At 29.9% G+C, this 50,727-nt stretch overlaps 4 protein-coding genes across 9 annotated transcripts; 2 read left to right on the top strand and 2 right to left on the bottom strand.

Annotated features, from left to right (window-relative positions):
* Positions 1-6,338: 6,338 nt before the first annotated feature.
* On the top strand, positions 6,339-12,449 carry LOC107906449 (pyrophosphate-energized vacuolar membrane proton pump). Its single transcript, XM_016833436.2, has 8 exons — positions 6,339-7,026; positions 8,707-9,281; positions 9,407-9,786; positions 10,164-10,250; positions 10,337-10,667; positions 11,047-11,457; positions 11,712-11,771; positions 11,897-12,449. The coding sequence occupies exons 1-8, from the start codon at positions 6,777-6,779 to the stop codon at positions 12,101-12,103; spliced, it is 2,301 nt and encodes a 766-aa protein (XP_016688925.2). The 5' UTR covers positions 6,339-6,776; the 3' UTR covers positions 12,104-12,449.
* An 874-nt stretch (positions 12,450-13,323) lies between these two features.
* On the top strand, positions 13,324-18,279 carry LOC107906448 (uncharacterized). Of its 4 annotated transcripts, none has more exons than XR_005927071.1 (4): positions 13,324-14,679; positions 16,230-17,108; positions 17,246-17,809; positions 17,952-18,279. XR_005927071.1 is itself a non-coding variant. In XM_016833435.2 (3 exons), the coding sequence occupies exons 1-3, from the start codon at positions 17,075-17,077 to the stop codon at positions 18,014-18,016; spliced, it is 663 nt and encodes a 220-aa protein (XP_016688924.2). In that variant the 5' UTR covers positions 16,231-17,074; the 3' UTR covers positions 18,017-18,279. The 4 variants fall into 4 exon arrangements, 1 of the variants encoding a protein (XP_016688924.2); XR_005927070.1 differs by having other exon boundaries at positions 17,246-17,814; XR_005927072.1 differs by having other exon boundaries at positions 17,226-17,814.
* A 134-nt stretch (positions 18,280-18,413) lies between these two features.
* LOC121229337 (DEAD-box ATP-dependent RNA helicase 35) lies at positions 18,414-21,284 on the bottom strand. Its single transcript, XM_041113401.1, has 3 exons — positions 21,174-21,284; positions 20,083-21,025; positions 18,414-19,458 (listed from the first exon to the last, which is right to left on the bottom strand). The coding sequence occupies exons 2-3, from the start codon at positions 20,979-20,981 to the stop codon at positions 18,594-18,596; spliced, it is 1,764 nt and encodes a 587-aa protein (XP_040969335.1). The 5' UTR covers positions 20,982-21,025; positions 21,174-21,284; the 3' UTR covers positions 18,414-18,593.
* A 1,625-nt stretch (positions 21,285-22,909) lies between these two features.
* On the bottom strand, positions 22,910-30,956 carry LOC121229336 (protein TOPLESS). Of its 3 annotated transcripts, none has more exons than XM_041113398.1 (27): positions 30,777-30,956; positions 30,296-30,438; positions 29,964-30,143; positions 29,735-29,848; positions 29,499-29,657; positions 29,097-29,274; positions 28,888-29,011; positions 28,680-28,789; positions 28,387-28,552; positions 28,155-28,264; positions 28,009-28,078; positions 27,826-27,899; positions 27,634-27,729; positions 27,457-27,552; positions 27,214-27,341; positions 26,860-27,094; positions 26,621-26,779; positions 26,427-26,522; positions 26,100-26,246; positions 25,548-25,658; positions 25,275-25,454; positions 25,003-25,131; positions 24,822-24,917; positions 24,487-24,675; positions 24,241-24,407; positions 23,565-23,839; positions 22,910-23,129 (listed from the first exon to the last, which is right to left on the bottom strand). In XM_041113398.1, the coding sequence occupies exons 2-26, from the start codon at positions 30,373-30,375 to the stop codon at positions 23,629-23,631; spliced, it is 3,405 nt and encodes a 1,134-aa protein (XP_040969332.1). In that variant the 5' UTR covers positions 30,376-30,438; positions 30,777-30,956; the 3' UTR covers positions 22,910-23,129; positions 23,565-23,628. The 3 variants fall into 3 exon arrangements, with proteins under 3 accessions (XP_040969332.1, XP_040969334.1, XP_040969333.1); XM_041113400.1 differs by having other exon boundaries at positions 30,896-30,938; XM_041113399.1 differs by lacking the exon at positions 30,777-30,956 and adding an exon at positions 30,541-30,608.
* Between the last annotated feature and the right edge of the window lie 19,771 nt (positions 30,957-50,727).

Below are 50,727 nucleotides of genomic sequence, written 5' to 3'. Positions count from 1 at the left end.
AACTATAAAAAATTAATATGTTTTAAATATTACATATTCCATCAGGTATGATTGGAATTAGCTGAAATGGACTAGTGCAATCGATATAAATCAATTTTTTTACTAATGCAAAAATATCACTTGATGTTTTGTTTTAATATTAAAACAGTATGATTAAAACAACCAAAATTGGTGTGGAACTGACCATCGTAAATAAAATATATTTTAATTTAAGATTGGACACTCTTGTTAAATATTTGTTACTGAATCGAATTTCTCTCATTTATTTCCATGTATTTCCATAAACACCGTATTAAATCCACTTTTTTTCTCCTAGTAAGTTGGTTTCAAACCTCTTTAAATATTAAAGTATTAGTATATGTTTGTAGAGTTTGTGTTCTATTAATAACTCAAATGTCTTGATTTGTAGGTACCTTTGTTAAAATTTTTATTAGATATTTATTTGACATAAATTCAAACAATGTGATTTTTATTTTCACCACAATATTATATAAAAATTAAAAATATCATCACTTGTTGTGTGGTTTGACTTTTTATAATTTATCTATTATTATCTTCAATTAGATTTATTTTTAATCAAATTATTTGATTTTTAAACATCTTATATAAATTTTTTTACAAAACAAATATCAAATTTTAATATTGTACCTAGCTCCACAATGTGTTAACATTATCAGAGGTCAAAGAGACAAAAGAGAGAGAAAATAGAGTGGACAATAAAAATAGTAAATTTTGAGAATCAAAATAATTGCAATAAATTTTGAGAGAAAAGAAATATTAGAATGGATAAAAAATAAATATTGGGAATAAAAAAATAAAGTGAAAAAATCAAAGCTATTCAAATAGGTAATAAATTTTTATGTAATTAGTGAAAAAAATAATAAAGTTAAAAACATATATTTAAAATAATACATTTTAATATAGAGATGCTGAGATTTTCATTATTTTCAAGACTATTTAAAAAAAATGCTTCTTAAGTATATGTGTTTTCCATTAATTTTATTTATATTTACGATATCTTAAAAATTCAATAATTATGGATGAGATAACTTTTATAGTATAAAAAACATGTTATTGTTATTGTCAAAAATGTAAAAACGGCCTTTTATAAGAATAAATGCTATATGATTAATCAATTCCACTTGTCGAAAATATTTACAGTTTATTACACGAATAATAATTAGAAATACAAAAGAAAAACAATAAGAAAAATCATTAGTAATTTTTTAATATGGCATGAAAAATATTAAAGGGTAATATAATGTAAAATGATTAATTAATCATCTCATCAATTCACATAAATCCCGTTCATTTACGAGGAAATAAATCGACCTGCCTATAAAAAATGTTTTTAACCACCCAAGATAATGATAACTTAATTCTAACATGAGCAATAATAAAAATATGGAGAGAAGAAGTTAAAAGAGAGCAACAATAAAGGAAAAAAAAAATCATTTGTACCTAATAATGCATGTTTTTATTTTTATGTCTAAAAAGTATAGGCTTTTGTATAAAATACAACTTAGTTTTCAAAATCATATTTAAATAATTTAATAAAAAAATTTCTTCACAACATTATAATCTCAAATTAAAGTCAATTTAAGACCAGGGACGAAATTAGAAATTCTTTTAAGGGATTGAAATTAAATTATATTTTTTTACGATAGAAAAATATAATTTCACCTAGGTTATATCTCTGTAGTTTTTAAAGGATTAAATCAAAATTTTATATTTTAAGTGGCCAAAGTACAATTTTACTTTTATTAAAAATTTTAAATTGGCTATATGAATTTTTTTTTTCATTTTTAAAGGGATATGAATTTTTTTTTCATTTTTAAAGAGGGCCGAGACCCCTGCCAGCCCCCTAATTTCACCACTGTTTAAGATATTTTTAATATAAATTTTTAACTTTTATACAATTATATTTATTGAAACTATAAATTAAGATTACATTAAAAAATTAAAATCCAAAATCCAAAATAACATTTATAAAATAATATATAAAATGCATTTAATCGAATTAAATATATAATAAAATTTCAAAATACGTTATTGAATTGACTGAATAAAAATAATTTTAATAGTAAATAAAAATCTCTATACAATTTTAAAAATGTAAAATAATAATTAAACTCAAAATTTTAAAGATTTATATTTAATTTGTATTAAAATAAAAGAATTAGAAGTAGTTGATTGAGTATTAGTTTGATTGGCATTGATATTACCCTCAGTGTAGGAGGACATAGGTTCGAATACGTTGAAGCATATTATTCTCTTATTTAAAAGTTAAATAGAGATTATAAGTAATTTTAGGTATTGTATAAAAAATTAAAAGTGAAAGAAAGGAAGTAGACAATCATTTTTGTTTAGAAAAATAAATTTTTTTTATTTGAGGAAAAAAAAAAGGAGGAGAGAGGATATCTTGTAAAAACAGCTTCCCATTTCTTTTATTTAATCCAAAAATTTGAAAAAAGAAGAAGATAAAACATAAAAAAGTATATTTAAGATTAATACATTAAATCAAAAATATATTATGGATATCGAAAACATATAAACTTAAAATAACAATCAAAAAATAGATCATTATATATTGCAAGAAAAAAAAATAGAAAAGTGCACTATTATTAAAATTTAGATAGAAATCAAATACATAAGAGCAAAGAGAGAAAAAAAAAACACTTATGGCAAGGAATAAAAAGAAAAAAGCTCTGAATACTCAATTATCAAAGTTGAAGATATTTCACAAAGTGATATTCTTACAAACAAAGGCATCATTTTTTGCCAGCAAATATGATTCTTTATTTAGCAACATGGATCAATGAGCATTTTTCATTTTTAAAGCTGACTTCCAATGCCATTAATCACTTGCCTCAAACTTCTTGACATATTAAGAGGATTTATAAATTTATTGTATAAATTTAATATCATTACATATTCATCTAACATCACCAAAGATTTCTTCAGTGGGAGCTAGTAAAAAAAGTTGATAGATAGCAAAAAAAAAAAATCGAACTAAAAAAGTAATAGAATGTAGATTACATCTATTTTACAACAACTAATATGAGACCAGAAATAATATATAAACTCAAAACACGAAATAAAACTCAATTCAAAAACTATTTATAATTAATGAAACATTATAAATCAAAACGATCTTAAGTCATTAATGGGCTAATTAGAGTTATAAAAAACGTTATAAATTACATTAACCTGAAATCAATAAATCACATGATGAAAATTTCATAAATAGATTTTTGGTTTTTGGCCTTCCTCATTTTTATCTATCACATTATTTTTATTTATTTTCTTTATCATATAATGCATTTATAAAATAAATCAAGTTTTCACGAGATTACTAAAAGTACTAAAATCTTGTTTTGTCGTCTTTATCGAATTAAATTTATTTTTTTATATTTACTTAAAATAGAAGTAGAATAACTAAAAACAAAATTGTAATTTGTAATATACTTAAATTTATTATTAGCTTCAATTACCTAATATGTTTATATTCACTCCTAAATAAAAATTAATAACAAAAATTTTGACCCTATTGATATGATATATGGAAATTAAATGAATATTTTGATTTTATATATTTTTATAAGCTAAAGAGAAATTAAGATTAAATGATAAATTTAACCTATTAACTTTTATCAATAACAGCTTTGTATATTATACAGAAATACAAATTTTAACAAATTTTATTTTATAGAAACTGAAAGTATATATATATTAAAGTAAATTTATATGTGCCCTTATTTATTCATATGATTCCCTTAGTAGCTGATGTTATATAGATATATAGATTATTAAAATGATATATAAATATATATTTAAAATTTTCTAACATACCAAATAAAAAATGGTATTTTAATTGTTGTTTTCCAATTAATTACGTCGTGTCCACTTGACCCAATAAAGATAAAAATGACAGCTGCAACATTGGGTTGCGAGATGGATAGGATAGCGTTATGACAAGCAAGCACTGCATCGAGAGAAACAATATACCATATTTAATATCCGCACGGTTTTTGGTATTTGGCAAAGCCCTAGTCTTAAAAAGTTAAATCCTGCTGTCATGTATTCCTATTTCAGATAAACCCTACCATACAAATCAATTTAGACGAATTAATGGGAATGCCAAATAATTATAAAAAAGTGAAAAACAACCAAGCTACATTTGTTCATAATTCATGAGGGCAACCAACCATGTTTTTCGTCCTTGAAACAGAAACAAACAAATATGTCAGTAAGTATTATATTAAATTCTTTTTTTATATTAAATGTGTCCACTGTATTTCCAAATAATAAAAAGGATATTTATTCTTTATTAAAATAAAATGAAAGAAACATGAAATATTATTATCCGATAGCGACGGCTTGCACGCCATCCAACTCGCGTCCCCCTCTACAGCCGTTCCATTCCAATTAAATGGAAAAAAAGAAAAGAAAAGCCAAGCCAAGCCATTTTGCTGAGTTATTGTTATAGCTGCATAGGAGACGCTGCTCCTTTATCCTTTCGCATCCAATCAACGACCCCCACCACTTCAATGAAATGTTAACCAATAAAATAACCATAAGCCTGGATAATATGATATTGATTTTAAAAAATTCAATTAATGATTAAAAAAGAAAATATTGTATTTTAGATGAAACAATGAATTGTTTTATAACTTGTAATTTAACCTATTTTTTTCTTTCATCAATGACGGAAAATGGGGGTATAATTGCATAAAACTCACTTATTAATGTTACACAAAATGAGACGGGAAACTCATACTTGATAATTACATATAGCAAGATTAGATCATGAATATTTAATAATTTATAATTTTGGAATTTTGAGGCCTTATTAGCATATTCATTGAGTTTTGAGACTAGATTTATTCGTTAGGAAGATTATATCGGTTCAAATTTAAAAATTTTCGACACTTTTTTTCAAATTATTTTAAGTTGGAAACATTTTATATTTGAATAATTCGAATTTAGATTATATTTGTTTTAATGAATAAAATTTTAGAATAACAAATTTTTAAAAAATTGGTGATTTAATTTGTTAAATTTTTTTAGTGTTTGAATGCCTTTACATCAAATATTTTTCATCGTTTAATAAATTTTTTTGAGTATATTTTTCGAAACTTGTTTTCAATAAAGTAAACACAATATACATTATATTTGTTATAAATTACTATAAAAGCATATCCTTTGACAATCGGAATTTACATATAATATTTTATATTTATTTAGTAATAACTAATATTGTTAATGATGAATCGGTTTGTTAGCAAGATTGAGACTTTACAACCGATGTGGTCTAGATTTGAGTCTCATGTATACAAATGTTATGTGTGGAGTTCTCTTTCAAATTATTTTGGATTTAAATTCTGCCACATGTTGACACCATCAAGATTTACTTGAATAATGGCACATGAGAATTGAGCTAAGTAGAATTTAAGTAAATACTTGTATTTATATTATAAAATATTTATGTTTATTATTAAAATATTAATATAAAATAATTTTCAATAAAAATATTTAAAATTTAAATTATTAACATTAAAATGTATTATTAAAATAAAATTATAATATTAAATGGTTTTATTAAAATAATAAATTATATTAATTATAATGATAATTTATTATAAGAATTAAATATAAATGTGCATATTTAATAATATTTGAAGTCAATATTTCAGTATTTTCAAAATTTTAAAATTAAGTACTAAAAATAATAAAAATTGATTTATTCTAATTTAATGTTCTTATAAAAATCAAGTTAGGAGCTTTCCATTTTTAAAAAGGAAAAGTTAATTTTCCAAAAAAAAAATGTATTGCTTTCAATCAATCTTTTTATGAAACAAACGTAAAAAAAGAAAAGAATATTGTTCGTAAAATATTTGTCATGAGCAATTCTCTTAGTGGTGTCGTATTCTGTTGTGATAAATGACAAAGAGACGAGATTGATTTAGGCCAGTCGAGGTTTGCAACGACAATCTATTTTTCATTAAAGCCAATGAAGCTTTAAAAAGTTATTGATACACAAAGAACGTAAGAATCCCCATTGCTATGACATGGTTACCACCATTTTAAACTGGAACGAATGGATAAGATTTTGAGTCAGCTATGATTCCAAATAAACACTATGTTTTTCTATAAGGTCCAGGGGGCTCCTTAATTTTATCTGCAGTTCTTCTCCGGGCTTTACGACAATTTTGTAGCCTTCACCTAATATAGATCAATTAAAAATATTATTCAACATGAACAAATACACTCTCACATCACATCATCTCAATTTTGACTATTTAAATTCTCAAATGGAATAATTTTAAGTTTACCTCCTCCAGTTTGTTTCTTAAACCCAAATCTCTCAAATTATTTTGGAGAGTCCTTATATTTATCTTATTTTATTTTTTACGTAACATCGAATATTTTATCCTAAAATAAATAAAATAAAGTTGATTCGGACAAGGATGCATCGAAAGTACGCGCTAAAGCGATTGATTCCTGATTGATCCGTCCCCAGACTCCCTATCATCCTCCCTCCATCATACACAGTAAATCATCTGCTGATAAATATAATCAATTAGTTTAGAGGTTAAAAACAAAATATCATGATAGACTCGTTTGCAGGGGATTCCTCTCTCGGGAGTTAGCCAATATCCTATATGTTTCTCGTATAATTTTACCGGAACCCTATATAAAAGAGGCTCCACTCCATTTCTCTGTTTATCTCCCACTCTTATCTTTCTCAAGGCGGGAGGACTGTAGCGTTTTCAATGATGGGAGCGGTTTTGTTGTCGGAGTTTGCGACGGAGATCGTGGTGCCAGTGTGCGCCGTGATTGGAATTGCTTTCTCGTTGGTGCAGTGGCTGTTGGTGTCGCGCGTGAAGCTTAACCCGGAGCGGCATGCTTCTGGGAATAGCAACAAGAACGGTTACAGTGATTACTTGATTGAGGAAGAGGAAGGACTTAATGACCCCAGCGTCGTCACCAAGTGCGCTGATATTCAAAGCGCTATCTCCGAAGGTGAAATCTTTGGATTTTAATGTTAGATCTGGCCTTTTTTTTTCTTATTTATTTTCGTAATATTATTTTTGAGTAATGATTTCATTTCGTGGACTTAAGTTGAGCCGCAAGAATCACCAGGTAACCTTGGTGTATTTAAAGTGAAAATGAAATTAGTAATCTTAACGCTCAACTTCATTGTTTCTGTTCAAAAATTTTAATCTGTAATTTGGTTAAAAGTTATTTCACTATTGCAACCTTGCAAGGCGGCATTCGAAAGCGGTTTTGAACTTAAAAAAAATTACCTTGTAAGTTCTCGTTTTTTGTTAAATATTATTAAACTTATCTCTAATTAATCATCTCAGATTGTGAGTTCTCTTTAATGGTAGGGTTTATAACTATAAAATTTAGTTGAATAGTTCTTAACCAAAATTATGTTTTATAAAAAATCTCCCAATGTTACTTTGTACTTATTCATATTTTTCTAATCTGATCCTCAGATTAGATTTAGATTTAGATTTAATTTGGTAAATTAGTATGGTGTCATAACTGGGACAGGCTCTATCTTTGTTGGTGTTATATTATTAGTAGTCGTGATAAATTGTCTTATCTAAAATAAATTATTTGGCTTTATTAATGCGCTCGGCACGTGTTCCCCACGTTGCTCATTTTCATATATGCACATATATCTTGAAATAATAATTGAGAATAAAATATCAGTATAGAATATTGATGGTTGCTTTATAGTTATGTAACTCAAAAGATAGTGATACTAATCTGATTAAGATTAAACTTTTTTATTGGTTTGGGTTTTGTTTTATTTTTGGGAACTGTTGCTGTGTCTTATGAACGTATTATATGCACCTCTTATTTATTATCACTTTTGGGAAGGGTTAAAATTTTGTTTGCGAAATAATTGTTTTCTGAATATTTCGGGTTCAATGGTTCAATAATATAATAATAGAAACAAAAACTGTTATTATCGTATGTGTTCTGCCAGACCTACTATAAGCGTTCGTTTTTTGTAGTTAGTAACCAAATATATAGTTATATTTTCATCCAATGGCTTGAAAATAATAAATGAAGTTTTTAGGTTATTCCCTCTAGTATTAATTTATTATTATAAAGAGTATATGGCTCTCGCTAGCAAAAATAACAAATAGTTATATTTTTAACAATAATAAAAGAATACTATATTTTGTAATTAATATATGTAAAATAATAATAAAACTATATCATATTGTCTTGTCGAATTACATTAATAAATTTCAAGATAATAATAACAAAAAATACGATATGTTAAAATTTGTCTCTATAATTTATTGAGTTAATCATAACCTATTTATTTATTTATTGTTTTTTAATAATCTCATTAGGTTCTAATTATATTTGTTCTTTTTAATTCAATATTTAAAATTAAGCATAGCTTTTTCCTAACTCATAAATAGGAGGATAATGTGCTTCAGTGCACTGAAACTCATGTCTTCCTGCATTGGCAACAATGTCTATGCCAATCGAGCTAAGATTCAATGGACAATTATAATCTGCCTATTAATTGAATGGAAGAATGAAAATGTCATCTTGTCCTCTTTTCTTTTATATGTAATCGATAACACTTTAATTGATATCATGAACTATTGACGGTCCCTTGTTTATGACTGATGATTACCTATATTAATCGATTGATGCATGGTATAACAGGTGCAACATCCTTTCTTTTCACTGAATATCAGTATGTTGGCATCTTCATGGTTGCTTTTGCTATCTTGATATTCCTCTTCCTGGGTTCTGTTGAGGGCTTCAGCTCAAAGAGCCAGCCTTGCACCTATGATAAGGAGAAGACCTGCAAACCAGCTCTTGCCACTGCTATCTTCAGTACGATATCCTTCTTGCTTGGTGCTATCACCTCTGTTCTTTCTGGGTTCCTTGGGATGAAAATTGCTACATATGCCAATGCAAGAACAACCTTAGAAGCAAGAAAGGGTGTTGGAAAGGCTTTTATTGTTGCATTTAGATCTGGCGCAGTAATGGGTTTTCTGCTCGCTGCCAATGGCTTGTTGGTGCTTTTCGTTGCCATCAATCTATTCAAGCTGTACTACGGTGATGACTGGGAAGGCCTTTTTGAGGCTATTACTGGTTATGGTCTTGGGGGATCCTCTATGGCACTGTTTGGAAGAGTTGGTGGTGGTATATATACAAAGGCTGCTGATGTCGGTGCTGATCTTGTAGGAAAGGTTGAAAGGAACATTCCAGAGGATGACCCAAGAAACCCAGCTGTAAGACAAATTACTCTTGTGTGATATGGTTATTCCATCTTTATTATATGCTTGTCAACCTCTGTTTAGTGGCAATTATTTCGCATCTAGAACCTTATATGATTTTAAATTGTTTTATAACTCAGGTCATTGCCGACAATGTTGGCGATAATGTTGGGGATATTGCTGGTATGGGTTCTGATCTATTTGGCTCATATGCTGAATCCTCCTGTGCTGCTCTTGTTGTTGCTTCTATATCCTCTTTTGGAATAAACCACGAGTTCACTGCCATGTTGTATCCTCTGCTCATTAGTTCTGTTGGTATTCTTGTCTGTTTGATCACAACCCTATTTGCTACGGATTTCTTCGAAATCAAGGCTGTCAAAGAAATCGAACCAGCTTTGAAGAAGCAGCTTATTATATCTACTGTTCTTATGACTGTGGGGATTGCAATTGTTACTTGGGTTGGCGTGCCATCGTCCTTCACCATTTACAATTTTGGGGATCAGAAATTTGTTAAGAACTGGTAAGATTACATGATTGTTGCATACTAAGCATGTTATAAAATAGTAGTTTCTGGATTTTCTGCCTGGGTGCATGCTATAACTCAGTTATGCTCCTTATTTTGTGAGATTAGGAAAGGTTAGGACCTTTAACTCCTCAAAATCTGATAGGTGAGTTACCACTTAGTTTATCCTGGTTTAATTAGTGTCTTAAGATCAACATATCTTGAGAAAATTGCCTCGATTTGTTGTGTTTTAGTAAGGTGAATATTACTATGAACTTCATAAAGACCTGAAGCAGGTGGCAAGAAGCATGTCTTGCCTAGCATCTTGTTTCACACTTGAGCTTTCCTTGCTCATGATACTTGCAACCACTAAAATGTAATTTTTTTATTTGCAGGCAACTATTTTTGTGCGTTGGTGTTGGTCTCTGGGCTGGACTTATTATTGGTTTTGTTACTGAGTACTACACCAGTAATGCTTACAGGTACTGGAAACAGTCTTTTGACTTATCATCTATTGCAATGTCGCTTCAAATTTTATATCCTGATCAATCATTTCCTGTGTTTCTAGTCCCGTGCAGGATGTTGCTGATTCCTGCAGGACAGGAGCAGCTACCAATGTTATATTTGGCCTTGCTTTAGGATACAAATCTGTGATCATCCCAATTTTTGCCATTGCAATCTGCATTTTTGTTAGTTTTAGCTTCGCTGCCATGTATGGGATTGCAGTTGCTGCCCTTGGAATGTTAAGCACCATTGCAACTGGGTTGGCCATTGATGCTTATGGTCCCATCAGTGACAATGCTGGAGGCATTGCTGAGATGGCTGGCATGAGCCATCACATTCGCGAGAGAACTGATGCACTAGATGCTGCTGGAAACACTACAGCTGCCATTGGAAAGGTGCGGAATTTAATTCTTTTCCTAGAGACCGTTGTTAGGACACTGTAGTTACTTTAATCACAGTATAGCATAAATGATGCATGGAAAAGCTGTAACTCTGCTATTATTTTGTTTCTGCTTCCTGAAACTTGTGTGAATTTGATCTCTTTACGAAACCCCCAAAATTGATTTGAATCTTTGATTTCCATTCGGTAACCTATCTAAAACACTTTGAGCTACTGTCTATTATACTGCGCTGTGGTCGTTTATATATGGCATTCTTATTTTCTGAGTTAATTATCTTTTTTACAATGCCAAAGTTCTCTTTTTTATTCTTTTCAGGCTGAAATTCCTAATTATGGATTGCATATGTGATATACAATTCTCTATATGTTTCCAGGGATTTGCCATTGGGTCAGCAGCATTGGTGTCATTGGCTCTATTTGGTGCCTTTGTGAGCCGAGCAGCTATCTCTACTGTTGATGTATTGACCCCGAAGGTTTTCATTGGTTTAATAGTTGGTGCCATGCTTCCCTACTGGTTCTCTGCAATGACCATGAAAAGCGTGGGAAGTGCAGCTTTAAAGATGGTTGAGGAGGTTCGCAGGCAGTTCAACACCATCCCTGGTCTCATGGAGGGTCGTGCCAAGCCTGATTATGCTACCTGTGTCAAAATCTCAACTGATGCCTCTATCAAGGAGATGATTCCTCCTGGTGCCCTTGTTATGCTTACTCCCCTAATTGTTGGAACTTTCTTTGGTGTTGAGACTCTTGCCGGTGTCCTTGCTGGTGCCCTTGTTTCTGGTGTTCAGGTAAAGTTGGGAAACAAGATTAGTTTTTCTCACAACATTCAGTGTTTTTTTATTTTTGGTTTATTTGTGAACTATACTTATGCTAGCTGTAAGTGTCATGGGCCGTGGATGGTCTAAGCCCCGTGACATAAGAACTAATCTGTATCTTTTTACCCCAATGTAAACTACTCGTGAAAGCATGATGGAATTTGTTTGGAAAAGTGGGTGAACTTAAAAACGCATTGATTACGGTTACTTGGCTTGTTCTTTGACAGATTGCAATATCTGCTTCCAACACTGGTGGTGCATGGGATAATGCCAAGAAGTACATTGAGGTAAATAGTTAATGAGAAAATTCAAGACGAAATTTTTTCTGACTTGTTTACTGGCTTATTTGTTATGCCACTTTCATCGTGCCCTCAGAATATCTTATGAGTGATCCTCATATTTTGATTGTTAGGCTGGTGCCTCAGAGCACGCGAGGACCCTGGGTCCAAAAGGATCGGATCCTCACAAGGCAGCTGTCATTGGTGACACGGTTGGTGATCCACTCAAGGATACCTCTGGCCCTTCACTCAACATCCTGATCAAGCTTATGGCAGTCGAGTCACTCGTATTTGCTCCCTTTTTTGCCACTCACGGTGGCTTGCTTTTCAAGATCTTTTAGAGGGGATGGGCGGAAACAGCAGTAGGGAGGGTGACTTGTTAGTTACAGGCCCTATGTAAGGGTGTTGTTCCTGTTCACCCATTAAGTTTCTGTATCCGTCTAAACTCTTATAGTTAGCGAAGCTTAGCTTTAGTCATTGCTATTTTTGATAGGTTGATATCGATGATAACTGAGATATGGGATAGGTTGATCACCGAAAACGATCATTGGTTATCGTGGGCGAGTCAAGGTGGGATATCGTACTTTTCCAGTTCTAGAGCAGCTTTTGCTTAATTTTGAAATTTTGTACTCGCAAAAAATCTTTTCCAGCATTTAACCTTAATGATATTTTGATGAGTTCTCTGTTCTTTTTCTCTTTGATTTTTTTTTGTATTAAAAAGATATTTTTTTGACGAGGTTCTTTCTTCACAAATATGTTAATAACAATTTATTAAATCATTTCATTCTAATATATGCTTAAATTTTTTATTTGTTCTTCAAATTATGATTTTAATAACAATAATTAAAATTTTATCTATTTAATAATTAAATTTCTTTGACTTCAAAAATATTTGCCAAAAAAATTGGAGAGAGCCTAAAAGTAACTGCAGGGTGTTTGGTTACTCGCCCCTCCTTTAAGGTAACTGTTTACCTAACTATAGGGGAAAAAAAGTAAAACTATTAGCTTATTATACGGGAAAAAAGAGAGTAATTACATAATTTACAAATGCATTATACAAAGAATACAGTGAAATTTATATATAACTTGTAAATGTACGTATTGCTTTTGTCGTATTCTTATCATTAAAACTTGGTGTACGTTACGCTCACCTTATCTTCTTCCCGTGTTATTGTAAATCGCAAGGTAGGCGTAGCACAGTTAAGGCTGCTTTCTTTGGATTATGTTTTATCGTCAGCAAGAGGAAATTTTAAAATATTTCACTGACATCTTTGCGGTGTTTGGACCAGTAATGGTGGAGCGGAGTGGAGGGGCGAATTAAATTATAAACTTTAGAGAAGTTAAATTATATATTTTTATTATTCAGTTTATGATTTCATTATTTAAAATATATATTTTTTATTTTTAAAATAAATTTTATAATAATTTAATAATTTACAAAGGGTAAAATTATAATTGTCATTTTTGGGGGGTTAGGCCTCCCTTCCCTTTGGTGATGTACAACTGTACAAGTGATTTTTTGAACAAATGAAAAAAAAAACACCAAAAAAAATGTAAAAGTTTATTTTCTTACATTTTAAAAATTGATATTTTTGAATAATATAAAAATAAACATTTGCCGACACTTTAGCAATTCTTTGAAATTTTCATATATAATGATTGTTTGAATTATTCTAATTATTATTGAATAAGAAAAAAAAATCTCACAATTCATTCAATTTGGAAACTGAAATTCCAGAATTCAACCATGTTGATTTTCTCTCCCACAACCATAAGATCTCTGAATCCCCAACCCCTCCCTTACCTCTCCTTTTCCCACTCCATTTCTCTCCCTCTCCCACTAAGATCTCTCCCCACTCCCTCCAAATCCCCCCATTTCCCTTCCTTCCATATCAACTGCATAGACGCAGCTCAACCATTCGACTACGAGTCCCATCTCAAAAATCGCTACATTCAATCAACTTCCCTCAAGATCGCCATTATCGGCTTCGGCAACTTCGGCCAATTCCTATCCAAAACTTTCCTCCGCCACCACCACACTCTCCTCGCCCACTCCAGAACTAACTACGCCGACCTCGCTAACCACCTCGGCGTTTCCTTTTACGCCGACCCACACGACCTTTTCGAGCAACACCCTGACGTCGTTCTTCTCTCTACTTCCATCCTTTCCACTGAAACTCTTCTTAAGAAACTGCCCTTTCAACGACTGCGTCGCAACACCCTTTTCGTCGACGTGCTTTCTGTTAAAGAGTTCCCCAGGAACCTTTTCTTGAAGTATTTACCCCCGGATTTCGATATATTGTGTACACATCCCATGTTTGGACCCGAAAGTGGTAAAACCTCGTGGGCGGGGCTTCCTTTTGTCTACGACAAAGTGAGGATCGGGGATGAGGAGAGTCGGATAAAGAGATGCGACAAGTTTTTGGATATTTTCGAGAAAGAAGGGTGTAGAATGGTGGAGATGAGTTGCATGGAGCATGATAAGTACGCGGCGGGGTCTCAGTTCGTGACCCATACCATGGGGAGAGTGCTGGAGAAGTTCGGGTTGGAGTCTTCGCCTATTAACACCAAAGGGTATGAGACATTGTTGAATTTGGTGGAGAATACTAAAGGGGATAGCTTTGATTTGTATTATGGGTTGTTTATGTATAACCAGAACGCTTTGGAGCAGTTGGAAAGGTTGGATATGGCATTCGAGTCGATTAAAAAGGACTTGTTTGGGAGGCTCCATCAGGTTTATAGGAAGCAATTGTTTGGGGATAATAATGGAGAGGTGGAGAAGAAGAGGAGTTTGGCTCAGAAGTTGCTTGGCAATGGAAGTTTAACCGAACCTCCATTGGATAATGTTAGACAAGATGGATCTTGAACAAGAAAAATGTGGAAAACAACAAAAAAACAGCTTCTCTTTCTCCCTATGGTATGAGAATTTATTGCTATTTTGTCAAGATATTAGCTTCGTGGTCTTCTAGATAATTGCAAACGGAATTAGCTTAGTTATTGCTGCTTAAACCTGGAAAAATTCACTTGTTTAATGTTTTTCCAATCCATCCAAGTGAATGTTTCAGGATTTGGCAAGTTGCATTCGAGGTGGTTCTAATGAGATATGTGTTAGGTCTTTGTAGGACATTTGAGATTTTGTTGCCCAATTTATGGAAGTTGTGCTTCAAATCTTTGGGGGGTAAGATTGAACCTCCTTTGGACAATATAATGTAAGGCTAGATCATAAATAGACTTATTCTGTTTTCTATCCTATGAGAATTTATTATTTTTGCCTATTGTCAATACTGTAGCCTTTTTAATTGTAAATGGCATTAACTAGTGTTGTTTTTGAGATTTTTGTGGCCTGATAATGGAATTATTGGCTTGGAATCATAGGACAACATTAATAGGGTTAAGGGTTGCAATTGTTTATCATAGTTTTACTCAAATGAGTGTTGGATATGGGACAATATCAGTAAACGGTTGTGAATTGTTCATAACAGTTATGAACTTTTAGCCTGTATTTACCCTGACTTGGATGAGTCTTGGATGCAGATGTGTCCTACTCCTACATGAGCATGATCAATTTTAAAGGACTTTCATACAGGAAGATCATATTTTAATATGTATTATACAGTGTCGAATTTAAATACTTTATGAAAAAAAAAGAGTCCGGGTATTATATTAGCTGCGCTGAAAATTTTATACGATAGCCTATATCCACTTTCAATGACTTTGCCATGGATTTTTGGAAACAAGCTCCTGTCAGTCTCTCATTCCCATCTCAGAAGTTTAAGATTCTAAAATTTGCCTGAAACTTTGTGAGTTACAATGTCTTGAGAGTTATGAAGCGTGTATGTTGTTGATGCCAAAGTCAAATCAGAAATGATACTTTAAATGAAGGGTATGAATCTAAAATGAGGGGGCAATCATGTTGTGTTCAGATAGTTGTGTAGCATATATGTTGTTTATCTTCAGAGGTAGGTTCATTAACCTTTTCGACTCCATTTCTGTACTTGTTCTCTTCAGTGGCAATTCTAAACACAGCTCACATTATGGACTGGTGAAATGATTCAATTAACACCAAATTTGAGCTCGGATAACCTCCACCTTTTTCAGTTTTTTCTTATCAAGAAAAGGAAAAAATAAAATACGGCCACATTGCAGCAGTGTTATCTAGGTCCATTGGGTAGGCATTGTATGAGATATATAGGCTATGGGCTATGGGCTAGCAATGTACCCCAACATGGTACGGGCCATATAGCAGTGGATTAAGAAGTAATGGCTTTCTGATAAAATGCAAATGCTGAAATCTACGGTTTAAGAAACATTTAGAAACCTGCATTAAGGTCTATTAATATGCTTGTTATACGGTTTAAGAGGGAATGTTTGTATGACCACCATAACTTTCGCACGTATGTTAGGTTTCATTTGTTGCTTAGTCTGCTCAAATAAATCTTATTTGACGTCGAAATTCCTGTTGATTAGGCCAATAATTGGAAAAGGAGATGACTGCAGAGCACAAAGCCTTTTTCCTTATGGATGTATGTATGTGTCGAAATAAAGCTAGTGTTTTCTGTAAAATGGTGCCATATATCCATCCTGGAATGTTTGAAGCTTCACAGAAACGTAATTTAGCTGTTGAAGGTTACTGAGGTTCCTTGCATCGCACTTGCTGCAACTATTTGAGTGATGATGGCATCTTTTTCTTGGACCATAAGGTGTAAACTGTATGATTAAACAGTATGATAAGAAGATTTATGGTTTTAGCCTGAACTTGATGTGATAATAATCATAAAACCACAAGTTAGTTTGACCGACGATTCATATACCATCTCATCCTCGTATGTTTGAACGTATGGTTAGCTGTCGAAGTACTGAGGGGAAAGTAGGGGTAAATTTACCCAAATATTTAAATTCCTTTTTCTCTTTAACAGATTCGAATATTGTAAACAAATTCAAATAGGAAGCATACAATAAACGTATTCATATATCATATGAATTAAGTGAATTCGGATGTAGATAGTTCCTCCTTAAATTTCAGACTAGAGAAGATCTTGTTAAGTGAAACCGACTTTGGTCACCTATGGAATAGTTGCAAAGAGGGGCAAGTGTTTGAGAGAGTGACATTCTCCATGAAAGTGCTTAGCAGTTTCTCGATAACTTAACTCCCACTCTTTCTCAAAATTCAACAGCAAAACCATCAGTCTTTCATATGCAAACTTAAAAAGGAGTTTGTTTCAACTGCAGTTGCCACTCGCGCTGCTTTTCACTTCACTGTCCAAACTCTCTTAGAAGACAAGCAAACAAGGGGGATAACATTCTTTTAAAAAATGTTGTCCATGTCACTGGGCGTATCTTTCTCAGGTAAGCAAAGCAACCGTCATTCACTATAATTTCAACAACCCCCATTTTCAGTGATTCTTTGCATAAAACCGTCTATTGATGAAGTTTTTAATGTTTTCTTTTTTAAAAAACTACTAGCGTTTATGTTTGGCTTTCAGGATTGCTCCATTGTATCGCAGAGAGTGTTGTTTTGGTCCTATCAGAACTGATAGACCAAAATTCCGTGAAACTTCTTCGAAAATTTCTACCTAGGAAGAAGATAGAACTTGCTTCACCTGAGATGGGATTAGATTCAGAGTTCAAGAATTTCAAGGCAGCAAACAGTAGTAGTTGTAAGCATGCAACAAGCAGCTCAGCAGATTCTATTATGAAACAAGAACACTTGTTTCCCGATCTTCGGAATGAAGGGCCTTGGAGTTCAAAAGAGGAACTGAATCAATATGGACTTATAATAAGTTATCCAAGGAAAAGGGTATGCAGCAATTTTTGTAAAGGTAAGGCAGTTTTGCAGGCTAGTGAAGCTGAAGACCTAAACACAAGGTTGGAGATCCTTGAGGAAGAAAGTCAAATTATGAAGCAAGCACTCTTAGAGACAATGGCGGAAAGGAAAAAACTAGTTAATGAAATATACAAGTTATTTGAGACACGGCGGTACACCCTCCTACCTAAGGATCAAGAAGATGGACACACATTCAGCTCTGGATCTTTGATCATCAAACCTTGTAAGGTATTCCAGTTTGAGCCTTGGTTTAATTTTTGCTTCTGCTATTTCTTACGTATTTTGGGACAAGATGATAATGTTAAGGAGTAGAACTTCGTAGCAAGATAATTAACAGTGATGCTGATGAACACGGTGTTAAACAGGGACCGGGTCAAGGAACAGCCGAGAGCAGTCTGTTACATGCTCTATTGGAAAATCCACGTTCTGAAGATCCTAATACCAATGCATTAGCAATACTTGGTCAGAGTTACATATCCACACAATAAGATATAAAATTTCATTGTAATTGAATAAGTTTATCAAGTATCATTTTAAAGGACTTTCCAAGTTTCAATGCTCAAGTAATTTACAATCTTGAGAAACCCTATGTCAAGAGTGACAATGAGTTTGAATTTAAGATTTTTCCCCTATTTCACCTTCTCTTTATCCCTTTCACTGCCGGCCAATGGAAATTATATCCTTTTTACCTGACTACAGGCTTCATTTAAATTTCAATTCATAGATCACTATACGAGAACATAAATATAATCCTTAAAAAATCAAAACAAACTGGAGGCGAAGTATCCCAAAACAAAAATCTCAATGATGAGATGTAAAAAAATTACTAAACAAACAAGAAGGCACATGATTCTATTTTCGCCATAATTGAACGTAGTATTCACGTCAAAGAAAGAAACACAATTTGCATTAAGGCCCCCACAACTCAAGATGTAAAGGGTATTCATTCCTACATTCTTTATGTTTGATATAAACCAAAACGAATTCAGAGCACTTAAAAACATAAATCAAATTTCTCCTCTGTAACCACCAGACCCAAAATAATCCCTTCTGGAATTTGCAATAGCCATGCTTTTCTGATGCTCTAACTTGGGGCAATCTCGGATACGATGGCCCAACCCACCACAATAAGCACACCCCTTTACGCCACTTGCATTGGTGATTGCATCCACATCTTCCATTGGATCACTGAGCTCAGCTAAGACGGGCGGGATCCTCTGTTTGGCTTCTTGCAATAGGTGTTTCAAATCAAGCAGGGTTGTCTCACTTTGATTCTTGTTTATAAATGTGGTTGCAATTCCCGTTTTACCACATCTTCCTGTTCGTCCTATTCTGTGGACATAGTTTTCAATTTCTGCAGGCATATCATAATTGATCACGTGTTGAATATCAGGAAAATCCAAACCTTTAGATGCAACATCAGTTGCTACTAACACATCCTTCTTGCCAGCTTTAAAGGATGAAATCGCGTGCTCTCTCTCTTCTTGGTCCTTGCCTCCATGAATTGCCACAGCTTCAACTCCTTTCAGCAGGAGATATTCATGGATGTCATCCACGTCAGCCTTATTCTCACAAAATATTAAAACAGGTGGTGGAGTCTTTTGCAGGCATTCAAGGAGGTAGACTATCTTTGCCTCTTGCTTCACATACTCGACCTCCTGAATCACATCAAGATTTGCAGCTCCAGCTCTCCCAACATTAACAGTCACTGGCTTTACTAAAGCACTTCTGGCGAAGTTCTGAATTTTGGTAGGCATGGTAGCAGAGAACAAAAGGGTTTGCCTTTGAGCCTTAAAATGGTCAAACACTTCTCTAATGTCATCTTCAAAGCCTAAATCCACTAGTCTATCTGCTTCATCCAATGTCAAATACCTACAGAAGAGAAACAATTGTTCGATTATCAATATCTATCTAAAAAGACTAAATGGAATACATAAATCTACGCTTTGGGGGTAAGAAAGCTGGCTATAACAGATCCAACATATTTGTTATCTTTGAAATCAAGTACAAGAATATAAAACTGATGCAGAAACACAAAAAATTACAAAATACCCAAATTACATAGAGAATTCTAAACAAAATCAACGACAAAGAAGACAAACAAAAAAAGTCATTTCCCAATAAATGCAACTTGAAGAAATTAACAATTAACCCAGACTAAATTGGATGTAAGAGATTTGACACCATCCAATATCTTAGAAAAGAAATGGAAAAAAAACTGGAAAAGAAACCAATGTAAAAAACGATACACATTTTCATCAGGAATAATTACACAGATAGCACTACAAATTGGCAAAAATACAGAGATATTTAAACAAGTGAGAACAAATTAATAGGCAAAACAAAGGTAGCTTGTTCCCAGCAAGCCCCTATGACATTTTAGCACCTGACTTCTAAGATCAGTCAATGCATACTAACTTAGCGATAAAAGACTAAATATAGCAGGTTAACTAATTGAAGATGGTGTTACCAAAAGCGCTGGATTAGGTGTCATACCTGCAATTGTCTAAACTCATCTTCTTCTTGGCAAGCATATCCTTCAACCTCCCGGGAGTAGCAACAACAATGTGAACCCCTTTCTTCACAACATCCAACTGAGACCTCATATCTACACCACCAATACAAAGCAATGGCCTGAGTTCGGGATATCCATTCTCCCTCATAGGTATCAAAAATTGCTCCACCACTTCATATGTCTGCCTAGCAAGCTCCCTTGAAGGACAGACGATCAACCCAAAAGGGCCTTCTCCTGGAAGAATTGGCATCATCATCTCCTCCTGCAACGCAATCATAATCAACGGAAGCACAAATACAAGTGTTTTCCCTGACCCTGTAAACGCAATCCCAATCATATCTCTCCCAGACAAGATAACAGGCAGACCTTGGACTTGAATTGGAGTCGGCTGCACAATTCCCTTTGCCTTTAACTTCTTCAATATTGGGTCTGGAAACTTCATATCTTTAAAATTCTTAATAGGAGGAGGAATTTCGTCCCCGTCAACGATAATATGCCATTGCTTTCGAATCAAATCCCTATCTTTTCGAGACATCCTTCGAATATGCAAAGGTGGTTTCCACCCAGTCAACAAGGGTTCCGTATAAGTAATCCCTTTTGCCAATTCCCGAACAGACATGAGGGTTTTCCTATCAGATAAATGTTCAATCATCTCTTTTTCTTGTTGTACAATTTGTTCCATTTGACTGATCTCAGGTTGATCCTTTTTAAGCTGAGTTGCTTTTATAAGTAAACTAGGTTTCACTTCGGCCACATTGGCTTTTTCAGTTTCATCTTCAAGCGCAGAAGCCTTGCCTTTTCTCTGTAGGATTTTTTGAGCTTCCATAGCGCGGCGTTTCGCTACCGGAATATACTCAACGTAATCATCATCTTCCTCCATTTTCTAATTTTCTGTATCGCCCAAAAAACCCCCTAAATTATAATCTAAAAATACGAAGGAAAAATCGTAAAAAAAAAAATTGCCCAACAAATAACGCATAAAACCCTAAAATTCTCCGCGACTTGAATACAGAAGCTACGAAGAAGGGATGGAAGGAAGAAAGAAAGTCGAATTCAGAATTCCAATAATTACCTTTTTGGGTAAAGCAACGAGGCGGCGGCAGGCGGAGACGGTGCACTGGCGGAAAGCGGGTGGGTGTCGCCGTGTCCAATTGATTAAGTGAGAGAGAGATGAGATGAGTCGGGCAAGGTTGTAAGAAGGATCTAGGACTAGTCGAAGACCCAACTCCAAACTGTAGAGAGCGGTCCAATGGGCTCGCTGCTTTGAACAACTTGTCATTTGTCAATATCTACATCCTATATATATTACATTCATTTCAGCTTTATATAAATAAATAATTTTTAATACTTTTTCAAATAGAGTATAAAATATAATTTTTTAATTAAATTTTAAAATTGAAAATAATCCAAAATTAGTGCATATGATTTACGTATTAATATTATTAATATCATGTTGGTATTATATCTTATATTACAATCGTATTGAGTATTTTTTTTAAAATTATATGTACTTTCTAATGAGAGATAGATAAGTTATTTTATATATAATAGTTTATATTATATAAACTTTAACATTTTCATAAGTATTAACTTGAGTTGAATAGAATTATAATTAAAATTTTTATCAAACACCTACTTGACACATTTTTAAATCATGCTATCTCATTTTCTACCTCTAATCATAAGATTTGATTTTTCATTAACTCACTTTTTGCATAGCACACTGCCGAACAACAATGAGCATTAATTTGAGGGGATTTACTCATTATAGGTTGCTCCAACAGTAAATCTGGTTATATTTTCTTAGTAGCGAGTAATCTTTATGTTAGTTAATGCAATTTGTTTTTTTTTTTAGTACAAAAGAGGTAATTAGGATACTGAAATTCCAATCCAAAGTATGTTACATATCATCGTCTTTTAAGGAAAATCACACAAGTCAACTACCTTAACCTTCGATTTTTTTTATTTTTTTTTTGAGGGGCAGAATGTTAAGCTCTGAATTTAGTAACTGCAGTTCCGAGTAGGGATTCTGCAAACATTATTGTTCATTCCACTAAATTGGTCAAGGTCAGGTCAGCTGCATATTGGTACCATATTCACTTTTTGAGGGGTTGGGTTGGGTCGATGGAAACTTTGGCGGGTTTACTTATGAAGAAATTGGGAGAGGGTAGTATAACATTGGAATGCCCTTCAAGGGTATTATTCTAAGGTTCATTGCCAAAAGCTCGAGTAGAGGCTACACTCACAAAAGCTTCCTAATCCCCATACTGTAAAAACTTGTTTAAATTCTTCTTTTTTTCTGAAAAAAAGTACTTTGATAAATATGCTACTAAAGCAATATACACAAATTTCAATGATTACACATTCATGAAACAGCTTTGCATCGTCAGCGTATACTATATATAACCTATAGTATGATAGTTATCTCATACCCCATACTTTGCTCAGTCTCCACGTTCATTTCCATCTTCCTTGGATGTACCCACATAAACCCTAAACTACTTTATATTTCATCAAACTTTCTGATATTTTTTACTCCTAATGGTCCCCAAAATGTTATTAGATTCTAACTTCTACCATACTGCAAGTGAGTCTGAAACACTGCATGTTGAAAACAAACTAAATCTCCAACAACTAACTGGAGGAGAACACGGACCAGAGTTTAGATTAGTTAATTTATGCGGTTTGGGGTTCGAATCCTAGCATTTGCAACCCTTTCCCCTATCCCCGGGGTGCAATCTCCTTTGTACCACCAAAAGAAATTGAAGAAAGGACGAGACAGTGATTAGGTCAATCAGATAATCATGATGGCAACAAACAAAGTAAAACTGGTTTCTAAAACATGTAAATTTGATACAAAAAAGAACGTTGTGATGAGAAAGAAAAAAAGTACCCTTCAAATAAGGGATGAGAGAACACTTTAAAGCTATTAAATACTACTATGCAATTTACCTTAGATTGTATCTAACAAATATGTTAAATCTACAACTTTGCATGTTGTACTCAGATCACAACTCTTGATGACTACCTGCAAATTTAAAAGAAAAGGGTAAATTAAAAGAAAGCAGCAAGAAAACAACTGGAAAATCGAAACTTATATCAAGTCCAAGAATACAGTAATGTTTTCTTGACAATAAGATAGAGGAACTTATAGGAGGTGGTGGTTTTTCTATTTGCAATTCTGAACTTGATTGTTTGACATAATGTAACCACAATATAAGTTCAACAGGATTTCTAACTGGCATTATCAGTCGGGCACTGCTGCCTTTTGGTTCAGAAACAGTCAACAAATGGGTTTATCCTGATGCTCTCTCTAACGAGCAACATGAAATGTTACAATGACTTGAATTCAGGCTCTAATTAAAAAATGGTGAATGAACCTGCATACTGGGTCAACTAGTTCAGTAAGTCTCTCTTTTTCATCAAGAATGTTCTTAACATATTAGACAGTAAGAAAGCATACCTAGATTAGGAATGGACATGCAAGCCAAGCATTTAAAAGAACTTGTGCTCTGTCAGCCATTTCATCATCGTTGTGCTTGTTCTGATCCTGGAGCTCCGACCGAAGGTGTTACTGCCATATTGCTGGATGACCCGTTTTCAACTGGTGGAGGCACACCCCATTTGTTTTCAGATTCAAGGGGCTCAAAGACATGAACCCCACCATCTGAGAGTCCCAATGCAAATTCATTTGGCTCAGATGGATGTGCAGCAATTACAAGTGGATGAACATTGGAACTGCAACATAGAGGAAAACACACTGTTTGAATAGGAATGTTTATCACATAAGGGGAAATAGTGCTCATTATAAAATTAGATGAGTAGTAAAACTTCGATGCAAATAAAAGTTTCACATGAATTACACGGACTTGACTTCAAATTTTAGATTTATTGTACATGATACCAGAAAGTGAGAGAACAAAAGACATTTAAGATAATATGGAGGAGATTGCAATTAGTAATGTATGCATGCTCCTCTAACAGTATAACATTCTTTTTTTTGTAATTTAAAACTATAATGTGTAAATCCAGTGCATTAAAGTGTGCACGTCCTTGTCAATTGTACCCAAAATTTGTTCTTGACCAAAAGTATCCAAATGAAATCCAAAATACCTGAGTCAAGAAGATAATGAACATACCTGACACTAGCAGGAAGATAAGCAGAAGGATTTATACGGCAACGTAGTCTGAGGTTTGCAGCAGTAAAGACACAAACAGTTGCATCCAAAAAACTGGCATACACCAGTTGGCTATCACACGAGAATGTTGCATGAGTTATTGGAGCAGAAGATTCGAGCGGAACCCACTGAATCAGAGAAAAACAGTATTAGAAGATCATGAGATAAAGTTGTTTCACAATGGATCAAACAATCAAAAAGAGATACCTGCTTTACACGTTCTAGCTTTGTTGTTTCATATATGGCAAGCTGAGTCTCATGTACAACAAGAAAATGCATCTGGTCTTGATGGAATTGTACACGTGTGTCTGACAGTGTTGTTGGTGTTCTCCCCGATGGAACCTGCAAGAATCTAGACCTCTGCTTTTCCCATCCATCAGTGTTCCATACAAAAAGCTGGAGAGAGAATGGTAAAATGATCAATGAACTGAAAGCAAAATTTCAATTGATGATAATAACTTCAAGTTCTAAGAAGGTTTGATTAATTAGCTAAGCTATGTACTGGAAAAAGCAGGCGAGACTTTGTAATTCTTTTGGAATACCTGAGAATCTGCTCCTGATGAGACAAGCACACTCAGTACATGAGAGAAGGCAAGGCCAGTTATTCTTTTGGAGTGGCCTTTAAGCTTACTCTTCACCTAGATGATGCAAATGATAAATAAATAACCAATGATACATCTTGAAACAAGTTACATAAATTATTCTCCACAAGATGGATCATACCTCATCCACACGAACATTATATATCTGAATCGTTGAATCGTCCATGCCTATAGCAATAATATTGTTATCTTGAGGGTGGAATGCAAGAAAAGTTGCTGGTGGTGGTGGCGGCATGAAAGTCGCCATTGTCTGCAAGTGTCCATTAAAAACATCATATGCTTATTCAAATCATCAACAAATGGAGGATGACTAGGAAGGAGAGGAAGATTTAACTTGCTCCAATTCTAGATGGAGCAGGAAAAAGAAAAGGTATTCCAGCATTCATGGGTTACCTTGAATGTCATCATATTAAACAAGGAAATCTTTCCTCCAGATGCAGACATTACATAAGAATCATTCTTGGATAAAGCAAAACAGGGTACAGCCTCTTCAGGACTTGTATCAGCAACATCATTTGTCATAAGAATGCCACTTGATGGTTGCCACAACTGAGGCGGTACACTCGCAGTTGCCTAGAGAATGAAGTGACAAAATGCGATTACAATACAAGTCACTTCAATGTATTCTTTAACTAATGAGTAGAAACCATTTTGATATCCATGTACCTTGCCATTTGAATTACGCTCACTTCGCTGCCACTTCCAGAGCAAGTGAATAGCATTTGATGCCAATGCCAAAATAGCATTACCTGAATTAGTGAAGATTAACCTTGATATCTGTAACCATCACAGAGAAAGCTGATAAGATAGGGCCCAAAGGAAGGAGATGAATCAAGATAGATTTCAGTTTCAGGTATCTACTTTCTCTTTATTAAAGTGAATGGGGCCAAATAGGCAAATTTGTTCATATCCCAAAACAATATAAAAATTACAAGGTAGTTCCACAAGTATAATTTTGACAGGGATAAGTATATAAAATATAAAGTGGTGAACAACAGTATATAAGTTCCAAAGACGGTACATTTACCCACCAAATTGGCCAATGGATGCATGAAAGAGAAAGCAGATGTAGCAGAATCATGGAATACCACCAAATGGGCCAAAAAAAGTGAAAAATCAAAAGCATTATTACACAGGACAACAAATATGATCGAGTAGTCAGCCTACCAGCATGTTAGAAAATCAATGAAGTGCAAAGGTAAGTGAAAATTTCTATACCTTGGTCACCCTCAAGTTTTCAGGAAGCCTCAAGGATCGACACTGAGATGGTTCACTGATTTCAGTTAGCTTCCAAATCTTTGATTTATCACTCGATTCTTCTGTTATTCTGGGTTTCACATCCCCCAAGCTCCTGGCATCCCCATTCTGAAAATACATAACACATGAACTACAAAATTATTCATCCGAGCTTGACTACTCAAAGGAGAAACAATGATGACATAACAATAACACATATTGGTGTTGAACTACTGCTGATATAAAAATTTTGATGCTGTTGATTAGGGAAAGAAATGGAAAAAAGAAAGAAAAATCTGTCCCACAGACCATTCCAGCAATAGCAACTACAGAGGCACTTCTGTCTGCAAGTCCAGCACTAGTAGCAACAGCGGCAGCAGCAGCTGAGATTGGATTTATTGTAGGCTGAAAAAATCAACACGTTAAAGGAGAAGATTTAATTCACAAATGGACCCAGTATTGATTTATTTCACTAATGAAAATCAACGAGGTAATGGTACTACCTTTGGGGCTTCCGATGTTCTTGAGGCATCATAAGAAAGATTCTCCAACGTGCGCAATAATCGCATACCATCTGAATTCGCCAAAATCTTAATCCCATTATCATTCGCGGAAACAGCCAAGAGAGAGCCATCCTTGTTAAAGCGAATACGTGGACTTGCCTAGGATTTTGGAAAGACAAATATAAGCAGCCACAACCTTCAAGACGATATAAAACTTAACTGAACATAAATGAACTTACTGGAAGGCCTCCATCAGCATCAACACTTGTCAAGGGTTGACCATTGTCCATATCCCAGAATTTGATAGAGAAATCATCACCGGCAGCTAAATACCTATTCTTAGTGGTGTCAAATTGCACAACACCTAAAGAACGTTTGCGGAATCCTTGATAGGTCCTCTTCACGGCCCCTTCACTTTCATTCCATTCTACGATAAATGACTCCCCTTCTTTACTGGTGCCACAGGAAAAAAGCCTACAAATCCAACCACCAAACCAAAAAGGTCAGTGAGAAAATGAAACAAAACTACCTTTATCCCGAATTATTGACAACTAGCAGAAGATCAATATGAGTTATGGTGCAAGCAAACTAACCTTGTACCATCAGCACTGTAGGCCATGGTTGTGCACCAACGACCAGGAGCTTCATAGTCAACACGTGATCCCATATTATCATACAACCATGCTTTTATCTTTCCATCTAAAGCCGTTGAAAAGATAAACTGAGGCAGAAGTCAAAAGGAGGCAACATCAGTAAGATGAATAGACATAGGCACATGCCCATAGTACAAGTACGAAGAATGTAAGACAGCTAAAGCAAGAAAGCAATATCTTTACCTGAATGTTTTCTTTATAGTGAGGGCAGACAGAATAAACAGGAGCCTCATGACCTTCAAAGGTATATTGTTTTGTACCATTGGTAGCCTCCCACACCTAAAATTACAACATGAAATTAGCAGGGACAAGCACTTGTCCCCAAGAATGATAACTAACCACATAAAATGATAAGCAAACCTTGATCATCTTGTCATCACCGCAAGTTACTACACAAAGTTGCTTATTTGGATGAGAAAATGCAAGATCATTTACTCCACCAACATGAGCATCAATCTAGAATATAAATTTCAAATATCAATTTCAGTTTCATGATGGAAACTCAGCAAGAGGACTGAAAAAAGATCCAAGATAACAAGCTCAAATATATACCTCCAGATGCTGCCGAACCTCATCGCCACCATGATAAGAATATATTTGCACAATGTGCCTCGAGTAAGCAACTCCTGTTTTCCGAACAGGTATAACATAATCAATGATCCCACACTAATTATAAATAAGCACATGGGTGCTTGCAGATTAAACATTGACTAATTGTAATGGATTCAATCTCACCAAATAAAGAGCCATCAGGGCTCCAAATCACACGATTTACAGAGACAGCAGGATCTTTGACTAGAGCAGCCTAAATTCAAGTAAATAAATTGTACTTAGCATGTGCAATTAGCAAGTGCATTAAACAAACACTTTGAGGCACAAACCTGAAGAGGCATTGAACAAGCACTAAGATCCCAAACTTTAAAGTTCTTCAAAACCAGCCGCTCCCGAGAGCCAATTTCCCACAATGCTATGTCTCCAACATTGGTACCAACTGGATCATAGCATGTAGAAAACTCAGAATTCCATTACCCAAGATAGAACCAGCAGCCGGCCAAAAACAGAAAATGAAATGCAACTATAAAAAATTAAAGGCAGAAGTTTAGCAGAGCAGACCTAGAAGTAAAGTCTGTTGAACGGGATGGAAATCCATGCTCATAGGAGATGAACCCTGATTCAAAGTTCTTGCAACTGCCTTTGGCAGATCATCGGGTGCATTGAAAGTCTGACTGTGACCATGGCCAGGAAATGTTACAGGCAGCACATTGACAGGAAGATTTACCTGCAAAAAAGAAAGCAAAGATCGGTAAAATATTTTAGGCAAAAAGAAGCACAACCATAACTATCAGACACCCGATCGAACAGCCAGACTACATATCATATAAATTATGAAAGCAAAACTTGAATACCTCATCAGAAATCCCCATGGGCCTTGTCCTTTTGGAAACATGATCAGAGTCCCCAGATGGGTAGTCTACAGAAGGATTAGTTGGAGGAGTCCTAGGATGCTTCAATGCAGCTATAAGTCAACAATGAAACATAATTAAGGTTAAAAAAGGTCCTTGAAGAAGGAATGATCAGCATATGATAGAAAGAAAGGGAGAAAGACATAACTACCTGGTATTGAGGAAGGACCAAGACCAATAGCTCCACCGGACACAGCTGGATGAGTTACAGTAGAAGGGTTTGACATCCAACCAGCAAGGGGTGCTGGAACTGGCGCTGGTGTAGGTTGAAAAGGCTGAAGATGTAAACTGAGTACATTAAGAGGAGATTATCGACGATGAAAGAGATTTTTTACACTATCATCTAAAATGGATACCTACCCCATGAGCACCAAGGGGAGGAAAGCCCCCGGCCTTTGGTAAGCCTCCAAGAAGAGGATTGTTAGCAGGTGATGGTGCTCGTGCACCATTTGGCTGTCCACAAGAGTGATCCACGAAGAGAGTTTTTATATCTGGATTCGGCCTCGGGTTTTTACAAAGTTGATGCTGCCAATTCAAGCTGTAATTGCACAACAAATCAGTTGTCCTATAAAGCCACAACTAGAATGACTTGAGCTTATTCAGAACATCAATGCCAGTGCAGCCAAGGCAATAAAAAACCAAACTTGAATGACATGTCATATCCGTGAGTTCATTGCATAAATAAGTCAGCATTGAAAAATTACCAACCCCCAATCTCTTCAAAGCAGCTAACAGAACGATGATATAACTGAAGAAAATTACCTCTGATTAATGAGGGTGCGTAACCTTGAATTTCTAAGGTTTGGGAACTGTAATTTGTCACGGAATAAAGGATTTGCTTCAATAAGCTTCTTGAGTTCAACTAACATGATTGCTCTAGCAGACTTTGTATCTCCATATTTTGACAACTGTTCATTCTCCCTGTTATGAAAAAAATTAATCCTCACCACATTCACCCGCATCAAGACTTGAACCATTTATACACAAAGGTAACATACCTGAAATTCTCCAACGTCAAAAGCTGAGTGATTTCCTTAAAAAGTTCCTCATTAAATGTGGCAAAAACTTTCAAATCCTTTACTAATATCTCCACGGCCTTGGACAGATCATGCCTAATTAATGTATAAACATTCCAATTGTCACTAAATTCTATCAAGGAAGTTTTTGGGTTGAAACATCACAAACTTAACTGAAACAAATCAAATATTGCAGCACACAAAAGCTTACTTATCCAATGCCTCGAGATACTTCTGCTTTCTTATCTCGAAAAAGATTTTCATGGAATATCGATTGTCGTCTACCTTGGTGAAACCAGACAAGTATTTCTCAACCTCATCCCAGTTTCCGTTATGCACCTCATCCTCAAAATACTTCATATTAAAGAAAAACCCAGATTCCTGTTCAAGCCTATTAAAAAAATCAAAATAATTTAACAAAACCATTAACAAGGTAAATCATTACATTTTAAATTACCAGTTAACAAAAAAAATACTGAATATCATGAATCCTTAAAAGTAATAAAACTAATAAGTTTTTTTTTAACAAAAAAAAAACCTTACCTGTGAACAGTCTCTTTAAACTTTTCCTCATCTAGAAACTGTAAGATCAAGAACACAAGCTCTCTACTGAGAGACGACATCGTAGCCGCCCTGTCTTATTTTCGCAAGGACGAGACTAAAATCACCAAATATAAAGTCTAGATCTGCAAAAGTATCCCCCCCCCAAAAAAAAAAAATAAAGTCAGCTCAAACACCTTAAAAATCCTTTAAAATAAAAGATAAAAGAAAGCCCAAAGTTAATTTACATGAAACTTAAACCATTTAACCTTCTTCAAACCCCTCTCTCCAAAAGAAAAAACTCTAGGGATTTTAAGCATCAAAGAGACAAAAAGAAAAAGCAACTTTATACCATTTAGAAACCCGAGACGGGATTTTCCCAAAAAAACCAAAAAATATATAAAGAAAACTGAAGGTTTCAAAGTAACAGATTCTATAAACATAAAAACAGGAACAAAAGTAAATAGATTTGTTAAAAACTTACCTTGTTCTTTGAATAGATCGATTTTCAGACAAAAAATTAGAGATAAAAAAAAAACCTTGCTCTCCCTGAGGTAAATAAAATGAACCTTCTTCTCTTAAATAATACAAAGCAAATATTACCTCTTTCTCTCTAAAAAAAATAATTGTATTCCCTTGTATATAATACCCAACCTAAAAGCTTTCAGAAATGGCGAATTATATAGGAAGGAGGCGACAGGTTAAAGAAGATGATATGCCGTTCGACTTATCATAGATAGCTTATATTAAATGGACAAGTTATATTGATAAATTGGTTGACTTATGAATACGTACAGTTAAAGAGTAGGCCCCACTTAGCCGGCTACACTTTGTCGAGTTTATCGGCGCGGAATTTCTAGCTGACAGCTATTCTGCTACAACAAATAATGAGATCTAGAAAGGTATGTTTCGGTTTTCTTTCTGAACCGTCGATTATAAGTTTTTAAAATGAATCGAACGGTCATAAATAGAGATTACTGTAATAGTGCGAAGTAGGGAAAAAAGAGCCAGGAAAGCGATATTTATATTTGCTATTCTCAGATCCCCCCAAAGAAACGACAGGGTTTTTCTCGTAGCGAGGGGAATCCAGTAAGTTTAACCCTAGATATTGCTGAATATTACGGAACCTGCCATTTCGGGGGAATTTTTTGGGGGAAATAATACTGACTTGTAGAAATATAACGTGAAACTTGAAAACACTGCATTTATTAATCATGAATTTATCGTGATATGTTGCTGCGAGAAGTCGCTTTTGGTTTTGAAAGCAAGCAATAATTAATTTTTTAGGGTCTTTCTGAAAACATTGCTTGTTTTAGGTTGGAGTCATAATCAGAGGGGTAAAAATGTCCACAGCTTCGATTGATTCTAACAAGGAAAGGAGAGAAGATATAAATAACATTAGTTTATTTACGGTAAAAAGAAAATAAACTATTCCACGAAATTTTAAAAAAAATTCCAATCCAATGTATTCCATTTTTATATTATATTTTACTTCAATTTTCAAACAATACTTAGCTTTTTTTGTGGAATCATCAATAGCAATGTAGTATATAACTTGATTTTTTTAATGGATATCTTTAATAATTCTAGTAATTGATTATAAAAACATCTTCATATATAATAATTAAAAACATATCAATATAATGAATCCATTAATTTATTCCAAAAAATTACAGCGTGTGTTCATTTTAATTAAATTTACATATATTATCATATTTAGATAATCATTATAATTAATATATTTTTAACTAAATTCAACGTAGTTGGAGTGATTATTTATTTTTGTAATCCCCTGCTATCTCTTCCCTTTATTGTTTTTCTTCTCCCCTATTTTGTTAGAGATTTCTCTAAAAATTACATTCATCCTCATTTCAAACAGCAATCCAATTATATATCACCTCGTATTTTATATCTTATTAGTTGCTTTATATCATTTTTCTCCTTTTCGATTAAAATTTGGTTTAATAATAAATTTAACTATTAACGTTTGTATATTTTGTCAAAATGACCCTATTTGAGCATTTCTTGGCCATAAACCTTTATTCTTTTTTTTCAAATCGCTTTTTCTAACGTCTTTAATGAATAAATTTAAAGTTTTTATTTTTTTTCTTTCAAAAGGTTTCAATCTTATTATTTAATGTATTATTTATTCATTTTATTATTCTCCACATGTAATTATCTTATTGGGTTATCTAAGTAATAAATTATATCTCATTAAAAATACTTCACGTATGAAATTCTACATCATCCCCGTTAACTTTTTTAACTATATTTTCATTAAATCTATTAGAAAAAGCAAATTGAAAAAATGAACAAAGGTTGATGACCAAAAAATGCTCAAAAATACAATTAAGACCATTTGACAAAATATGTAAACATTAGTGGTCAAATTTATCATTAAGCCTTAAAAATTTGTATGTATATATTTGATATAAATATTTAAATATTATTATATATAACATTTATCTTTACCATGAATAATAATTATTTTTAAACTACACCCATAATTAGGGCTGAGCAATAAAAATTAATAAATTAAAAATTGACCTGAACTGAAGTGTTTGAACGGTTTATAGTATACAACTTTAAAAATCGTGCTTACTCGAAATTAAATCGAATTCTATTTTTATTTAATATATAATTAAATTTTATTTTTTAACATATAAAAATAAATATTTTATATTTAAAATAGTGAAAAAAATTTAAAAGATTTTGAAATTGTATAGAACTTTTTAGAAATATTTATGAAAAAGACTTTAAATTTTTATCAAATGATATTTAAAAGTGATATAACGAAGTTAATTTTATCAAAAAAAATTTAAAATGTAAAAAAAAAATTAATATAAAAATGGATAATTAAAGTAAAGTAAAACAAATTATAATAGATGATTAAAAAAAATAAAAGGAAATCCGACGAACCAAAATGATATTACTCTGTGCGTAAAAGTAAGCACCATTATTAAAAGTAATTCAGTAAAGAATAATAATTTTGGTTTGAATGCGTAAAAGTCATGTCAGAGTCTCCTACCCAAAATAAATAAATGAATGAATGAAAAAGACATGCATGAGTTGATAAAGTCAAAGCTACTCAACTCAAGGAATATTAGGATTTCTCAATGTATTTTTACCTTAATAGCCTATGATAACGATTCCTTTGATTGCTAAACTCACCTAATATTTTACCAAAAAAGATGTCACCTAATACAATAAATTCCACGTATCCAAAGTCTACTCGTGTCAATTCAACTCTAATCTTTACTCAAAGGATTATTATCAGATAATTGATAGTAAATTTAAATAATAATAATAATAAAGAGAATTTATGAAATTATCATATGCTTTTTATTCATTAAATGTAATTTATAAAAATTTGACACTTTTTTAATATAGATTTTTAAAACCTAATAATTATCTTTAGTTTAAATGTCACATTGTAAACTTAATCTAAATTATGTCAAGTTTAGAATAAGTTTGTATCAGTCAAAATTAGTCTGATTTTCAATTAATTAAAGAATGTTTACTATTAATACATTTTTTTTAAATTCTAATTTATTAATTTTAAAAATAATAAATTTGAATTTTGTGAATAGGATGTAATGGAATTTTAGGCTAGATTGTTGTAAGCCAATTTAACGACAAGACTACACATGGTCAAGGATCGTGATTTTCCGCTTTTTCTCCTGTTAGATTAAAAAAAATTAGTATGATAGATTATTACTTTATCAATGGTCGTTGAAATCCGCATAAAATCAAATTATTGTTTTAATATTAACTAAAGGAATCTTACTATCCACAACAATACATATAATAATAAAAATTATATTTCTTAATTTAATTTCATCATATTGCAATAACATATATAATATATGTAAAAAATAAAAATAAAAAATTCTAATGTTCACAGTCCAAGTTAAATTCTCACCCTCCAAAGAAAATCGAAATTGAATTCTATCTAGGGTTGTGTTATTCGCTTATTCTTAACTTCAACAAATCTAAAGATAAAGTCAAAGATTGTTTAATTAAATAATAATAATAATAATAATAATAATACGTTAAAATATGTTCAAATCTCCTATACTTTTTGTATGTTAGAATAATTTTCTTCTACTCCCATTTTAAGGAATTCAGTCTTGTTTTATTGAATTTAAAACTACAATTTCAGTTATAAATCTTATAAAAAAATTATTTAATTTTAATTTTATTATAACATTTTTATTTTTATTAAATAGATATTAAGTAAATATTTTTAAAATGTTATATTATTGAATATAACTAAAAACATTCAAAGAATATTAATAATTAAATCTAAAATTTAAAATCTGCCTAGTTGAAAACAAAATAGATAAATTCATTAAATTCTATATATTATTAACCAAGATAATACCAACAATTATTATTATGGTAGAAAATAGTAAATAAAAAGAAAGCCAGATAAATGTGAAGTGCAAGCCACCAAAAGGAGAAAATAATAATCAGGAAAAAGCTGGGAAAAGGTAAAGATTCTAATGCAGACGCGCCATGAAGGAGCATGAAGATCACTAGCCACTGATGCTTCATCGAGCTGATGTTGGTATTCGAGCAAGTGGGTTCCACTATTCATCAGTCAGGAGGGGACAGATCTAACCTGATGTGTACGACGCGACTGTCTCCCTCGTGTTTTGGACTTGGCCTCTCTGACTCAGCGCGTGCGATTTCACCCTTCTCGTTTTTTTTATAACTACAATTAAAATGGTAGAGTATAATATTAATCACCCATCGTTTTTTTATTTAATTATTTAAAATTAAATATTTTGATATTAATTAAGTAACAAAAGTTTAATATGGGTTTTATTAATTGGCGTAATAATAAATTTATTTTACTAAATGTTTATACTTTTTATAAATTTTATCATAAATTTAAAAAATTCAATAATATAGTTTTTAATATTTACAAAATTTATTATTTTAATTTGTAATCTTAAAAATAATAAAATATATTTAAAAACTCTTTTTACAATTTTATAGTTACTTCTTTAAATTTTTATAATATATTTTTACCTTTTTTACAATTTATATTTACTTTTTCTTATCAACCAAACATGTAAAACCCAAAAATTAAAATTATTTTTTATTCAATCTATTTTTATTTAATCCTTTTTTTTTTGTTACATTATTCATCTCAAATGCCTAATTAAAACTTCGAAAGAAGCTCAAATTTAACAATTTTAATTATAAAGCCGACAAAATGGTTGGGTTGACACTTGATGACACAAACTCTAATGGTTTTACTCTTTGTTGCAAAGGTAGTGTTGGTTTCAAGTTCTATTCTTGTGTTGTTTTTATCATTTCTAGCTCTACATTGGCGAGAGATTGTAAAACAAGACCATAGCATTTGATATTTCAAACGTCATCAATTGAGTGAATGAAAGAATAAAGTGTAAGATATTGTTGAAAGTCACTTTTGGTACAAAACTTTTTAAAATATTTTTCTATTTACTTTTTCAAAATAAAATTTGGTTATACCTCCACCATGAGTCTTTATACATGTCCATGCGATTCCTTCAATGACGAACCTATCACCTCTTACGATAAGTGAATTATTGAGCCAAACAAATCTATTGAGACTTACACCACAATATAACAGAAAGCTTACTTAAGTTGGCATTCACTAAACATACATGGGATGCACTTAGGGAATCAAACTTATTGAATATATCCTAGGATGTCACATTATCGTCACTTTAAAAAAACAAACTGTGATCTTATTGTCAGTAATTCCTAACCATGTAAACATCCCTGTCTTTCAATATAAGAACCCATAACAATATTGGAAGGAGGTTAAGTCTCTTTCCATATCAATAACTTCTTTCTCTTAGACTCTTTCACCATAAGATCATCCTAAGTTTTATTGACTTTTTGCTTTACTCAAAGATGAACCATCACATCCTCCCATTGTTAATCTCACTAGTAAACAAAAGCTTATTTTTATTATGATTTATATGTATTTCAACAAATTTTAAGATGTTTCAAATATTTTTAATTAGGACTAAATGATAAATCTTTTAAACATTTTTGGCCAAATTTGTTTATTTTTATATTTAAGATCAAATTGATAGTTTGTATAAATATTTGAAGCTAAATTTGTTATTAGACCAATAAAACAAAGCTTACTTTAGACTTCCGTTAAACAACTAACGGAAGAGTAATTAAAATATTTAATTTTGAAAAGTTAAATAACTAAAACAAAAAATTTTAATAATTAAATGATCAAAATAGAACAAACTAAATAATTGCGTGACTAATTTTATTTTTTGGCCGAAGAAATATAATTATGAATGGCTATACATACAACTAATCGTTTATGAACCAGGGATTAAAAAAATAACATGGATAAAAGAGTTGTACAATACTCACACATAATTTCGTAACTTATTTTTTTATAATTAATATTATTATTTATAATTCAAAATATTTTTTACATTAACTCATATCTTTTTAATTATTACAAAATAAAAACGACATAATTAAGTTAAGTTTTAAAATTATTCTCATATTTATGAAAGTTAAGTTTTATAATAATTAAAAGAACATGTTGGGATCATATAACTTTTATAATTATGTTTTGAACTAGAATGGTCGTTTATCTCACAACCTTAACTTATTGACATGTTCAAGTTGCAAATAATAAATCATCTAGTGCTAGTGGTGGAATGTCAACTCATAAGTGTCACGTCAATAAAATAGTTTTTTATTTAAAAATGTGTTTGTTTTATAATTTCTCTTTAAAATAAAGATAAAAAGGAAAACTTGAAAAGATCCTTTCACTTTTCAAACTGATAAGAATTTTGAGAGAGAAAAATCAGTAAGATATTTTTTTTTAACAAGTTAGAGGGGAAAAGAAAAAAGAAAGAATAGAAGGCCATTTTGTCTCTTTTTTTTTTATTTCATTTGAAAATAAAAAAGATTTGTCCTTAAAAAAAGGAAAAGAAAGATGATGTGAAATTTGTGTCCATGACAAAATTGTGGCGTTTCATACGATATGTATTTGATGGAGCAGAAATAATTCAGGTACATTATTTTGAAAAATTATATATATATAAGCTTGTGATAAATACTCTGGAAGTAAAATAATAAATATATTATGTCAATTAAGAACTACGATTTTTTTCGACAATTATGATTATTGAAAAAATATATTAATATTGCAGTAGAAATTTTGTGATTCATTGTACCTAATTTCAAGGTGAAATCTTAAATACTTAATTATTAATATTTTAACGATTTATTTATCTTATTTTATTTATAAAAATTATGCATGTTAAGTTTATTATTAATTAAAAAATTTTAATTATTTATTTTGTATGAAAAATTAATTATTTAAAATATTAATATATATATTTTTTAGATTGAACATCATAAGCAATATTTTTATAATTAGTACAAACGATGAGAAAACACGAGATACAATGAATAAACTATCCACTAGTTTTATTTAGTTTAGAGAAAACAAGGAACCGACAAACAATGGAAGGATTGTGACAGACGCAAGCTCCAATATTCCACATTCCTGAATATAATAAAACTAATTAATGAACAATTATGTAATTTAATGATAATGAACAATAATTAGTTGCATTTTTGTTTGTAAATCTAGCACTAAAGATGTGCTCTTTTTAATTAATGAACATTAAGTAGTCGTGGTTTCCACGCGCCACACTCGTCGTGATTATTTCTGTATACCCATTAATCCACCTTTGATATGTCGCTTTCTTTATATATTTTGAATATTACTTTATATTATTAATCAATTTATCCCGAAGGTTTACTTCCAGTTCGGTCACCAGATCTCGAGACGAGCTAACTAAAATATCGTGATATGATACGGAAGCTTAGTTAGTTCTTCCTTTTTCTCGTAGCATAAATTTGTCGGTTGTCTGCTTCTTTTTACTTTTGGTTTTCGTGGATGGAAGGTATTATTATTTTTCTATAATACTAAATTGAGGAAAAATAAGAGTATTCGACAAGAGTTTTAAATATCATTCCATATAAATTAGTTATGATTTAACGGGGTTATTAATATTTTTCAACTCAAAGCTATTAATATTTTTATATGAAATTATAAATATATCTATAAAGAAAAGATGATAAACTCTTATCTTTTAAGTAATATTTATAAATTTGAAAATTCCAAAAACTATAGAAAATAAGAAATAGACGTAATATGTTTAATAAAGGCTAAAATTATTATGTTATAGGCATGAGAATTTAAGTTTGATTTTAAGCAATTTTATTATTTTCTTGCAATTATCAAGAAAAATTAATAAATGTACTAAGATGACATGACATACGACATATATAGGCGAATTTCAATATAATAATGTAAGAATATATAACATTAAAATTAACGCAAGAAAATTAACCATTATTAAATTACTATTGATGATGAATATTCGATTTTGATTGAAAATTAAAATCACAGACCAAACAACCTTACTCTAAATAATATGCACATATATATAACTAGATTGTCTTAAGCAAAATGGTTCCGTGACATTTTCTAAAAATACAAAAAAAAATAAAAAAAATGAGTTAAGTAATGTTAATTTTCTAAAGAATAATAATTATTAATTAAGTAATAAAAGTAAATTGTTATGATATTTATATTTTTATTAAACTGTTTATTTGACTTTATTATTGCAATATTTTTATTGCTTTGTTTTATTTATTATTGATGAATAAAGTTGATATCAATTAAATTATGACTAGTGAGTAAAATAAAAAAAATTCAAAATATAATTAAAATTTTATATTAATAACAAAATTTCTAATTATATTAGAGTTATTAAAAAATATAAACAAATAAAAAATTTAACAACAACAAATATTATTAAAAAAATTGTTTATGTCTTTCAATACTTCTATATAAAATATTTGAAATCTTTTAACCATTATATATATAAAGAAAAAAAAAGAAGCTATGGATGCATGCGTGTGGGGTGCAGTTATGGTCCCATGGCAATGCTATGAGCTTCAACAAGATAGCTAAAGGTTCACCTACTTTTTGCCTTTTTGGAATATTTTCTTTGGAATCCAAAAATCATAATATTGGAATACAATCCTCTCTTTCTACATCTTTTTCTTTTGTTACTAATGACGTTTGTTTTTAATTTAATTTTTTTATTTCATATTAGAATATCATTATAATATTTAATTTTATTATCGTTATTTTTACATTAACAGTAAATAAATAGATTGCACACCCATAAACCATATTAAAAGTTAAGACTCTATACTAAAAAAAAATATTAAAACTGTTCTCGGATATTTATGCTGTTGAAGTTATTTGCTTACCAACAATCTCAAAAAAAAAAAAAGAATCTCCTTTTCTTTTGCTAGAATTGTTTTGTAACAACACTTCTTGTTGATCAAGTAATATCTGTGTCATTCTTAAAAAGTATCTCAAAAAATCTCATCTTTTTAATGGATTATTAATTAATATACTAACCATCAAGTCAAGAAACCCCTCACACCCTCAACTGGTATTCTAAAAAAAATAAAAATTACACAAATAATACATAATACATATGACAATTTCTTGACGGAGTTGAGAAAAAAAAAAGTTATCATCAATAATTATGCTGCTTTATAGAAATATTTAAACATTTGAGTGAGTATTTCTAACAACTTCAATAAAATCTAATTAAATAAACAATATTCATTTTCAACATATTTCATCAATGAAAAGAAATTTGATGCTACTTGGTTGTCTTTACTCCTTTAAAACTCTTTGAAAAATAAAATCCAACTTCCTTCTCCCCTTACATTTGAAACAAAGAAACAATGAAGGAAGGTCATCATTTAGGTCTAACTGAACAAAGAATATGAGTGGTGATCGGGTAACGTGGGACATTGATATGATTATATCACATGAAAATAACATAATTAAATTAAAATATAAAATAACTACTTTAAATTTATGTAATCTATATTATTATTTAAATTTTTTATTAGATTGGTGTTTTCCTTAATTAAATTACTAACTCGGTTAAAAATTTACGGGAATTCCCTTCCGTAATTCAAATAAATAATATTATTCGAGGGTTTTTTAATATTTTCACTTAAAAAATCAATAAGAATATACATATAGTGAGATTTGAACCCACACAATTTACTTTAGTAAATCATTTAAATGATCATCCAACTAAAGTTTTATTTTAATATTTTAATATATTTAATTTTATTATGCACGTTTTATTTCCCATCTCAGTTGTATATATTAATAATATACTTTGATTTGGCGTCATAAGTTAAGTCAACATCGATTCAGGATTAATGACAACACCATGATAAATAATTTAATGAATTTTTCATTTTAATAACGCATATATTTCACATGTTATTATTAATTAGTTTCAAACCATACAATTCATTATTCATTATATATTATTTTTAAACAAATTTTTATATTTTAAATTTATAATTTCTATACGCTTACACTTGTTAGTAATATATTATTTTTTTAATATTTATATATATAATATTTTAAATATTATCCGAATATGCAAATTATGAAAGGTAACATTATAGTTGAAAGTCAATGTGACAATAAAGAACTAGCAATTAATAGTTTTAAAACTAAAAAGTTGTTGACAATGCATTCACTAAATCCGTATAAATCTATATTATTATTTAAATTCTTGATTAAATAGGTATTACGAGTTAATACGAGAATAATCTGGTTAGAAAAATTATTAAAATGTATTTTTATGTTTTAAACAAGTTATCGTATTAGAGAGTATTTTAGTCTTTATATTTTAAAACAAATAATAAAAAAATATACTTATGATGAGATTTGAATCCAAACCAAGTGTATTAAAGAAAAAACTTAAATTTACTGCAAGCCCAAAATTTTATTTAAATATTTTTATATATTTTAATTTTATTATGCACACATTTTTACCTCCATCAATTGTATATGTTAATAATATTATCAATTGAATTGATGTCATAAGTTAACTCGACATCAACTCAATATTAATGATAACACTATAATAAACAATTGTAGTACATTTAATATTATTAATCTAATGTATTTACACATTTAAATTTCATTTACTCATAATTTAATCTAATTTTAATACCATATACATTGCATATGTAATTATTAATTAATTTCAAACCATATGTTTTATTATTAATTGTATGTTATTTTAAACACACTTATATGTTCTAAATATGTAGTTTCCAGACACATGTACGTGCGATAGAATTTCTAATAATGTTTCAATTGCTTAGGCTTGCCTTATTCCAAAATACAATACTAATTTTTTATTGTTTTTATTATTTTTTAAACATTTAAATGTTTTTTACTACTTTATTCTTTTATCTTGAAAGCCTGAGTTTGATCCTCACTATCTTCTGTTGTGATGTATTGGTCTCCCTTCGCCATATGCATAGACTTGTGTGGACTTTGTCAGGTTTCTTTTTGAATCGGTTCAGCTTTTGTTCGGTTCTTCATATGTTGTGTATTATATTAGTTGATTCTAAATTGTGGTTGGCCAAACATAAATTTGTATTTATAATTGTATTGTATTATCTTATATTAGTAATCTTTTTAAAAAATTATGATTAAGTTTAAATAAAAATAATGTTAAATTTAACTAAAATCGAATTAAGATATCAAAATAAAGATCTCTTACATGAAGCCATGTTTGATTGGGAAATGGGCTTTGTCGTTATTTCTTATCCCCATCTTAGATTGTTTAGTTGCGGAGACAAACATCAACATCATCGTTGAAAACCAAATCCAACGGCGACAAAACAGTCTGTCGGTAGACCAACTTTATTAATATTAATAATATATATGCTCCAATCTCTATTTCAGACAAAAACCACACACACGGTTTTGAATTCGACCCCCACTGTTGCTTTCAAATGGGCCCATCTCACTCAGCCACGTGTCTTTATTCTATATACAAACGGTATAAAAAAATAACATGTACAAAAATTTATATAATATAATTTTTTTAGACTTAATAATAAATTTGACCATTTTGATAAACTATATAAACCTTAATTATATTTTTGAATTTTTTTAGACAATTAACCTTTGTTCTTTTTTCAATCCACTTTTTCTAAAAAATTTAATGAATAAATTTAGTATTTTAATTTTTATTTTCTTTTAAAAGGTTCTAATATTTCATATGTTTATTTATTAAGAAATTTTTTTACTGAATTAAATTTTTTACTTTGAATTAAGTTTTACTAAAAAAGTAACTCCTAAGAGAGATAGATTCCAAAGAAAAAAAAATAAAATTTGACATACTAAATTTGATTAAATAAATTTTAGAAAAATAATTAATTTCTATCGTATCGAACGCTATCATATATCTCAATAATAGCGATAAATATCTAATATCATTCTAACCAAATCAGTAAACCCCACTTCGTTGTATAAGTTGAGAGTTTGACATTTGGCATTAAACCAATAGGACATGTGTACTAAATATTGCTAACAATATATATTTAATTTTTTTTTAAATCCCTTAATATTAGACATTTTTTTGAAAAGTTGTATATGCATAAATTCCATAAATGATTATTTCAAGTTTCCATTAATCATTCCCTTACATTACCATTAATACTAGACAATTCTTGAGTTCATTATTGGAACATTCCAATTTATAGGGGCTTAAAGAATAAAATAATTTCAATTCCCCAATTGTCAATTAAACTTTATATTTATGGTAATGCACATTAATCTTTTACACCAAATTTGAATATAATTTTTTAGAGGAAAAATCTGTATTGGTTGTTGCATACTTGACATAGTTTAGATCTTAAGATACAAAAACTTCAACCACTAGTTTAAGGAAATGTTTTTTAGTTTGAAGATAAAATTATAAATATATCTATTGTTAAAAAAAAATTCTTTCACACACACGTAATATGTATGACATAATCTAGTATTAGTAAAAACAATATTCTATATATATTTCATCGGTTAAAATTTTATATTATTGACAAATATAATTATATTAAAAATATTAATTATTTGAATTATCAAAATATTTGAAAAATTCAATACCAGTATAATCCTCTCCTTATATTAACATATTTTTATATTATAACTATATTTAAAATGTTATATATTTATATGATTTTCATGGTTTAATAAAATTGTGTATTTATATCCTTAAAAAATTTAGATTTATTCCTAAAAATATTTATATCATTTTTGCACATTATACAATATATTAAAAATAATTAATTTTTGATCATATTTAATACTAATTTCACCCATAAAAAGGTCCAATTCCCAACTGTTTTCCTTCATTCCCCTTCTCATTTCTCTCCTGCTTTCTTCTCTTCTTCTCTCCTAATTCTCATCTCTTCTTAAATCTCCTTCCAACAACCATTTTATTTTATTTTCATTTCTAGTGATGTGAGGCCTCACTATAAATATTATTTAATTAAATAAAATTTAAATACAACATGGAAATTAGGGATAATAACATAGGTTAAATGTTATCAAATTTATTATTGTTTCACAATTGGCACGTTTTATTTCACTACTCATCATGTTTCTTTACAAATTTTATCTACATGCTGTCCTACTTTATTTTAATTTAACTTTAATTAGTTATTTTTAATATTTTGTTTTTTTAAGTTAAAAAAATATTTAAACATGAAAAATATAGTTTTTTCTATATTACATTATTACGATTTTAACTTTTAATATATATAAATATATAAGGCAAAATGATAACTTCATATAGTGGAATAAGATAGAGCGGTACAAACAATTATCATAACCGCTTCATACTTATTATTCAAAAAAAAATTTACAATGTCCCATCTCGTATCTACTTTTCAAGAGAAAAAAATATTCTTAATTCGAAGTGGATAAGTCTAAAATCCATCAAGTTATTCCAATTGTACCATCTCTAACAAAAATTATAAAAACAACACAACATATTCATTAAACACAATTAATATAAGAGTAACTGTTTGAAATATAGTGGAGTTTTTAAACATATATTTTTAACTTTTTTAACTTTATATGTACAAAACACATTTTCAATCCACTCGTAAATCTAAAAATTCCACAACTTACATATAAAATATTTAGGATGATATAATGAAGATTGGAATTGTGGTGGAGGGATATGAAAAAAGATGATGATATATAGAATAAAGAAATGTGGGTGATTATGATTTAATGATGTGAAGTATCTTTAATTTCCTTTTTGTGCAAATGTTTTGTCCACTTTCTATCTATCTTATTACTGCTACTATTTCGTTTTGTACATAATGGATGATTAATATATATTTATAGGGAAAGCACAATGACGAGTCTTTCAAAGTTTAAAAAGAATTCCATTCAATTTTGGCTGGCTGGACTTCCATAATTTTTCTTTTTGCATTTTGGATTCAATCAAACATGCCCTTTTTTGTAAATGTAAATGTATGAAATGGGGATCAGGTATACATAGCTTGTCAAGTTTTCCTTTACCAACATGGCTTCTTGAATGTCACTTTCCTTTATTTTTAATTTTTGCTAAACTTGATTGGATGGTCCACGCCTAAAATAGAAAATTTTCTATTTAGATTATTTTTAGTTTTTTAAAAAGTTTTAATTTAATAAAAGTAAAATTACATTTTAATCTTCACTACATATCAATGGATTTAAGTACACTTTCACATTAATTTTTTGTTGTTAATGATTTGACATGACAAATATTAATTTATTATATTTTGGTATCAGAATTTGTTTTACAACTTTAAATTGTCCCCAATTTATTTTTCTCTATAACTTAAAAAATTAAAATTGTAAATTTGTACATTTAGATGTGGACTGCTTTTCCTCAATTAAATGTAAATTTGAAAATTATTTGGTTACCAACTAGTTAACCTAAAAATGAAACTTTTTAAAATTTCAAAATAGTAGGGTGATAAAAAAGATAAAATTAAATAACTGAGGGACTATTTTATAATTTTATAATAGAGTGGTAAAAAAAATACAAATAATTAGGTGACTTTTGTAGCTTTCCACAATTAAATTTAAAAAAAAATTATAATTGGGTTACTGCTAATATAATTTACCATAACTTTTTTCACAGCAAAAAAATGCTATTTATTAATTTAAATTTTTATTTTAAAATTTTAATTTGTGAGTTGGTTAAGGCTCAAATCTTAGACTCAATCTTTAAAAAAAATGTTAATTTTGTAAAAGAACTATTTAACTGAACTTAAGTATCATAAATTAAGCAATATTAGTTAAATTAAAAATTATCATAAATTAAGAAAACATATTTTTATCTAAAAATTACAAATTACTCGTATTTCCACTAGAAAAAGGATTTATATATTCAAAGTTTCTTTAAATCTCATATAGGGAGTGCCGAATTTGTTTAATTTTTTTCAGTTTTCGTATAAAACAAACATTTAATAAAATAAATTTAGGTTTATTTCAACTGGTTTACCTAATTATTTTTACTATATTAGTAAGAAAATCTTAAAAGGCGGAGATTCATTTATACAAATGAAAAATTAATAATATTGTTTTATACACTTTCAAAAATTTTCACGATTTAACCATTTAACTATTCTACTTATTAATATATTTTTACTTATTATGTTGTAAAATTTAAATAATTTAATATTTCTATAATATCGATCTAAACACTATATATATTAATATATATTTAATAGTTAAAAAATAATTTATTTTAAACTTGATATATCTTGATCTGTATTAATACAACGTAAAATTTAATGGTTGAATTATTTAAATATTAATCATAAAAATATTTAAATTATGATATAAATAAATATTTTTTTAAATTAAAATATGTTTATTGGTTTCATAGTATAGAAGATAACCAAATATAGCTTTATTCTGAACTCTAAAAAAGCATTTAAAAAAGAAACACTTAAAAATGAAAATTTCATAGAAGATTCCAAAAACTTTTGTGCCCAAAACCACGAGAAATGGCATTAAATTGGCCAATCCATCACCTATTATTGGAAAAAGTACAATATTCTTTATAAAAAAATTTTAAGACGAGAAATCGCGTCGTAAATTTATCATTATTACCTAATTTATCGTTAACATATCTTGAGATTTAGAGAGGTGCGTAAAATGCGCGAGATGGGGCCCAAAAATTTTAAAGTATGAACAGTTGAGAGACCGCTTAATTATATATTATATTTATTTTTATGGTTGTTTGACTCTTTCTATGAAAATGAAATATTCAGTTTCAAATGTATATATTGTGAACATGTTTTAATTAGTTTTATAAATGTGATGGATATCTATATCTTATTTATTTTCCAATTTGTTTTCTCCCTACGTTTTCTTCTCATTTTATTTATTCACTTCTGTAGTCTCTCACAACACTAGTTTTACATTATATAAATTAGATCTGCTTTTATTCTATTTAAAATTTAATTTTTAGTATAAATTCATTTTTAATTAATAGAATTAATTGTATTTCACATTTTTAAACTATTGATAATATTTTAGATTCGTCTCCAAATTTAAAATTTTCTAATTGGATTCTCAAAATATTTATCATATCAATCAAGTCCTGTTTCTAATTTAGTCATTAGTTTCGGTGTTGAATATTGTTAATGGGTAAAAATAAGTATTCTATAAAAATAAAAATGAGTGAGAGAAAATGAGGAAAAATTATTTTTAAACCCTCCAAATTTTCTATCTCTATAGAAATATTCAATACTCATTCTTTAAAACATATAGAAAAAATTAAATATAATTATTGGTTCTCTATTTTTACCACTTTTGTTTCTTGACCTAACTTTTTTGCTATGGGCAAAAGAGAAAATTCATAATATAATATAATTTTGTAATTTGTGTTTTGAAAAAAATAATTTAAATAAATTAAAATTTTGGATTGGGTTTGAAAAATAAAATTTTGGGTTAAGTTTTTTTATTTTTGGCTAAAAATGACATTAGAACCTATTTCACAAGTCTTTGTAATATCAATTTTTGATATTCTTCAGGGGCATGTAACTGGATTTGAAAATATTACTAATTTAGTTTTTAGAAACACTGAGAAAGTATGTAATGATCTAACTTTTTTTTCTTTTGTTTTTATTTTTATTTTTATTGGATTCTATCGAATGATATTTTTTTTTTATTTCCCATACATATTAGTTCTTCAACAAAAATATTTTCAAGATTTTATATTTCTAGAATTTTTATATAGAATTTTTTTATTTTAAATAATTTTGATTTTTTTAATTATTTTTTAATAGAATAGGAGTAAATTTGATAGAATATAAAAAAAATTGAGGACCTAAATTATTATTATACCAATTAAAAAAGTGTCATTTAATAGTTGGGTGATAAAAAAAAAACAATTTCAAAAATTTTAATGATTAAATTGTAGTTTTTTTTGTTAAGTTATCAAAATAAAAATTTACCTATAATTTAGTGACTAATGGTATATAATTTACCTTTATTTTTTTTAGTGAATAGTTTACCTTTATTTAAAATAGTAAGGTTGTTGGAAGTATAAAGAAGAGGCGGCTCATGATAGGTAGCATGCTAGGCCAGGCCCATTGCTCTGCCTTTAAAATTAATACTATTAAGTTATGAGCTCTTATGAATGGGTTTCGGCCTAAACACATAGATGGCATTAATTTTTTTTTTAAATATTTTCAAACATATTAAAAAATATATATGAGTGATATGACATTTGAAATATAAACATATTCGTATTATATATATATGACTCCAATATTAGTATTTTAAATTGCTGCTTTTATATGGAATATTATTAAGTATTCTGAAAGTAAAAGTTTTACTAGTAATAATAACTTCCTTTTTTATAACAACATTTCATTGTAAAAAGGTTATCGTAGAATCTGTTATTTATGTTTTATTTTTATTGTTTATAACAACTTTTTCTTCTATAACAATAACAATCATTAAGTATAAAATATTAACAACCTATTCTCCCAAATTTTAGTAAATTTAATTATATCAGTGAAATAAAAGTAAATTTTAGCTCACATATCATTTCAATAAAATATATTAATTATAATTTATTAAATAAAAATAATTTATACTACTATAAAACAAGCCCTAAGGCTTTACTTACATGACATGTGTCAAATATATATATTTTTTTACATGAGAAATTAATGGTTAAATTCCAGTTTATAATCTCTCTTTTATTGTTGAGATTATATATGAAAGATTAAATTTTAGTTTTAATTTTTATATTTTAATTAAATTTAAATTTTAAAATTTAATCTTTATATTTTATTTTTGACTTATTACTTCAATTTTTATAATGTCTTTAGTTAGTTTAAATACTTTATGAATTTTTAAATTTAGGTCAATTACAATGTTAGTTTTTTTTTTAGTTACATGGATATCAAGTGAGTTTTTTTTTAAATGCCACACCAATAAATTTAATAAAAGAATTTTAACATTATTAACAAATGAACTTAAATTTTCATATTTGAAAAAGTAGAGAAATTAAATCCCTACAAATAAAAATATGGAGATTAAATTTCAAATAGTGTAACCTTTAAATTTTTACTTTATAAGTTAACAAAAATATTGCTATACAAATGTATAACTACCACCTTTCTATAAGGATTGAATTTTTAGTAAAAAAATAGGGTCTGAAATTTTTTGGGTTTGAAAATCCGGTTTTAAAGTGAGACCAATTTTCAAATAAAAAATTTGAGCTTAAATGGAGGTCAAATTCACTCCTCCTCGACTTAAACTTGTACAAGACTTTATAATATTTTTGTTATCTATTTTTTATTTTTATTAACATGTATTTTATTTAATATCGCAAATATAAAAACAATAAACATGTAATGTTTCAAGGCAGGATTGGGTGTGGTGATTTTTTTGGGAATTGGATTTACAAAACTGGGTTGAGTTTTCGGGTAGCAAAAAACTGCCTCGCCCATATTACTCTGATGCCATCCTTAATTAAGGCTATCCAACTTTTTAGAATTGAGTAAGTTCAATTATTTGTTTTTAATTTGGTTTAATCCGTTTAAGCAACTTTTGTAGAAAATTGTACCGTAAGCTCTAAGCTCACACCACAATTTTTAGCATTTTTAGGACAAATTTGAGTATTGATATAAGTTAAAAATTTTAATAAATTTGACAGCGATTTTTCTCCATCTTTACATGATCCTCCACGAGGGCTTTTTTATTTGTTTGCATAAAAAATCCCAAGGAGAAAAAAAATTCATGGGATCAAGGGGAAAAATATCAATACTTTTAGTTCACATGGATATAGTATGAAAATAGGGGCTCCGTGAACCTCTTCATTCTTCATTTTCAAAAGTCTAATCAATAGGGGCATGTGAATATGTTCGACAATATGGGCACAAAATGAAGCAATCAAAAATTTTTTTAATTACAAATTGGGTTAAATTTAAGATTTAAAAATTATATTAAATAAATTAATTAAATTTTAATTCGACCGATAGTAACTTGAAAGATATAACCACATTATTTCTTCATTTTAAATGTTGTCATTACATAAAAAACTTTTTTTTTTGAAAAATGCATAAAAAATAAAATAATGTATTGATATAATTATATATTGCAGGTTTGGTTGAAATGAAGAATCTTGAGGTTGAGCAGAAGATAAATAATGTAGAAATCATTGGATCAAGATATCAAGAGTTTAAATGAATGAGATCCTTTAATTGCTATTCACATGTAACTTGCCTACTATTATGATAGCCTAGGTGTCCTATTTTATTTTTACAAAGTTAGGATTCTCATCATAATGCTAGTAATTATGTTATTCACCATAATTAAAGTTGTTGAATAACTTAAAACAAAAACGACACTTGTTTTATAATTAAATATGGGGAACTTAGTGAGTAAGCATAATTTGGTAAAGTAGAAGCCTAGAAGGGTGTTTTTGGTAGCTTGCTCCAATGCAATGGTTGCAACAATTAGAACTCAAAGTCAAATCAGCACAACTGCAAAGGGTCTGGTTAACAAACTCCAACCTACAGCAGTTTAAATGGGAATTTTCTAGACACTAAATAATTATTTCATCGAATCTTTTCTAATTTAAGATTTAATATTAAGAAGCAGTCAGATGTTTTTTTTATTTTAAAAATAAAAATAAAAAAGATAAATGACTGGTTTTTACATTTGCTTATAAAATTTTAATTTTTTTTTTACTTCACTGTCTTAAATAATTATAATCATCACTATTAAGGGTCCAACTTTTTAAAATCTTCATCGTAATTTAATTTTAAAATTTTTATATTAATTTTAAATTTTTAAAATTTTATTTTAAAAAAAATAATTTTTGTTTTATGACTTTTAAATATTGTTTGATAAACAACATTTCTATAAAATAGTAAATTTTCAAGTAAATAAAAAATAACTAATAATTTTTATATGATAACTTTTTGATTTTTTAAATAGAAAATTT

The sequence above is a fragment of the Gossypium hirsutum genome, chromosome A05 (assembly GCF_007990345.1).
Source record: "Gossypium hirsutum isolate 1008001.06 chromosome A05, Gossypium_hirsutum_v2.1, whole genome shotgun sequence".
NCBI lineage: Eukaryota > Viridiplantae > Streptophyta > Magnoliopsida > Malvales > Malvaceae > Gossypium > Gossypium hirsutum.
The sequence above is the reverse complement of the archived record's forward strand: the minus strand, read 5'-3'. Positions and strand labels throughout refer to the sequence as shown.

Bases quoted from the DNA above. Each gene is read 5' to 3' on its own strand.
- LOC107906449 (XM_016833436.2), top strand. From the start codon at position 6,777: ATGATGGGAGCGGTTTTGTTGTCGGAGTTTGCGACGGAGATCGTGGTG. The intron at 10,668-11,046 runs GTGCGGAATTTA...ATATGTTTCCAG, and splicing joins CTACAGCTGCCATTGGAAAG to GGATTTGCCATTGGGTCAGC. The intron at 11,772-11,896 runs GTAAATAGTTAA...TTTGATTGTTAG, and splicing joins ATGCCAAGAAGTACATTGAG to GCTGGTGCCTCAGAGCACGC.
- LOC121229337 (XM_041113401.1), bottom strand. From the start codon at position 20,981: ATGGAGGAAGATGATGATTACGTTGAGTATATTCCGGTAGCGAAACGC. The intron at 19,459-20,082 runs GTATGACACCTA...TCTCTTCTGTAG, and splicing joins ATGAGTTTAGACAATTGCAG to GTATTTGACATTGGATGAAG.
- LOC107906448 (XM_016833435.2), top strand. From the start codon at position 17,075: ATGTTGTCCATGTCACTGGGCGTATCTTTCTCAG. The intron at 17,109-17,245 runs GTAAGCAAAGCA...TTTGGCTTTCAG, and splicing joins ACTGGGCGTATCTTTCTCAG to GATTGCTCCATTGTATCGCA. The intron at 17,810-17,951 runs GTAAGGTATTCC...GGTGTTAAACAG, and splicing joins ATCTTTGATCATCAAACCTT to GGACCGGGTCAAGGAACAGC.
- LOC121229336 (XM_041113398.1), bottom strand. From the start codon at position 30,375: ATGTCGTCTCTCAGTAGAGAGCTTGTGTTCTTGATCTTACAGTTTCTA. The intron at 28,553-28,679 runs GTATTCAAGTTT...TCTTTTTTGCAG, and splicing joins CCATGGGGATTTCTGATGAG to GTAAATCTTCCTGTCAATGT. The intron at 27,730-27,825 runs GTATATATTTGA...TTTATATTCTAG, and splicing joins AGGTTCGGCAGCATCTGGAG to ATTGATGCTCATGTTGGTGG.